General features: G+C 38.3%; 3 protein-coding genes across 4 annotated transcripts in view; 2 read left to right on the forward strand and 1 right to left on the reverse strand.

Annotated features, from left to right (window-relative positions):
* Positions 1-21,584: 21,584 nt before the first annotated feature.
* LOC120485500 (uncharacterized) lies at positions 21,585-60,018 on the reverse strand. Of its 2 annotated transcripts, none has more exons than XM_089131749.1 (12): positions 59,872-60,018; positions 43,335-44,040; positions 29,106-29,144; positions 28,460-28,519; positions 28,230-28,375; positions 27,776-28,055; positions 27,526-27,671; positions 26,582-26,855; positions 26,336-26,475; positions 24,693-24,784; positions 23,010-23,106; positions 21,585-22,902 (listed from the first exon to the last, which is right to left on the reverse strand). In XM_089131749.1, exons 5-12 carry the CDS (start codon positions 28,315-28,317, stop codon positions 22,874-22,876), a joined length of 1,146 nt encoding a protein of 381 aa, XP_088987875.1. In that variant the 5' UTR covers positions 28,318-28,375; positions 28,460-28,519; positions 29,106-29,144; positions 43,335-44,040; positions 59,872-60,018; the 3' UTR covers positions 21,585-22,873. The 2 variants fall into 2 exon arrangements, with proteins under 2 accessions (XP_088987875.1, XP_088987873.1); XM_089131747.1 differs by having other exon boundaries at positions 28,460-28,718.
* On the forward strand, positions 44,355-49,910 carry LOC120485493 (aerolysin-like protein). Its single transcript, XM_039681292.2, has 3 exons — positions 44,355-44,460; positions 47,844-47,905; positions 48,635-49,910. Exons 1-3 carry the CDS (start codon positions 44,375-44,377, stop codon positions 49,642-49,644), a joined length of 1,158 nt encoding a protein of 385 aa, XP_039537226.2. The 5' UTR covers positions 44,355-44,374; the 3' UTR covers positions 49,645-49,910.
* Positions 60,019-62,964: 2,946 nt separating the features above from the next.
* LOC148998550 (uncharacterized) overlaps positions 62,965-67,569 on the forward strand; it is an 11,232-nt gene continuing 6,627 nt past the window's right edge. Inside the window, exons 1-4 of the mRNA XM_089131755.1 lie at positions 62,965-63,263; positions 64,098-64,185; positions 65,393-65,452; positions 67,283-67,364. Coding sequence (XP_088987881.1) covers positions 65,435-65,452; positions 67,283-67,364 — 100 coding nt within the window. The 5' untranslated portion in view covers positions 62,965-63,263; positions 64,098-64,185; positions 65,393-65,434. The remainder of the gene's footprint in view (positions 63,264-64,097; positions 64,186-65,392; positions 65,453-67,282; positions 67,365-67,569) is intronic.

The raw sequence follows: 67,569 nt of genomic DNA on the forward strand, positions 1-67,569 counted from the left end.
ATTTTCGGGCGAAAAATTAAGTTTCTCCAATCTTCTCAAAACTCTGGATTATGATAGAGGGCTGTGAGACTTTGACCTGAGTGCAAAAATGGAGGCTCTAGACCCTTCCAGAGCTGAGATATCAAAATTCAAAATTTCGACCCGAAAAAAAAAAACGACAGTGTTACCCCTTTCGTTTTTTTTCATTTTCGGGCGAAAAATTAAGTTTCTCCAATCTTCTCAAAACTCTGGATTATGATAGAGGGCTGTGAGACTTTGACCTGAGTGCAGAAATGGAGGCTCTAGACCCTTCCAGAGATGAGATATCGAAATTCAAAAATTCGACCCGAAAAAAAAACGACAGTGTTACCCCTTTCGTTTTTTTTCATTTTCGGGCGAAAAATTAAGTTTCTCCAATCTTCTCAAAACTCTGGATTATGATAGAGGGCTGTGAGACTTTGACCTGAGTGCAGAAATGGAGGCTCTAGACCCTTCCAGAGCTGAGATATCAAAATTCAAAATTTCGACCCGGAAAAAAAAAAAACGACAGTGTTACCCCTTACGTTTTTTTTCGTTTTCGGCCGAAAAATTAAGTTTCTCCAATCCTCTCAAAACTCTGGATTATGATAGAGGGCTGTGAGACTTTGACCTGAGTGCAAAAATGGAGGCTCTAGACCCTTCCAGAGCTGAGATATCGAAACTCAAAATTTCGACCCGAAAAAAAAAACGACAGTGTTACCCCTTTCGTTTTTTTTCATTTTCGGGCGAAAAATTAAGTTTCTCCAATCTTCTCAAAACTCTGGATTATGATAGAGGGCTGTGAGACTTTGACCTGAGTGCAAAAATGGAGGCTCTAGACCCTTCCAGAGCTGAGATATCAAAATTCAAAATTTTGACCCGAAAAAAAAAACGACAGTGTTACCCCTTTCGTTTTTTTTCATTTTCGGGCGAAAAATTAAGTTTCTCCAATCTTCTCAAAACTCTGGATTATGATAGAGGGCTGTGAGACTTTGACCTGAGTGCAGAAATGGAGGCTCTAGACCCTTCCAGAGCTGAGATATCGAAATTCAAAAATTCGACCCGAAAAAAAAACGACAGTGTTACCCCTTTCTTTTTTTTTTCATTTTCGGGCGAAAAATTAAGTTTCTCCAATCTTCTCAAAACTCTGGATTATGATAGAGGGCTGTGAGACTTTGACCTGAGTGCAAAAATGGAGGCTCTAGACCCTTCCAGAGCTGAGATATCGAAACTCAAAATTTCGACCCGGAAAAAAAACGACAGTGTTACCCCTTAGGTTTTTTTTTTTCATTTTCGGGCAAAAAATTAAGTTTCTCCAATCTTCTCAAAACTCTGGATTATGATAGAGGGCTGTGAGACTTTGACCTGAGTGCAAAAATGGAGGCTCTAGACCCTTCCAGAGCTGAGATATCGAAATTCAAAATTTCGACCCGAAAAAAAAACGACAGTGTTACCCCTTACGTTTTTTTTTTCATTTTCGGGCAAAAAATTAAGTTTCTCCAATCTTCTCAAAACTCTGGATTATGATAGAGGGCTGTGAGACTTTGACCTGAGTGCAGAAATGGAGGCTCTAGACCCTTCCAGAGCTGAGATATCGAAATTCAAAATTTCGACCCGAAAAAAAAAAACGACAGTGTTACCCCTTTCGTTTTTTTTCGTTTTCGGCCGAAAAATTAAGTTTCTCCAATCCTCTCAAAACTCTGGATTATGATAGAGGGCTGTGAGACTTTAACCTGAGTGCAAAAATGGAGGCTCTAGACCCTTCCAGAGCTGAGATATAAAAATTCAAAATTTCGACCCGAAAAAAAAACGACAGTGTTACCCCTTACGTTTTTTTTTTGGGGCGAAAAATTAAGTATCCCCAATCTTCTTGAAACTCTGGATTCTGATAGAGGGCCATGAGACTTAAACCTGAGTGCAAAAATGGAGGCTCTAGACCCTTCCAGAGCTGAGATATCGAAACTCAAAATTTCGACCAGAAAAAAAAACGACAGTGTTACCCCTTACGTTTTTTTTTTTTGGGGGGGGGGGGGGGGGGGGGCAAAAAATTAAGTATCCCCAATCTTCTTGAAACTCTGTGCCATCCCGAGTGCCATCACATCTAGGAGGAGGTCCAATCCTATTATGGAGTTCCTGATCGAGGAGGCCCTTCAGGAGCAAAGGCGCCATGAAGAGAGTGAGGCGAAGACATAGTGGTTTAGACCTCTTTGAAAGAATGATTGATAAGATGTGAAAATAATTACCTGTTACAGTTTTTTTCAATTGTTTACACGCAATTTTGAAACCGGGTTCTTTTTTTCAAAATATAATGACAATTATCCAAACACCACACTCAATTTGCTTAATTCCTAGATTGTTTGCAAAATGACACACTTCTGTCAAAACATACACACTTTAGTCAAAAGATATACATATATTTGTGAAAATGCTATTAGTTTTCATTTAACCAACACAGTCCTCAATGATCAGACACGATTGCAGCCAGTTTCACAATGCTGTGATAAATAAAAAACACATTAACAATGAAATCAATGAAACAAATAAAATCTGTAGACAAATTACAATTACTGCATGAAGTACATACAGTCTTTTTCTCACTCTTCTTCTTCTTCTAGATTCTTATATATTTTTTTTAAGACTCACCTGCTGCCTTTTATAGCACACCTGAGTGCTGCGTTTTCAAATTAGCACATCTGTGCTTCCACACCTGGTGCACGTGAAAATCCAATTCGTTCACTAGTGTGGTCAATGGCAAACTGGGGCTTTGTAATGACAAGGAAGTAACCTCACAATCCTTATCTGTGTCTAAGGTGTGAAAATGTGTGTAGAGTTTTACAAATCACTGTGTAATGTTTTGCAAAAAGGGTGAAGCTGACAACGTGCTAATAGTGGGAAAGTTTTAATTTTAGTGTGTAGGCAATTGAAAAAAAACTGTAAATTGCACAACTTTACATATTAATTAAATATATTTGTTTTTAGAGTTTATATGGTTTACATTTGAATATGTATTATTGTTCTAAAAATGACCTGTTCAATTGCACAACTGTTTACATATTAAATATATTTGATTTTAGAGTTTACATTTGAGTATGTATTATTGCTCTAAAAATGACCTGTTGAATTGCACAACTGTTTACATAGGCCCGATTAATTTCATATATTAATGTTTTAAGAGTTTATATAATTTATTTTTGAATATGTATTATTGCCATATTTACATGTTGTAATATTTACTGCTGTTGAGCAATAAATGTGGTTCTTTTCTAGATGTGTTTATTTTACAGTAATACAAAGCATAGTCACCATATGTAGTGTGTTTTAAAAGATTTTTTGCAAACAATTGTAGAAATCCCACTACACCCCACTCCACTCCACTCCTGGAACAAAAAAATTTACCATGGTAAGAACATGCCTAAAAACGTCCTTTCTTAGTTCTCAGGCTATTGTTTTTTTAAAAAAGTGCAATAATACAAACATGCATTAGACATTACAAGTGCATTAACAAAAATACAAAAATATGATGCAAACAGTTTATAAATTGGGGCAAGACAGTAGAAGAACAATATTAAAATACTATGAAATTCTTAAATATATTACATATATACAATTCTCATGAAAATCAACAGTGCAACATGTCTCTTCATGTGGCCTGCATATCCTCGGAAACTTGGGCAGGCAGTGCGTCTCGTGCAGCATTCCATGAGGCTTCGTTGGATGCCATTGGTTCATGGGGAGGATGGGGGTCAAGATCGTCCCTGGCAATATCCTCGTCAGGATCCAGTGTGTCCTCATTGTCCAAGCACACATTGTGTAAGAATGCACATGAAGCATAACCTCAGGTGGAAAGGTAGGTTTGAATTCCAGTGTCCGGAAGAGAGTTGACCTCCACCGTGTTTTCATTACTACAAACTCTGGATTCTGAAAGAGGGCCATGGAGGCTTTAGACCCAGCCTTTAGACCCAGGCCATGAGACTTAGACCTGAGTGCAACAATGGAGGCTCTAGACCCTTCCAGAGCTGAGATATCGAAACTCAAAATTTCGACCAGAAAAAAAAACGACAGTGTTACCCCTTACGTTTTTTTTTTTTTGGGGCGAAAAATTAAGTATCCCCAATTTTCTCAAAACTCTGGATTCTGATAGAGGGCCATGAGACTTAGACCTGAGTGCAAAAATGGAGGCTCTAGACCCTTCCAGAGCTGAGATATCGAAACTCAAAATTTCGACCAGAAAAAAAACGACAGTGTTACCCCTTACGTTTTTTTTTTTTTTGGGGGGGGGGGGGGGAAATTAAGTATCCCCAATCTTCTTGAAACTCTGGATTTTGATAGAGGGCCATGAGACTTAAACCTGAGTGCAAAAATTGAGGCTCTAGACCCTTCCAGAGCTGAGATATCGAAACTCAAAATTTCGACCAGAAAAAAAAACGACAGTCTTACCCCTTACGTTTTTTTGGGGGGCGTAAAATTAAGTATCCCCAATCTTCTCAAAACTCTGGATTCTGATAGAGGGCCATGAGACTTAAACCTGAGTGCAAAAATTGAGGCTCTAGACCCTTCCAGAGCTGAGATATCGAAACTCAAAATTTCGACCAGAAAAAAAAACGACAGTGTAACCCCTTACGTTTTTTTGGGGGGGCGAAAAATTAAGTATCCCCAATCTTCTCAAAACTCTGGATTCTGATAGAGGGCCATGAGACTTAAACCTGAGTGCAAAAATTGAGGCTCTAGACCCTTCCAGAGCTGAGATATCGAAACTCAAAATTTCGACCAGAAAAAAAAAAACGACAGTCTTACCCCTTACGTTTTTTTTTGGGGGGGCCAAAAATTAAGTATCCCCAATCTTCTTGAAACTCTGGATTCTGATAGAGGGCCATGAGACTTAAACCTGAGTGCAAAAACGGAGGCTCTAGACCCTTCCAGAGCTGAGATATCGAAACTCAAAATTTCGACCAGAAAAAAAAAACGACAGTGTTACCCCTTACTTTTTTTTTTTTGGGCGAAAAATTAAGTATCCCCAATCTTCTTGAAACTCTGGATTCTGATAGAGGGCCATGAGACTTAGACCTGAGTGCAAAAATGGAGGCTCTAGACACTTCCAGAGCTGAGATATCGAAACTCAAAATTTCGACCAGAAAAAAAAAACGACAGTGTTACCCCTTACGTTTTTTTTTTTTGAGGGGGGGGGGATTAAGTATCCCCAATCTTCTCAAAACTCTGGATTCTGATAGAGGGCAATGAGACTTAAACCTGAGTGCAAAAATGGAGGCTCTAGACCCTTCCAGAGCTGAGATATCGAAACTCAAAATTTAGACCAGAAAAAAAAACGACAGTGTTACCCCTTACGTTTTTTTTGGGGGGGGGGCGAAAAATTAAGTATCCCCAATCTTCTTGAAACTCTGGATTCTGATAGAGGGCCATGAGACTTAAACCTGAGTGCAAAAACGGAGGCTCTAGACCCTTCCAGAGCTGAGATATCGAAACTCAAAATTTCGACCAGAAAAAAAAAACGACAGTGTAACCCCTTACGTTTTTTGGGGGGGGCGAAAAATTAAGTATCCCCAATCTTCTCAAAACTCTGGATTCTGATAGAGGGCCATGAGACTTAAACCTGAGTGCAAAAATTGAGGCTCTAGACCCTTCCAGAGCTGAGATATCGAAACTCAAAATTTCGACCAGAAAAAAAAAACGACAGTCTTACCCCTTACGTTTTTTTTGGGGGGGGCGAAAAATTAAGTATCCCCAATCTTCTTGAAACTCTGGATTCTGATAGAGGGCCATGAGACTTAAACATGAGTGCAAAAACGGAGGCTCTAGACCCTTCCAGAGCTGAGATATCGAAACTCAAAATTTCGACTAGAAAAAAAAAACGACAGTGTAACCCCTTACATTTTTTTGGGGGGGCGAAAAATTAAGTATCCCCAATCTTCTCAAAACTCTGGATTCTGATAGAGGGCCATGAGACTTAAACCTGAGTGCAAAAATTGAGGCTCTAGACCCTTCCAGAGCTGAGATATCGAAACTCAAAATTTCGACCAGAAAAAAAAAAACGACAGTGTTACCCCTTACGTTTTTTTTTGGGGGGGGGGGGGGGGGGGGGGCGAAAAATTAAGTATCCGAAATCTTCTTGACACTCTGGATTCTGATAGAGGGCCATGAGACTTAGACGTGAGTGCAAAAATGGAGGCTCTAGACCCTTCCAGAGCTGAGATATCGAAACTCAAAATTTCGACCAGAAAAAAAAAACGACAGTGTTACCCCTTACGTTTTTTTTTTTTGGGGGGGGGGATTAAGTATCCCCAATCTTCTCAAAACTCTGGATTCTGATAGAGGGCCATGAGACTTAAACCTGAGTGCAAAAATGGAGGCTCTAGACCCTTCCAGAGCTGAGATATCGAAACTCAAAATTTCGACCAGAAAAAAAAACGACAGTGTTACCCCTTACGTTTTTTTTGGGGGGCGAAAAATTAAGTATCCCCAATATTCTCAAAACTCTGGATTCTGATAGAGGGCCATGAGACTTAAACCTGAGTGCAAAAATTGAGGCTCTAGACCCTTCCAGAGCTGAGATATCGAAACTCAAAATTTCGACCAGAAAAAAAAAAAACGACAGTGTTACCCCTTACGTTTTTTTTTGGGGGGGGGCGAAAAATTAAGTATCCCCAATCTTCTTGAAACTCTGGATTGTGATAGAGGGCCATGAGACTTAAACCTGAGTGCAAAAACGGAGGCTCTAGACCCTTCCAGAGCTGAAATATCGAAACTCAAAATTTCGACCAGAAAAAAAAACGACAGTGTTACCCCTTACGTTTTTTTTGGGTGAAAAATTAAGTATCCCCAATCTTCTTGAAACTCTGGATTCTGATAGAGGGCCATGAGACTTAGACCTGAGTGCAAAAATGGAGGCTCTAGACCCTTCCAGAGCTGAGATATCGAAACTCAAAATTTCGACCAGAAAAAAAAACGACAGTCTTACCCCCTACGTTTTTTTTGGGGGGCGAAAAATTAAGTATCCCCAATATTCTCAAAACTCTGGATTCTGATGGAGGGCCATGAGACTTAAACCTGAGTGCAAAAATTGAGGCTCTAGACCCTTCCAGAGCTGAGATATCGAAACTCAAAATTTCGACCAGAAAAAAAAACGACAGTGTTACCCCTTACGTTTTTGTTTTTTTTGGGTGAAAAATTAAGTATCCCCAATCTTCTCAAAACTCTGGATTCTGATAGAGGGCCATGAGACTTAGACCTGAGTGCAAAAATGGAGGCTCTAGACCCTTCCAGAGCTGAGATATCGAAACTCAAAATTTCGACCAGAAAAGAAAACGACAGTGTTACCCCTTACATTTTTTTTGGGGGGCGAAAAAAATTAAGTATCCCCAATCTTCTTGAAACTCTGGATTCTGATAGAGGGCCATGAGACTTAGACCTGAGTGCAAAAATGGAGGCTCTAGACCCTTCCAGAGCTGAGATATCGAAACTCAAAATTTCGATCAGAAATAAAAAACGACAGTGTTACCCCTTACGTTTTTTTTGGGGGGGGGGGGGCGAAAAATTAAGTATCCCCAATCTTCTCAAAACTCTGGATTCTGATAGAGGGCCATGAGACTTAAACCTGAGTGCAAAAATGGAGGCTCTAGACCCTTCCAGAGCTGAGATATCGAAACTCAAAATTTCGACCAGAAAAAAAAAATGACAGTGTTACCTCTTACGTTTTTTTTTGGGGGGGGGGGGCGAAAAATTAAGTATCCCCAATCTTCTTGAAACTCTGGATTCTGATAGAGGGCCATGCGACTTAAACCTGAGTGCAAAAATTGAGGCTCTAGACCCTTCCAGAGCTGAGATATCGAAACTCAAAATTTCGACCAGAAAAAAAAAACGACAGTGTTACCCCTTACGTTTTTTTTTTTTGGGCGAAAAATTAAGTATCCCCAATCTTCTTGACACTCTGGATTCTGATAGAGGGCCATGAGACTTAAACCTGAGTGCAACAATGGAGGCTCTAGACCCTTCCAGAGCTGAGATATCGAAACTCAAAATTTCGACCAGAAAAAAAAACGACAGTGTTACCCCTTACGTTTTTTTTGGGGGGCGAAAAATTAAGTATCCCCAATATTCTCAAAACTCTGGATTCTGATAGAGGGCCATGAGACTTAAACCTGAGTGCAAAAATTGAGGCTCTAGACCCTTCCAGAGCTGAGATATCGAAACTCAAAATTTCGACCAGAAAAAAAAAAACGACAGTGTTACCCCTTACGTTTTTTTTGGGGGGGGGGCGAAAAATTAAGTATCCCCAATCTTCTTGAAACTCTGGATTGTGATAGAGGGCCATGAGACTTAAACCTGAGTGCAAAAACGGAGGCTCTAGACCCTTCCAGAGCTGAAATATCGAAACTCAAAATTTCGACCAGAAAAAAAAACGACAGTGTTACCCCTTACGTTTTTTTTGGGTGAAAAATTAAGTATCCCCAATCTTCTTGAAACTCTGGATTCTGATAGAGGGCCATGAGACTTAGACCTGAGTGCAAAAATGGAGGCTCTAGACCCTTCCAGAGCTGAGATATCGAAACTCAAAATTTCGACCAGAAAAAAAAACGACAGTCTTACCCCCTACGTTTTTTTTGGGGGGCGAAAAATTAAGTATCCCCAATATTCTCAAAACTCTGGATTCTGATGGAGGGCCATGAGACTTAAACCTGAGTGCAAAAATTGAGGCTCTAGACCCTTCCAGAGCTGAGATATCGAAACTCAAAATTTCGACCAGAAAAAAAAACGACAGTGTTACCCCTTACGTTTTTGTTTTTTTTGGGTGAAAAATTAAGTATCCCCAATCTTCTCAAAACTCTGGATTCTGATAGAGGGCCATGAGACTTAGACCTGAGTGCAAAAATGGAGGCTCTAGACCCTTCCAGAGCTGAGATATCGAAACTCAAAATTTCGACCAGAAAAGAAAACGACAGTGTTACCCCTTACATTTTTTTTGGGGGGCGAAAAAAATTAAGTATCCCCAATCTTCTTGAAACTCTGGATTCTGATAGAGGGCCATGAGACTTAGACCTGAGTGCAAAAATGGAGGCTCTAGACCCTTCCAGAGCTGAGATATCGAAACTCAAAATTTCGATCAGAAATAAAAAACGACAGTGTTACCCCTTACGTTTTTTTTGGGGGGGGGGGGCGAAAAATTAAGTATCCCCAATCTTCTCAAAACTCTGGATTCTGATAGAGGGCCATGAGACTTAAACCTGAGTGCAAAAATGGAGGCTCTAGACCCTTCCAGAGCTGAGATATCGAAACTCAAAATTTCGACCAGAAAAAAAAATGACAGTGTTACCTCTTACGTTTCTTTTTGGGGGGGGGGCGAAAAATTAAGTATCCCCAATCTTCTTGAAACTCTGGATTCTGATAGAGGGCCATGCGACTTAAACCTGAGTGCAAAAATTGAGGCTCTAGACCCTTCCAGAGCTGAGATATCGAAACTCAAAATTTCGACCAGAAAAAAAAAACGACAGTGTTACCCCTTACGTTTTTTTTTTTTTTGGGCGAAAAATTAAGTATCCCCAATCTTCTTGACACTCTGGATTCTGATAGAGGGCCATGAGACTTAAACCTGAGTGCAACAATGGAGGCTCTAGACCCTTCCAGAGCTGAGATATCGAAACTCAAAATTTCGACCAGAAAAAAAAACGACAGTGTTACCCCTTACGTTTTTTTTTGGGGCAAAAAAAAATTAAGTATCCCAAATCTTCTTGACACTCTGGATTCTGATATAGGGCCATGCGACTTAGACCTGAGTGCAAAAATGGAGGCTCTAGACCCTTCCAGAGCTGAGATATCGAAACTCAAAATTTCGACCAGAAAAAAAAACGACAGTGTTACTCCTTACGTTTTTTTTTTTTAGGGCGAAAAATTAAGTTTCTCCAATCTTCTCAAAACTCTGGATTCTGATAGAGGGCCATGAGACTTAAACCTGAGTGCAAAAATGGAGGCTCTAGACCCTTCCAGAGCTGAGATATCGAAACTCAAAATTTCGACCAGAAAAAAAAACGACAGTGTTACCCCTTACGTTTTTTTTTGGGGGCGAAAAATTAAGTATCCCCAATCTTCTTGACACTCTGGATTCTGATAGAGGGCCATGAGACTTAGACCTGAGTGCAAAAATGGAGGCTTTAGACCCAGCCAGAGCTGAGATATCGAAACTCAAAATTTCGACCAGAAAAAAAAACGACAGTCTTACCCCTTACGTTTTTTTTGGGGGGCGAAAAATTAAGTATCCCCAATCTTCTCAAAACTCTGGATTCTGATAGAGGGCCATGAGACTTAAACCTGAGTGCAAAAATTGAGGCTCTAGACCCTTCCAGAGCTGAGATATCGAAACTCAAAATTTCGACCAGAAAAAAAACGACGGTATTACCCCTTACGTTTTTTTTGGGGGGGGCGAAAAATTAAGTATCCCCAATCTTCTCAAAACTCTGGATTCTGATAGAGGGCCATGAGACTTAAACCTGAGTGCAACAATGGAGGCTCTAGACCCTTCCAGAGCTGAGATATCGAAACTCAAAATTTCGACCAGAAAAAAAAAACGACAGTGTTACCCCTTACGTTTTTTTTGGGGGCGAAAAATTAAGTATCCCAAATCTTCTTGACACTCTGGATTCTGATAGAGGGCCATGCGACTTAAACCTGAGTGCAAAAATGGAGGCTCTAGACCAGGGGTTCTCAAACATTTTGGTGCCAGGGACCCCTTTCAGGGGAAAAAAAATTCCAAGGACCCCCCTCATATTTATAACAGTTATTGAGCACAAAGTTAATGTGTGAGCGGCAAATGAAATAGCTATTGATGTCACGAAACACAATCACATATTCCAATCATGGCCTTAAAAGAGAAATGTTTCAATAATTAGGCCTATTCTGCACACAAATAAAGCCCATAAGCCTATTTAATACAATGATAATGGCATTATGTTTAATAGGTGCGTGCGTTGTTAATTTGAGCTACTGTAATTAGCTAAAAAAAACATACAGTATATGTTAAATATATGAATCCATAATGTTAATCTCATGGGCACAGTATGTTTCTATTGACCTGCTTTTTCCTTTGTTAAAGTTGAGCTTGATTAATACTTTGCAAACTGATTGTTTCAGTCGTTTTTTAAAACTTTTATCTAAAACAGCTGTTTAGTTTATGTTAATTAAGGCCTACATCTTATCTCGCACTTTATGACCGTTGACTGAAACGTCGTGCGGGGAACTTTGAGTTCACTCCGACTCAAATATTTTGACATTGACGAGCTATCGTTGTTAGTCTGCTGAAACACCTCAGACGAGAAGGTCAGTATCATCGCGATGTGCATCCTTGCAACCTCAGTTGTGGGTACGGCCCTGTCACTATGCACTTTTATTTTGATAATGATCAGACTTCTAATGTCAAATCTACAGTAGCAGTGCTAGAACTGACTATTGTGCGCGCACGCGAGACGCCGGCGCGCAATTACATGGGAATTTTTCCTCAGCAGTGGAAACAGGAATACTCTTATTTATGGTCATAGATAAGACAAGAGTGCATCATCCGAAACGGTAAAGTGTCCATTTTTTATTTGTGTATAGGCTACATTATAAATGACTACAAAATGTCATGCCTTTTAAAAATACAGAAAACAACCGGATGCGGGTTCATGCCGTCTCTCTGTCTCCTTTCTGGCGCACGTCCCGCAAAATCAACAGCAGCTAATCTACTTGACGCAAAGACATAGATGATCTATCTATAGAAAACTTTAAGTGTCTACTTTGTATTGTTTTATGTTAAATGCTTTATATAAGTTACTTAGGAATAAACAGTTTTCAGATGATAAAGAAAACATGACTCATAGCATGGAAAAAAACGTTAGGTTGTAAATTATTTCGCGGACCCCCTGGCTTTAGCTCGCGGACCACCAGGGGTCCGCGGACCCCACTTTGAGAACCACTGCTCTAGACCCTTCCAGAGCTGAGATATCGAAACTCAAAATTTCGACCAGAAAAAAAAACCACAGTGTTACTCCTTACGTTTTTTTTTTTTTGGGCGAAAAATTAAGTATCCCCAATCTTCTCAAAACTCTGGATTCTGATAGAGGGCCATGAGACTTAGACCTGAGTGCAAAAATGGAGGCTCTAGACCCTTCCAGAGCTGAGATATCGAAACTCAAAATTTCGACCAGAAAAAAAAACGACAGTGTTACTCCTTACGTTTTTTTTTTAGGGCGAAAAATTAAGTTTCTCCAATCTTCTCAAAACTCTGGATTCTGATAGAGGGCCATGAGACTTAAACCTGAGTGCAAAAATTGAGGCTCTAGACCCTTCCAGAGCTGAGATATCGAAACTCAAAATTTCGACCAGAAAAAAAAACGACGGTGTTACCCCTTACGTTTTTTTTGGGGGGGCGAAAAATTAAGTATCCCCAATCTTCTCAAAACTCTGGATTCTGATAAAGGGCCATGAGACTTAAACCTGAGTGCAACAATGGAGGCTCTAGACCCTTCCAGAGCTGAGATATCGAAACTCAAAATTTCGACCAGAAAAAAAAAACGACAGTGTTACCCCTTACGTTTTTTTTGGGGCGAAAAATTAAGTATCCCAAATCTTCTTGACACTCTGGATTCTGATAGAGGGCCATGCGACTTAGCCCTGAGTGCAAAAATGGAGGCTCTAGACCCTTCCAGAGCTGAGATATCGAAACTCAAAATTTCGACCAGAAAAAAAAACGACAGTGTTACTCCTTACGTTTTTTTTTTTTTGGGCGAAAAATTAAGTATCCCCAATCTTCTCAAAACTCTGGATTCTGATAGAGGGCCATGAGACTTAAACCTGAGTGCAAAAATGGAGGCTCTAGACCCTTCCAGAGCTGAGATATCGAAACTCAAAATTTCGACCAGAAAAAAAAAACGACAGTGTTACTCCTTACGTTTTTTTTTTTTGGGCGAAAAATTAAGTATCCCCAATCTTCTCAAAACTCTGGATTCTGATAGAGGGCCATGAGACTTAGACCTGAGTGCAAAAATGGAGGCTTTAGACCCAGCCAGAGCTGAGATATCGAAACTAAAAATTTCGACCTGAAAAAAAAACCGACAGTGTTACCCCTTACGTTTTTTTGGGGGGGGGCGAAAAATTAAGTATCCCCAATCTTCTCAAAACTCTGGATTCTGATAGAGGGCCCAGAGACTTAGACCCGAGTGCAAAAATGGAGGCTTTAGACCCTTCCAGAGCTGAGAAATCGAAACTCAAAATTTTGACCAGAAAAAAAAACGACAGTGTTACCCCTTACGTTTTTTTTTTTTTTTTTTTTTTTTGGGGGCGAAAAATTAAGTATCCCCAATTTTCTCAAAACTCTGGATTCTGATAGAGGGCCCAGAGACTTAGACCTGAGTGCAAAAATTGAGGATTTAGACCCTTCCAGAGGTGAGATATCGAAACTCAAAATTTCGACCCGAAAAAAAAAACGACAGTGTTACCCCTTACGTTTTTTTTTTTGGGCGAAAATTTAAGTATCCCCAATCTTCTCAAAACTCTGGATTCTGATAGAGGGCCATGAGACTTAGACCTGAGTGCCAAAATCGAGGCTCTAAACCCTTCCAGAGCTGAGATATTGAGATCCCACGTAGCATTTATGCATTATAAATATCTCAATATCTCAACTCAGGAAGGGTCTAGAGCCTCCATTTTGGCACTCAGGTCTAAGTCTCATAGCCCTCTATCAGAATCCAGAGTTTCAAGATTATTGGAGATACTCAAAATTTTGACCCAAAAAAAAAAAAAACGACAGTGTCACCCCTTTCGTTTTTTTTTAAGTGCCGAAAAAAAGTTTCTCCAATCTTCTTAAAACTCTGGATTCTGATAGAGGGCGATGGGACTTAGACTCGAGTGCTAAAATGGAGGCTCTAGACCCTTCCAGAGCTGAGATATTGAGATATTTATAACATCAATTCTAAGTGGGATCTCAATATCTCAGCTCTGGAAGGGTTTAGAGCCTCCATTTTGGCACTCAGGTCTAAGTCTCATAGCCCTCTATCAGAATCCAGAATTTCAAGAATATCGGAGATACTCCCCCCCCCCCCACCCCAAAAAAAAAAAAAAAAACCGACAGTGGAACCCATTTCGTGTTTTTTTTTGGGTGTGAAAAAAAAAGGTTCTCCAATCTTCTCAAAACTCTGGATTCTGGATTCCACTTTGGCACTCAGGTCTAAGTCTCATAGCCCTCTATCAGAATCTAGAGTTTCAAGAAGATCGGAGATACTCAACATTTTGACCCCCCCCCCAAAAAAAAAACGACAGTGTTACTCCTTTTCGTTTTTTTTTTTGTGCGAAAAAAAAAAAGTTTCTCCAATCTTCTCAAAACTCTGGATTCTAATAGAGGGCCATGAGACTTAGACCTGAGTGCCAAAATCGAGGCTCTAGACCCTTCCTGAGTTGAGATATTGAGATATTTATAATGCATAAATTCTACGTGGGATCTCAATATCTCAGCTCTGGAAGGGTCTAGAGCCTCGATTTTGGCACTCAGGTCTAAGTCCCATGGCCCTCTATCAGAATCTAGAGTTTCAAGAATATCGGAGATAATGGAGGCTCTAGACCCTCCCAGAGCTGAGATATTGAGATATATATAATGCATAACACTATACTGTCAAAAGAGCACCGTCCTTCAGATGAGACGTTAAACCGAGGTTCCGAATCTCTGTGGTCATTAAAAATCCCAGGATGTCTTTCAAAAGAGTAGGGGTGTAACCCCGTCATCCTGGCCAAATTTGCCCAGTGGCCTCTGTCCATCATGGCCTCCTAATCATCCCCATATATACATACCAATTGTCTCCTTTCCACCAGTAAGCTAGGTAAAAAATAAGTTATATTCATAACTGATATATTGTCACAGTGTTGGTTTATGTTCCCTGGTGTCCACTAGAGGTCATCCTTCCCCACGGTGTCATTCACATTAGGACCTGCAATAGACCTTATTCAGAGCAGCGCCATGACATATATCAATAGTAATAGTATAATAGTAATAGTAATTAATGAATAATAAATCAATAGTAATTTAGTCATTTAAGCACATTCCTCACATTCTTTCAACTTCAGTTCTAAATAAATTACAATTTCATGCCTTTAATTCAGCTTTAAATCTCTTACATTGTGTCTCTGTGGATCTCTTGTGGAAAAAAATATATATAACATGATATTTCATGACTCTTGCCACTAGATGGCCTTATAGACTTTATTCAGAGCAGCGCCATGACAGGTATGATGAAAGTAAGGCTGTGAGGGATAGACTTACCGTGTTTCCAATGGCATCCGCTGTAAAAAGCTGAATAAAGCTCCTAGATTACTTACAATTTTCCACAGCTTACATTGTCGGGAGTTTTTTGTCAAATGGAAATTTCTTGGAAAGATATTTTTCCAGTGTTTTATGAGCAGAACAATCCGAAAACACAATACAGATCTATCCCTCACAGTCTCGCTTTCATTCTCATTAAAAAAAATACACACGCCACGACATGCCCATGATTTTTCACGCTGAAGTGTAAACGTGGTCGGTCAAATGCCTGAAAGATGAGTTAATCTATATATCTACCTGTTGAGCCACTCGCGATCGACTAGTTATGCCGCAAATTAGTAAAAATCTCCCGGAATCTCGAGCGAGCGAGTGAGCACGCGAGACAGGGAGAGAAAGCGAGCGAGAGACCTTGTGTGTGAGAATGTTGGATGTTTTCCAATCGGAAAAGTCTGACTCCAAGCTAAACTCAGAAGTTGGCAGCTATGTACTCACTACACAGCCCATGAATAGGATGTAAATTTGGCATTTGCTTACCTTCAGTGATCTAGGCTATAACAAAATAAATTATTCAAATATATATAGAGATTAATCATATTTGAGCAGTTCGCCTCTATTTGTATGTTCAAATCTCCCAGTTTGAATTGCAGAGAAGACCGCTTACTGAAAGTGTTTACTGCTCATTAGTGGTAAACTTCACCTAGTATAGACCATTTCACAAGATGTAAACAACACTGGTCCAGAAACACTTCCTGTTTCAGTTTGTAACTGTTTTCTCTATTTAACATGTAAAGAAAAAATCTTAAAGATGTTTGTTTAACTTTTTGATTCAGTTTTAAATGTTCTGTTGGTTGTATTTTATCCCAGCTTTTATGTAGTGTTAAAAAACTGAAACAGGAAGTGCTTCTGGACCAGTGTTGTTTACATCTTGTGAAATGGTCTATTCAATCCCCTCACTGAAACATAGAAGTCGTAAGGTGCTTTCGATATCTTCTACACAGTTAACTCTATAACTATACGAATTAATAATAGCTTGTCGTTCAAGAATAGTTTGCCAAAGTTGGTACGTAATCAACACGGTCATTTCTCGCGATTCCCTGCCGTTTAATTTCATTAAAACACAGGAAACTAAAACATACAAATGCATTTTTTATATAGTTAATTGTTCCGTTTGCGAAACACGAGTTACCTCGGAGAGATGCCATCCACAAGGGTAGACTGTGTACAGTTGAGGCCATAGATATGTATATAAAGGTTAGATGTGTTAAGGCGGAGTTTCCATCGTCATCATCGGCGGCCATCTTGTCACAGACAAGCTGATGTAACATGAGGGATCAGCACGAACACAAATACTCTTATCTCGTTGAAATCTTGACGGATTTACAAACGGTTTGGTTTCTTACAAACGTTATTAACGTGGCTATAATTATCTGGATGATTATTTATTTATACACTTTTTTTTCATAAGTATGCAGTGTCATAACTACATCTCTGCCGTTTATTTTTTTTGGGCGAAAAATTAAGTATCCCCAATCTTCTTGAAACTCTGGATTCTGATAGAGGGCCATGAGACTTAGACCTGAGTGCAAAAATGGAAGCTTTAGACCCAGCCAGAGCTGAGATATCGAAACTCAAAATTTCGACCTGAAAAAAAAACCCGAAAGTGTTACCCCTTACGTTTTTTTTTTGGGGGGGGGGGCGAAAAATTAAGTATCCCCAATCTTCTCAAAACTCTGGATTCTGATAGAGGGCCCAGAGACTTAGACCCGAGTGCAAAAATGGAGGCTATAGACCCTTCCAGAGCTGAGAAATCGAAACTCAAAATTTTGACCAGAAAAAAAAACGACAGTGTTACCCCTTACGTTTTTTTTTTTTTTTTTGGGGGGCGAAAAATTAAGTATCCCCAATTTTCTCAAAACTCTGGATTCTGATAGAGGGCCCAGAGACTTAGACCTGAGTGCAAAAATTGAGGATTTAGACCCTTCCAGAGGTGAGATATCGAAACTCAAAATTTCGACCCGAAAAAAAAAACGACAGTGTTACCCCTTACGTTTTTTTTTTTTTGGGCGAAAATTTAAGTATCCCCAATCTTCTCAAAACTCTGGATTCTGATAGAGGGCCCTGAGACTTAGACCTGAGTGCCAAAATCGAGGCTCTAAGCCCTTCCAGAGCTGAGATATTGAGATCCCACGTAGCATTTATGCATTATAAATATCTCAATATCTCAGCTCAGGAAGGGTCTAGAGCCTCCATTTTGGCACTCAGGTCTAAATCCCATGGCCCTCTATCAGAATCCAGAGTTTTGAGAAGATTGGAGAAACTTTTTTTCTGCACTAAAAAAAAAAACGAAAGGGGTAACACTGTCGTTTTTTTTTTTTGGGTCAAAATTTTGAGTATCTCCGATATTCTTGAAACTCTGGATTCTGATAGAGGGCTATGAGACTTAGACCTGAGAGCCAAAATGGAGGCTCTAAACCCTTCCAGAGCTGAGATATTGAGATCCCACGTAGCATTTATGCATTATAAATATCTCAATATCTCAGCTCAGGAAGGGTCTAGAGCCTCCATTTTGGCACTCAGGTCTAAGTCTCACAGCCCTCTATCAGAATCCAGAGTTTCAAGAATATCGGAGATACTCAAAATTTTGACCCAAAAAAAACAAAAACGACAGTGTTACCTCTTTCGTTTTTTTTTTTAGTGCGGAAAAAAAGTTTCTCCAATCTTCTCAAAACTCTGGATTCTGATAGAGGGCGATGGGACTTAGACTCGAGTGCCAAAATGGAGGCTCTAGACCCTTCCTGAGCTGAGATATTGAGATATTTATAATGCATAAATTCTACGTGGGATCTCAATATCTCAGCTCTTGAAGGGTCTAGAGCCTCGATTTTGGCACTCAGGTCTAAGTCCCATGGCCCTCTATCAGAATCTAGAGTTTCAAGAATATCGGAGATAATGGAGGCTCTAGACCCTCCCAGAGCTGAGATATTGAGATATATATAATGCATAACACTATACTGTCAAAAGAGCACCGTCCTTCAGATGAGACGTTAAACCGAGGTCCCGACTCTCTGTGGTCATTAAAAATCCCAGGATGTCTTTCAAAAGAGTAGGGGTGTAACCCCGTCATCCTGGCCAAATTTGCCCAGTGGCCTCTGTCCATCATGGCCTCCTAATCATCCCCATATATACATACCAATTGTCTCCTCTCCACCAGTAAGCTAGGTAAAAAATAAGTTATATTCATAACTGATATATTGTCACAGTGTTGGTTTATGTTCCCTGGTGTCCACTAGAGGTCATCCTTCCCCACGGTGTCATTCACATTAGGACCTGCAATAGACCTTATTCAGAGCAGCGCCATGACATATATCAATAGTAATAGTATAATAGTAATAGTAATTAATGAATAATAAATCAATAGTAATTTAGTCATTTAAGCACATTCCTCACATTCTTTCAACTTCAGTTCTAAATAAATTACAATTTCATGCCTTTAATTCAGCTTTAAATCTCTTACATTGTGTCTCTGTGGATCTCTTGTGGAAAAAAAATATATATAACATGATATTTCATGACTCTTGCCACTAGATGGCCTTATAGACTTTATTCAGAGCAGCGCCATGACAGGTATGAAAGTGAGGCTGTGAGGGATAGACTTACCGTGTTTCCAATGGCATCCGCTGTAAAAAGCTGAATAAAGCTCCTAGATTACTTACAATTTTCCACAGCTTACATTGTCGGGAGTTTTTTGTCAAATGGAAATTTCTTGGAAAGATATTTTTCCAGTGTTTTATGAGCAGAACAATCCGAAAACACAATACAGATCTATCCCTCACAGTCTCGCTTTCATTCTCATTAAAAAAATACACACGCCACGACATGCCCATGATTTTTCACGCTGAAGTGTAAACGTGGTCGGTCAAATGCCTGAAAGATGAGTTAATCTATATATCTACCTGTTGAGCCACTCGCGATCGACTAGTTATGCCGCAAATTAGTAAAAATCTCCCGGAATCTCGAGCGAGCGAGTGAGCACGCGAGACAGGGAGAGAAAGCGAGCGAGAGACCTTGTGTGTGATAATGTTGGATGTTTTCCAATCGGAAAAGTCTGACTCCAAGCTAAACTCAGAAGTTGGCAGCTATGTACTCACTACACAGCCCATGAATAGGATGTAAATTTGGCATTTGCTTACCTTCAGTGATCTAGGCTATAACAAAATAAATTATTCAAATATATATAGAGATTAATCATATTTGAGCAGTTCGCCTCTATTTGTATGTTCAAATCTCCCAGTTTGAATTGCAGAGAAGACCGCTTACTGAAAGTGTTTACTGCTCATTAGTGGTAAACTTCACCTAGTATAGACCATTTCACAAGATGTAAACAACACTGGTCCAGAAACACTTCCTGTTTCAGTTTGTAACTGTTTTCTTTATTTAACATGTAAAGAAAAAATCTTAAAGATGTTTGTTTAACTTTTTGATTCAGTTTTAAATGTTCTGTTGGTTGTATTTTATCCCAGCTTTTATGTAGTGTTAAAAAACTGAAACAGGAAGTGCTTCTGGACCAGTGTTGTTTACATCTTGTGAAATGGTCTATACAATCCCCTCACTGAAACATAGAAGTCGTAAGGTGCTTTCGATATCTTCTATACAGTTAACTCTATAACTATACGAATTAATAATAGCTTGTCGTTCAAGAATAGTTTGCCAAAGTTGGTACGTAATCAACACGGTCATTTCTCGCGATTCCCTGCCGTTTAATTTCACTAAAACACATGAAACTAAAACATACAAATGCATTTTTTATATAATTAATTGTTCCGTTTGCGAAACACGAGTTACCTCGGAGAGATGCCATCCACAAGGGTAGACTGTGTACAGTTGAGACCATAGATATGTATATAAAGGTTAGATGTTTTAAGGCGGAGTCATCATCGGCGGCCATCTTGTCACAGACAAGCCGATGTAAGATGAGTGGTCAGCACGAACACAAATACTCTTATCTCGTTGAAATCTTGACGGATTTACAAACGGTTTGGTTTCTTACAAACGTTATTAACGTGGCTATAATTATCTAGATGATTATTTATTTATACACTTTTTATTCATAAGTATGCAGTGTCATAACTACATCTCTGACGTTTATAACAAAACAAACCGTTTGAAAATCGGTAGAAAATTGAGCAAGTTATGGTTATTTAAATAGTACATGTCCCATTACCACAATGTTACGAGTGAGCGAGCTGCCTGTGACAAGATGGCCGCCAGGTGCAGACGTCGACCTCCATTGGCCAGCAGCGTGGACGACATATCTAGCCTTTATATAGATATATGGTTGAGACACCTTAAGTTGCGTATGCAGCAAGCACAGGTTGTGATTTTTGCTGTGCACGTCTAGTGTCCTCTTTGACCGTGGGGAATTTGAACAATAGACGCATCTCCGATTCGAAGACATCGGCAAAAGTTTTCTTTCTAAGATAAGACTTCACCACAAACTCCACAATGAATAGCTTATTATCCTAAAACTGATATCTTCACAGACGTTATTAACGGGCATATTTCACGGTATTGTGTCATGCAAGGCCATTGCAAAATGAAGAGAAATATGCGAGGTGTTTTAAAGGGATACTCCACTTTTTTTGGAAATAGGTTCATTATAATGGTATAATATTAATATATAATAATATTAATAAGCGCAGGTAAAAATATACTATGGAAGTCAATGAGACCAGAACCTGTCTGGTTACTGATATTCTTTTAAACACCCGAAATTCGGGTGAATGCATTTGAAATCGATAAACCCAACTGTTTAACTCTGGGGGAGTTGTAAAATTAGCCTATTTTCAAAATGTATTGTGTGCTTATTTTTATTCATTTCTATGTAAAGCATTTTGGAAGTGTCTGAAATGTTCTATATAAATGAACTTGCCTTGCCTGACAAACATCATGTCGGCTGTCAAGCCATTTACATACACAAAGGAGCATCTATTCAACATACGATTTGATTAGTAAAGTAGATCTAACAAATAAACTGAGAAACACTATCCTGGAGATCAAGTGACAAAAGCTCAAAATTCGGAATCAGTAAAACACTAAAGACTGGAGTTATAATGCTACAAATCCAGTTCTGATATCAGGAATATTAGAAAACAGATATTTTAAATTGTAATATTTCTGTTTTCACTATTAAAAACGCATTTAAAGGAGACAAAAGCAAAAAGAGTCATGACTGGTGATCATCAGCACAGATGTTCAGGGTGTTTTCTGATACTAATGCCTTTAACACAGACTTCCCAAATCAGCTGCAAAAACACAGGCAAACAAATAAGCGAGTCCTGGTGTGTGTTACTGAAATCGGAGCCGGTGATGGACTGATGTTCGATGGGGAAAACACGAAATGCAAACCTCAGACTGTCTCCACATGTTTCTGATACTCACCAATTCCCTTTTAACCTGCACTTAATCAAACATTACTATATACAAATTGCATTAAACAATTAGATTTATCACAAGGAAAGTTTCTGTTAAAATAATTTTTTTTACAGTGCATGAATGATAATTAAATGAAATATTAAAAGTGAATGTACACAAAGGGGACGGTCATGTTATTTATTTATAACAACCATGGGTTTCAATGTGAACAGCAATTGATTTATATTATATTCACTACTATATATTTTTTAATGCTAAAAGTTGACATTATACAATGTTTTCTGGTTCTTAAAGGTTTGAATATACAGAAGCAGTGAAGAAAAATTGATTTAAAATCCCCCGTGAAAATGAAGCTTTTAGTGTTGCGTCTATGTGGTGTTTTTAATGTGCTTTAAGACACACTATGTGTAAATTCACGAGTCAACAGCATTGCTGGGTATTTTCTGATTAAAACTGCAGTGAACCAAAAGCCCTATTCGCATGGGATTACCATTATCTGGGAATCTCGTGTGATTTAGAAATTTAGAAAAAAACTTGAAAAATGTATAACCCGCCATATCACAGCGATGGCGATTCGCACCGGACCGGACTGATGTTATCACTCGGTGTTCTGGAAATATGCCGGGTCATTTGCGGGGGAATTTTTACTTTACAAATTACAAACATGGACGATTCGCACGGGATTAAGATCACAGTCAACCTTTGCCATTATTACAGATGACTAGAGGTCACCAGGTAATACTTATACGCGAATAGGGCCAAAGACTCAAAATCTCAAAAACACGGTTTGATATCACTGGTGTTTCTGACGTCACAAACGACCTTATAACCAATCAGATCAGCGTGTGATCGTCAAGTCAACCAGTGGATCTCTGAGTGAGTGAGTAGAGGCGGGACTCATTTGCATATTCATAGAACCGCACATATTAAATGAGGAAATGGTGTTACATTCAAGATCAATGCATGATACATTTTAAGGAAAAAAAGTATTAAATATATAATTTTGGTGATAAAAGATGAATTTTAAAGGATACAATTACTAACTACAGGGTTTTTACACTGTAAACACGTAATTATGAAGAAATTTAATTTTGTGAATATAGAATCAGATCAATGTGAATGTGAATTTTAGAGAGTTGATGACTGTTGATTTCAAGGGGATTTTCTGTTCTCACAGTGACCTGTAAATGAAAATATTTTTGCTCATTACGCATTACAATAATTGTATAATCATTTCCATTTGTGCAGCTTATTTCATATGTTATTGTACAGTCGAGAACAGACTCACGTTCAGCATCGTTCCCCTTCTGGATCACCCGTTTAGGAGTTTGAGTCCATCGCAGTGTCACATCTGTGAATCCTCGATTAGCAAGAGCAGATCCCAACTGAAAATAACATTCATACTGAACCGATTAGATCAGAGTGTGAGGATAAAAGCCTAAAGCCATCAGGAAGACTCTGAACCCAATGATTGTTTGACGTAAGCTCCAATATCAGATGAAATTGCCGTGCATTTCAGGTTTTTAATTTTAATATTATTTTTCTAACCAACATTTAACGTCTGCCCAATGTTAGAGCTTGAGGAGTGGCGTTTTCATTTAAACCAGTTCTCTTTTTGTAAGTTGCAGTAAAACTCATTTTGTTCTTAATATCTTCAGGTCATATTATATAATAATTTGATGTACAATAAATCTACACTGGAAAACTAAAGGTTCCAAAAGGTGCTTTATTTCACATCGATACCATAGAAGAATACCATAGAATTTGGTTCCTCAAAGAACCTTTTAGAGATCCGTAAAAAATAAATAAATAAATCGTAATATGAAGAAGATCTCGGGTTACTTGACGAGACGTCTTGAACGCCCACAGTTCGACAATGCAGCGCAGCATCTCCTTCCACAACCCGGTCTCATCCCAAGACGTCATATAACTGACGTTTTGGGACGTCTTTTGACCATACGTCGATATTCGCCTTTTTAGGGCCCCCTTAAACGTCGGTAGATGAGGTTATGGGATCCTAACTCTACCCCAGACCTAAACCTAACCCGTCACCTAACTGACGTTAAAGGTAAAGCGTCAGTTGTATGACGGCCTGGGATCGCCATCTACCGACGTTTAAGGGGGCCCTAAAAAGGCGGATATTGACGTATGGTCAAAATACGTCCCAAAACGTCAGTTATATGACTTTTTGGGATGAGACTGTGTTACCTTCCACCGTTTACAGAAATAGAGTTACAGTCAAGTAACCCGAGATGTTCCCTATCAAAAGATCAATATATATATTCTAGCCTATGTCTGGTGTAAAACTGTAAATTAATGTCAAAATGAAATTTCGACAAATACTTTCTTTAAATGATTTTAAACATATCTCTTTCTCCTGTGGCCAGTCAAGCTGTAATCTGGCCACCTAAGAGACCACATAGAGCAACTTGCCTTGCTCAAATGCAAATATTTAAAGCAGAGCCATGCATTTTCATTATCACAAATGAGCCATGAGCATGGAGGCATGCATCTCCTAACTGTTTGGAGTTTCTCTGATTTCTCAATGTGAAATTTCTGCTCACTTACAACTGTAACTCTAACTCCAAACAAAGCGGACAGATAGAAGTGTAGCACACACACACAATACGGTTCTTTGGAGTCAAAGAAACCTGAAAGTTCACCCGTTTCAAGTTTATTTACAGCCTTTCACGAGTGTGTATTCTAATGATATCATCATCAGAGGTTATTTAAAGCCATGATCTTGGTGTGTTTGCGTCACAACAGGTCAAACAAAGATGTTTTCCCATAAAGAACATTTTGAGTAATGGAAAGATTACAAGAATGTTAAAGGTGAAACAATTAATGCCAATAAATAACCATTTTACGTTTACTGTAAAATGCAGCAAAAACTAAATGATTTGAGAACAATTTGGCCTAATCTATGCTTCTCACAGTAATCATAAAGGTTGAATTGGTTTCTTTCTCTCACCTGTTTCAGAACATTTTCTCTCACTGAAGGGTCAGTCAAATCATTGATGGAGTTAAACTGCATTTTTACTAATGAGCTTTTTAAACAGGGACCTAAACAAACACAGTCACACAAGTAAATACGTAAAACTTCAAATTTAAATGATGAGATATTAGAACCTTCACATTGGCATTTATTTAAGGGGTAATGAACTGAGAAATCAAATTTTCTTTAAGCTTTTGGCAATCTAAGAGATCATCATTTTATAAGAATATCCTGTAAGTTTCAGAACTGAAAACGTCCTTGTTAGTCCAATAAAAGCTTTTATTTACACCAGGCTCAGCAAACGACTCGTTTTTAGAAGAAGAAGAAGAAGAAGATCAACGCCTACAAACCGGATCATCGAGCTACCGAGCAATACAGAATGTTGTGCAATATGGGCGACAGGGGAGTAGAATTTAGAAGGGACGCTAGGGACGTGTCCCTACCAATATCCAGTGACACTGATATATCCCTGGCAATAATTTCGATCAAAACTTAAAATATATTTTAAGTTATATATTTATATTTTTTTAAAATTTGGTTCAAAATCAATTCTCAACGGCCACAAATCAATTTTTTTTGCCCATAATAAAGGGCTCACAGTGCTGCGTCTTCTCTCTCTGCACTAGGCAAGCGCGACTGCAGGTACACACTCGCGTTTAGGAGTCGGGACATCACGGAATATTCACTTGCAAAATCGATAAATAAAAACTACTCCAAAATGTCTCTTTATTTGTGTCTTTATTCTATTGTATTTATTTGTGCTACCGTTTTCAATTTAATCAAGATTCCATGTGTTGCATAAGCTCTTAACAAAAAATAATAATAATAAACATTTAGGTAAGATATATGTAATAAAAAAAGTCTAAATATTTATATATTTATTTATATATATCTATCTTAAACATGCATTTAGTGTATAATGTACCTAAAATAAAAATAGTTTTATATACAGGTTTGTGGCTCTTAATTTATTTGTATTAATTAACTACTAGTAAACTTGTGTCCATTATTCTTTTTTTTTATGAATATAGGATTTGTATTACATCTATATTCATTATAGTCGAATCGAGAGTCAAATCAGGAATCGAGAATAGAAATCGAATCGATCTGAGAGCTTTCGAAAACGAATCGAAATTGAACATGTGAATCGATAACCAGCCCTGAAATTGATGTCCCCGTCCCCACCAATTTCAAATGAGCGAATCATTCCAGTTGCCATTTTACAACACTGCACGTTTTCAAAACAATTTCCCCCAAGTGCATCAACGGGTGAGTTGAAACTCATTATAATATGCAAATCTGTTATCCACTCACAGCAGTGGGCGTTTACTTCCAAGTCTTTAGTGCGAGACGGCCATAAAAACCAAGTGTTTTTCAGCTAGGCTCAGAACTAGGGTACAAAATAGCCTATTTCTTCTTCATTTTGATGTTTTTGAATGCAAAAACAAAGCGAACGTCATAAGTTGACTTCAGACAACAATATAATACAATTTAAAAAGCCAGTTCATGACCCCTTTGAAACATTTCCCTGCTCCTCACTGTCTTGTTGACAAAAATATATGACGATGTGAAGACATTAGTATTATTATCTGATATTATAAACCAATATGAGAGTGTACCTTCTCCATAGACCTTCACCTCACAGAGAGTGAGTATCTTCATGTCTCCAGGAATGATCAGATTCACATAACGTCCCTCCATCCCATCACATGAGTAGTTGTAGGACTCGCCTGCTGGAATAGCAGGAATAACAGCACATCTACAGACAGAGAGAGAAACATATAAAGGAGATCAAGACACTGTCATATATTCAAATCTACATTTGTACTCAAGCTCTCATGTTCTTTCAACCTCAAGAGTCTCACATGGGATTGTTGCTGCCGTTGTTCTCTAAAGAGTTCCCGATGCGAATCTCCGCTCCGTTTATTTGTTCTGCGCAGCAATCTTGTCTGTTCGTGACGACCACTTTAATAACTCTGTAAATATGTCTCAGATCCAACCTCCACCACGGGTTAGTCTGATTAAGGGTTGAGGAGCATCCCGTGTACAACTGCTGGAGACCTCGATCAACGGCCTTTTCAGCAAACCAATCCCCAGATGTTGACGACTGTGTAGCAACTCCAGCTACCGCCAGATTTTCTAGAAAATGTATGAAAACAAGGCTTTTACATTGATGCACAAAGTTTGTAGCAGATGTCAAGATTATTAAGCGAGTCATTTCTGAGAGGCATTGAATCAGTTGTTTATTCAGAGGGCAGATTTTGCTTTATTTAACGCAAGACAAAGACTTTACGAATCGGGAAAAGTCTTTCCCTTTCCGCGACTGTGAATGTGTGTGTGTGTGTGTGACCGTATTAGACATCAGTTTTATGTGTTTAGAATAGCTAATAAAGTCTTGTCCATATATTTGAAAAGATAATTGCCTTGTGTTGTGTTTGCACATTTAATGTCTTGTACTGTTCGATCTAAAGTTACCTTGCTAATACATAGTGTTTCACTATAGATTGGATATTTATATCCTTGCAAAGGTTATAATTACGGCCCGTTCAAATGAACTCTGAACGAGTCATTTGCTCGGTTCCATAGTGATTCGCTTAAGATTCATTGTACATCAATGAATCATTCCTTTTGAGCTAAATTGGCCTTCCGGCCCCCCTTAAATACATTTTATGTATATTATTATTGTGTATTCGTTACAATATATTCAGTATATATATATATATATATATATATATATATATATATATGTATATATATATATATATATATATATATATACTGAATATAATTCTCTATAACATTGAATTACCTGCCAAATACCCGTAGATTTCAACCTCACAAAAACTAAGTCTCTTTTGATCTCCAGGAATATGAACAATCACATAACGTCCGTCCATCCCATCACATGAGTAGTTGTAGGACTCGCCTGCTGGAATATCAGGAATAACAGCACATCTACAGACAGAGAAACAAACAGATAAAGCAGATCAAGATACTGTCATATAGTCCTTCTCATTTGTTCTCAAACTCTCATGCTCTTTCAACCTCAAGAGTCTCACATGGGATTGTTGCTGCCGTTGTTCTCCAAAGAGTTCCCGATCCGAATCTCCGCTCCGTTTATTTGTTCTGCACAGCAATCTTGTCTGTTAGTGACGACCACATTACTAACTCGGTACACGTCAGGCAGATCCAGCCTCCACCACGGGTTAGTCTGACTAAGGGTTGAGGAGCATCCCGTGTACAACTGCTGGAGACCTCGATTACCATCAATGGCGTTTCCAGCAAACCAGTCCCCAGATGTTGACGACTGTGTAGCGGCTCCATCTAACGCCCGGTTTCCTGGGATATAAAGAATAAAGTTCTGACACATCTTGACACTCAAAGTTTGAACATGCACTTGTGTGAATGAGATTTGAGAATGTCATACTGGTTTGGGAGGACATGAATAAAGTGTCACAATTTTCACTTTTGTATGGCATAATATATTGAAATTGTTCTACAACAATGAATTACCTGCTAAATACCCATAGACTTCAAGCTCACTAAAACTAAGAGTCTTTAGATCTCCAGGAATGTGGACAATCACATAACGTCCCACCATACCGCCACACGAGAAGCTAGCTGTGGCTCCAGATGGAATGGTGGAAATTACAGCACATCTACAGAGCGAGAGAGAGATCATCTGTTATCAGTTTCTGTTCATCTGAAGCTTTATTAATCAAATCAGTCAAAGGAAGCCTCACATGGTGTTGCTGTAAACGTCCAGAAAGTTCCCGACGCGAATCACTGCCCCGTTTATCCTGCTATAATAAATGGAGGTCACTCTGTTAGTCATGGTCACTCTGTTGACTCTGTATACTTTCATCAGATCCACTCTCCACCACGGGTCCGTCTGCGTGTTAGTGTGGCCATAGGTTTCACGTAAACCATCGACTACTTTTCCGGCATATCCCTCCGTGTATAAGGATGATTGGGTGGATGTTTGCCTTAATGCTAAATTCTCTGAAATAAGACCAGTAAAAATACAGTTTTATTAATTCTTGTTGAACATTTGGAATGTGGGTCTTTAAAAGCAATTCATTGATATAAAATCTGTTTTTATATATTATCCTTATCTGGGGTTATCATCATTAACTAAAACTAAAATCATTAAAACATACTTGAAAAGAAATAAACAACTGAAAAGTGGAAGTAATAAAATAACAAACTTTAAAAAACAAACAAAAAAAAAACAACACAATTAATAATACTTTCAAATTAGAGTGAAAACAGAAAATATAATAATACTTGTGCTTTATGTGGTTTGGGACGGAAAGGTCCAGATTAAATCTGGCAGATCAAACGAAATGAATATAATAGAGATGAAAACTAATGCAAATAGATGCTTACCTTCCGCTCCATTCACCATTTCTTTAATCAATAAAAGCCCTGGGTAAAAAAAAAAAAAAAACCTGATTAAAATGAGTTCAGATAAAACAGGTTCTGCCGCTCTGTAAATTCAAGTAAAACTTTTTCTCCAAACATTTCACTTTAATAGTCACATATAAATCGCACATCATCTGAATGATAAAGGCATTGTAAAACATTGATATGTGTATTAAAGGCCAAGCTGGTGAAAACTACTGACACATTAACAATAATCTGCATCTTGCAAAATACTGTCATCTGAAGTGAGATAAGAAGATGCTCCTGTGAATCACGACTTTCTTGAGAAAACATTTGCATACACAAATGAGCACTGATTTCAAGATTTGCTTTGTAAAGCAGAAGTAGAATAACGAGGTAACAAAAACACTCCAAAAATCCAGCGATGAAGTTAATTTACTGTCTATAAATTGAGAGAGGTATTTAATGCTAACCATGATAAATGTAACATGTATGGAAAGAACATATGCAGTAAATCCACAGAAGAGAGAGAGATGAGTGCAAACTATACTAGAAACATAGTTTAATACAGTGTTAACATTAGTGTGAATCTAGTAAAATAGCAGATAATGTATGTTGTACTTTACCTAGTAAGATCCACAGGGAACTGAAGAGCTTCTTCATGGTTGATCAAAGGCGTCTGTCTTTTGTTAGTGATGGAGAGTGTGTGTGAGTTATATACGTTTTATGGAGGATGAGCCATTTAAATGTGTATCACATGATCAACCTTGTCTCTCCTCCTCTCTATCTCTCTCTCTCTTGTCTCTGTGTGCCGAGTTTCGTTAAGCTTGGACATTGTGCTGAGCAGCTTTAGGTTAATCTGTAAAAATGGGCGTTACCTGACGGATGAATTAACTTTTTAAAGTTTTTCTCCAAATGTCTACAGTCGTAACCTAGACGTTCCCTTTCTAAAGGGAACTCGCACTGCGTCGATGGCGCTTTGGGGGACGATATACCAATGCCACCATGCCACCAGGATGGCCTGACCCGGCATCAGTTACATAGTGGATGAACATTTGACATCTTTGTGAAGAAAAAAATTATAGATTTATTGAAAACATCAATTTATTTAATTAAACACTTGAACAAACATATTTATCAAGTTTTTAATGAATTACACATTTCGTATTTAATAAAAGTAACATTTATTATCCAGATTTTGCCCTCAGGCAACATTGTACCATCGTGGAACGCAAGTACAAACCATCATCTCAAGTTATCATATCAAAACAGTACAATCTGTGTTGTTTCAGGTTAAAACATTAACAATCACCATAACCTTATCCTAATATGAAGGCCAGGCCTCAACAACAGCAAGATCAAACATGTGGAAGACCTCCCATGCCGACCACTCCCAAGCCACGCCCCCGTCCCACTCACCCACTATTTGTCCAATTGCCCACTATAGTGGAAAAATGTCCCGTCGACCCCGGCTGACCACTCCCAAGCCCCGCCCCTGTCCCACTAACCCACTATTTGTCCGATTATCCACTATAGCAGCCAAATGTCCCTTTGACGCTCCTGACCACATACAAGCCACGCCCCCATCCCACTAACCCATTTTTGACCGACTGCCCACTATAGTGGTCAAATGTCCCGTCGACCCCACTGAACGGTCCCAAGCCAAGACCCAGTCCCTCAAACCTACTATTTGTCCGATTACCCACTATAGTGGCCAAATGTCCCGTCGACCCCGACTAACCACTCCCAAGCCCCGCCCCCGTCCCATGAACCCACTAATTGTCCGATTATCGACTATAGCAGCCAAATGTCCTTTTGACGCCCCTGACCACACACAAGCCACATGCCCCCATCCCGCTAACCCATATTTGTCCGACTGCCCACTATAGTGGCCAAATGTCCCATTGACCCCCACTGAACAGTCCCAAGCCACGCCCCCGTCCCACGAACCCACTATTTGTCCGATTACCCACTGAAGTGGCCAAATGTCCCGTTGACCCCACTGAACGGTCCCAAGCCACACCCCCGTCCCACGAACCCACTATTTGTCCGATTACCCACTGAAATGGCCAAATATCCCGTTGACCCCACTGAACGGTCCCAAGCCACGCCCCGTCCCACGAACCCACTATTTGTCCGATTACCCACTGAAGTGGCCAAATGTCCCGTTGACCCCAGCTGACCACTCCCAAGCCACGCCCCCATTCCACGAACCCACTATTTATCCGATTACCCACTATAGTGGCCAAATGTCCCGTTGACCCCAGCTGACCACTCCCAAGCCACGCCCCGTCCCACGAACCCACTATTTATCCGATTACCCACTATAGTGGCCAAATGTCCCGTTGACCCCAGCTGACCACTCCCAAGCCACGCCCCGTCCCACGAACCCACTATTTGTCCGATTACCCACTATAGTGGCCAAATGTCCCGTCGACCCCAGCTGACCACACACAAGCCACACCCCCGTCCCACGAACCCACTATTTGTCCGATTACCCACTGAAGTGGCCAAATGTCCCGTTGACCCCACTGAACGGTCCCAAGCCAAGCCCCCGTCCCACGAACCCACTATTTGTCCGATTGCCCACTATAGTGGCCAAATGTTCTGTTGACCCCACTGAACGGTCCCAAGCCAAGCCCCCGTCCCACGAACCCACTATTTGTCCGATTACCCACTGAAGTGGCCAAATGTCCCGTCGACCCTAACTGACTACTCCCAAGCCAAGCCCCCGTCCCACGAACCCACTATATATTGACTCTGTTTTTTTTTTTGTATAGTAAGGGAGTTGAGGAAAGTTTGTGTTGTTTATTTCTTTTTGTTTAACCCTTCTTAGGTAAGTTAGAACTCCTCCTAAATTTAGTTAGTGGGCGGTTTTGTTTGTTGTTTTAGGCCTTGCTCTCCCCTGAGCCATTGCTCCCTAGGAACTCATGTTCTGTCCTTTTTTTTCCCCTAATATATTGTTTGTAAATAAAATCCTTTCTTTGACATTTATATTGTCTGGTGTCATCTTCACTCTGGGACATAGGATTGTGTTCTCGCCCGTTCCTTTTGGCTTTTCCTTTTGTTACTTCCCCTTGCAACCCCTAGACGGTAAGGGGAACGTAACAGTCCGATTACCCACTATAGTGGCCAAATGTCCCGTTGACCCCACTGAACGGTCCCAAGCCACGCCCCCGTCCCATGAACCCACTATTTGTCCGATTACCCACTATAGTGGCCAAATGTCCCGTTGACCCCCGCTGACCACCCAGAAGTGTCATGCTGAGGTGTTCCTCAAACTGTCTCAGGACGCAAAAGGGAATCGTAGTTTCAGCTCAAAACATATCTAACAATAACATGAATTTAAAAGGAAAACAGATTATTGTCGTTGCCATGCAAAAACGCACTTCATTTTGATACGTTGTTCAAAAAACAAGACTTCTTCATTAAATGTGTCCTGATTTAAGTTTATTTAGATGTTTTTACTGGAAAACACACAAAGAATTTTTGGAGTGTAAAGAGAAAATGGAGATGTCCTTAATGTTGTGTATTTTTTACTTTTTTGGGTAAACAAACTTTAAACTGTTACAAGCTACTGTGATCAAGGAAGCTGAAATGTGCGACAAAACTCTTTTTTTTGGTCACGTTCTTCCAATAAACGTATAAACATTGAATTGCTTTTTGTTTCTGTACTTGTAAGTCCATTAAAGTTAATATCGCCATCTGGACGAGCTCATATACTCGTTATTTTCTTGCTCAGCGATGCCATTTAAATAAATAAACAAATTCGAATGGATATCATTGTCTGTGTGTCCACATGGAAACATTTTGCATCTCTAAAACAACACAAGGTTTTGCACAAATTGGTCATGAATGACTTCCTCTAACAACATTATATACTGCACTGCAACACATATCATTACATTATAGGAATAAGACAACAGAAAATGTGTAAAACTACACAGATGTGTGTTTTTAAAGCCTGTGAAGGGTGTGATCCATATCATATGACCTTAAATATACAATAATAAATCACTTCTATCAACACTTCAGATATAAATCATGAATATTTATTTGTTTGCTTATAATAGTAAAATGGCAGCTATAAAAACAAACATATTTAAATGAACTTTTTAAATGTAAGTTCAGGAGGAATCAGTTCATCCTCGATTCCCTGACAAATTACGTGCATTTTTCTTTTTTTATTCTATGCTGTTAGAAATAAAGATTCTTTATTTGAATCGATTAAGAACATTTATATCAGTGAAATATTTCCATTTCACAAACGCTTCTTTGTAGTGGAAAAAGTTTTTAAAACAAATTGTTCACATTCAAAATGGTTATTTTAAGAACTGATCGCTGAAAGCTAATTTATTCGAGTGTGAGTTTTGATATGGCAAATTTCTCTTAATACATTTTAAGCAAGAGAAGTTTGTAAAGTGACCTGAAAAATTGGAATGCTGTTGGACGAGAAAAAAAAAAAGAATTTCTTTGAATTTCTGTAATGTTGATACTAAACGTATGAAGACGAAACCTTATTTTTCTGTATTTAAAAGAGACTTGATATGTAATTTCTTTCCAGCGTTGGAATGTATAATGGTAATCTTTGCTTGGCTGTACCTTTAGCCCTTCGTTCAATAATATTTCTTTGCCATCATGCACAGGTAGGAGTGAAGTTTCTACACAGACACACAAGATTTTCCAGCCGTTATTGCAGTTGAGATTTGTGGTTTATTGAAGTAAAAGTACATCAAAGATGAACATACCAGTTGTTTTCTTGTCTTGTTTCCAGTTGTGAGTTGTGTCTTCTAATCATGGTCTGATGAGAATGTTTGTGCTCCCCCTACCTGTGCCTTCCATTTCCTGTCACCTGTGCCCATTGAAATACAACCATGTGCATCTAGTCACTGCCACCTAGTGTCCAAATACTAATATAAATATATCCAAACAAAATAAACTATCATGCAAACAATAAACATAAATGTCTCCTACAGAATGTATGAAACGTAAAAAGGGCCCAGAAATTGTCTGGAATAATAAGAGACATTGAGCTCTTAAAAGAGGAATAAAGAGACCCCTTTCTATTTGTATTTTTTTATAGTAATATTTGTATTTTATTTTAGTTTTACTTTTATTGTTTTTATTTGTTTTACCTTAACTGATATGCCTTGTTTAATATGTACTCATTTTACCTGTATTCTGTTTTTGTTCTGTTCTTGATGTTCAATAAAAAATAAATAAATAAATAAATAAAAACATTTCTCTTGTAAAATTTGTGTCTGTGATTTATTCTGTTGGTTAATGTATATCTGAGATTCTGCATAAACATCCAGAGTGTTAAATATAATATAATGGTTTTCTCAAAAGTTGTTTTAAAAAAAAATCTTTCTTTAAGGCACACAGACCTCAAGATTCAGTCAATGCTTCTCAACAACGGTGACGAGTAGAATATTCAAATAGGAAATGTAAATTACATAGGCAATTCAGATCATAATTTATTCATACCGCAATGCATGATGGGAGCCATTAATGAGTTGTGATTGGTGGCAACATGTCACCACGGTTGAGATAGACAGGCTGATTATTGATTACTATGTTTCTGAATAAAGATGACATTGATTTGATCAGAATATATTTTATTAAATATTTTAGGTTATAAGTAAATACAGATATGCTGCAGAACATCAATACTGTAGCTAACAAGTTAACCAAATCATCTGAATAGGTTTCATTTTTCAAATCATTGCATGATTATGTCAAAACATAACAAACACAATCCGATCACAGTTGCCTTTGTTCATTTGACTGTTATAAGTCAATATCAACAGGCAAACACAATTTAAAGTGAAAGTATAAGTGTCAAGAGCCCAACTAAAGCAGACACTGATCTCCATAATGGTGACTTACAATTTGTGATTTTCTCCTTCAGCGATTCTGCTTGTGATCATCAGGTGTCTTCAATAATGCTCAATCATCACTAAATTAATCCCTTAAATTGTCTCATTAACTTTAACACTCTTGAGTGTTAATTTAACACTCATATCGTCCATTTGAAAGCAGGTGAAGGTGATTTACTACTAATCAAGGAACCGGCTTTACTGATTAGATGCGCATAACAATATCGTGCGATATATCGCCCAGCCCTATTGGGAGGGACTTTGTTCATCCATAAATAGAGTGTTTCAGTTAGAGCTGACGATCATTCAACCAGACACTCTTCACAGACTGCAGGTGTGTATGAATATTCATCCTTCTTCTTCTTCTTCTTCTTAAGAGTTAATTTAGGTCTCTTGAAATAGTTTGACAGGACATAATACTCGTCCTCTTACACCTATATTTAAATAGATTTGTTTATTTATAAACAAATATTACAACACTGTTTTACAACTAAACATTTATTCTGAAGCATTAATGTATTATTTTATTGTCAGCAGATATCTGATCTTCTGCAAGCTTCAGTTCAGCACCCGCTACAGATTCTAGGTGAGCTGAATATTCTACTACAATGAATTAAATTCCCATATTACTTTGTCATTACAATGATAATATATAAATATAATAGGTGTGGTGTGTAATCACACCAGTCTCTGTGAAATATTCTATAAATAATTAATTTATAAACTAATTTCCAGTTTTTTATGATAGAAGTTAGTGTAGCTCTTGGAGTCCTTCAAGGACATTTCAGAGGAGGTAATTCAGAAAGCAAATGTTGACAGTAAAATGTAAAAGTTAAACATATAGTAGATCAGCATCACAGGAAAGCAGTTGTACACGACTGCTAACATCCCTAAACTGCACTTAGGGCACAATTTAATTCTCCTGTACACACTGCAGGATTCCTCAAATCTGTTTCTGAGAGCAACTGTCCTGCAAAATTTAATTCCAACCCTAAATACACCTAAACCAACTAGTCAAGGTCTTCAGAGTTACTCGAAAATTCCAGGTATACGAGTTTGATCAGTGTTGGTTGGAGATAAACTCTGCAGGACATTTACCCTCCAGAGCTTGATTTGCAGAATCCTGCTATAATTGAATTTGAAACTAATTTCTGTTCATAAATATTTCAGAATATTTCACAAAAACAAAGTAGAATTCAAATTGCTTTTATTGGATATATATTTGCTACCAAGTGCTCTTCTTTAAAAGTGTTCATTGGCTATGTGTACATGCATAACTTTTGTTTCAATCGAACTGAATTCATTCCGATTGAATTGATGCATCTTAACTTAGTGTTTACATGAATGCTAAACACGTGATCGGGTTGATGTGCGCATTTATCTCACAAGCTTAAAATCGGAAAGGATTTGTTGACATGTGCACTGTATTGAAAACTGTTGTATGCACTGATTGTAAAATCCCCTTAGAGGACTATTTACACAATTAATGTCCAGTGACTAGAAGAGGAGTAAAGGGACCAGAGTCATTGGTCAAAGTCACTCAATGTATTAATTGGTGAAATGAGAGAATTCATTATTTTCTCACAATGTAAACAACATGTAAATATGTCTCAAATCAAACGTCGTAGACCAACACATTGTCATCCCACGACTTCATATATGACGCTTTTGACCATACATCAACATCCAATGTTTTAGGGTACCCTTTAATGTCAGTTAGATGACGCTATCCTAGGGCGTCTTCCAACTGATGCTTTACCTTTAACGTCAGAGATGACACGGGTAGGTTTAGGTCTGGGGTAGGGTTAGGATTAGATAACTTCATCTAACCGACGTTAAAGGATGTCGGATGTTGACTTATGGTCAGTTATATGACGTCTTGGGATGACAACGGGCTGCGCAAAATAATATGGCCCACTTAATGGAAGGATGTGATCACGTGATGTGGTAACAAGCGAAGCACGTAGCGTCTCGTGCCCTCGCTAAATGTTTGCTTACCTTTAAACTCATCGTTTGTAATTTAACTCTCTCCTAAACTTATACAAAGTGGTGGATTTACTAACTTACTGACCTGTTGTGACTGCCAAAGGCTAAAGGGGTGCAGACCGACTCAAACGTTAAAACGCTCTCAATGGAGTCCCTCACCCACCAGCTGGAGCCTCATCGAACCGCCATCTCCAATGACTTCAAACAAACTTTCTCAGCTCTTGAGACCAAGTTGAACGGTGTCATAACTACCGTGACAGAACACACTGAGAAACTCGAAATTGAGAGTGAATGTGACGATTGAGAGCTATGCTTGAATGCTGCCAATGAGGCTATCATAAAGCTCCAGAAAGACCATGCTAAACTAGCAACTAAAATCGTCGATCTCGAATCACGGAGCCGGCGTAGCAATATCAGGGTAATCGGTGTACCTGAATCCATGGAGGGGCCACAACCGACAGCTTTCTTTACCAAGATGCTTGAGGAGGTCTTTGGAGGCATCCACGATTCGCCTGTGGAGTGTGAACGAGCTCAGAGCCCTGGCACCTAAACCTCCACCAAACCAGCGGCCAAGACCGATCATCATTCGTCTCCTCAGGTTCCAGGTAAAGGATAAGATTATCCGCCATGCACGGACCATGAGGGGTAGGCTGACCATCCATCCTTGTATTTGAGAATTATCCCCCAGAAGCAGCGGAAAGAGTTTAAGACGGTCACGTCGGAGTTGTATTACCGTTTATTATCTTTATGAGCGCTGTCTCTGTGGTATGATGTGATCGAAAAACAGATTGAAAATTGTCAAAGTATCCATTTGAGATTAAGAATTTGTTCAGCTGATTGAAGACAACCTTTTCAATGATCTTGCCTATGAAAGGAAGATTTGAGATCGGTCTATAACTGCTTAAGATGGTCTTATCCAGATTGCTCTTTTTCATGAAGAGCTTGAACTGCAGTTTTCAGGGAGTTCGGAAAACTCCCAGAGCGAAGCGAGGCATTTACCACTTGTAGGAGATCTGCTTCTAAGCTGTGTAACACACTTTTGAAAAAAAAAAAAAAAAAAAAAAAAGATGTGGGAAGTGTGTCAATTGGATTTAACAGACCACCTCCTTCTTAAGGATCAAGGACAAGCAAGTAGCACTCCAGACTCTTAGCTGAACGGGTGCATTGGGATAACACTGAATAACTAGAAACGATAGAAGGGTTAAATTAATGTGTGTGTGTGTGTGCATGTGATTGTATTAAAGGGGTAGTAGGGACATGAACTATGTTGAAAACAATTAAAAAGCCTTTATTTTATTCATGGCTTAAACATTGGTGACCAATTTTAAATCATAAAAACTCTGCTTTGATCCTTACAGACTGCAGGCAGGCTAATTATTTCACATTCAAAAAAATATCCTCCAAAAATTGGACATTTGAACGTTTCCAAAACTAAAACAGAATGTTTGTAAAAATTGTAAAACGTTCTTAGAACAAAATTTGGTGTTGATAGTGTTGACATAGGAAGCACAATTATTATTATAATTTTTTTTATAAAACACCTTTGAATGTCTATAATTTGCCATAACCAGGTTTCGAGACTGAACTCTTCTGCCTTCAGTCCGTAGGGATCAAATCAGAGTTTATCACCTCGGTTTTTAAATAATATGCCCGTGAGCACTCAGAGAATTAAAGAAACACATAAATCCAAAAGCTTGACTTGAGTCTGGAACTTTTACTGGATTTTCTTTCCTGTCAGCAGTTTCCTCTCAAGAGCCGACAGGACACTTTCCCAGCAACAGTGAGCGATGGCAATCTCACAAATGGGTTTCAGGCTGTGGAGGGGCTGCACACTATATATATATCTCATTGTTTTAATTCTTGCTTGTAAATTTATGAGTCCTTGTCCTCCTTCAATTACTGGGAGATATAAAACTCCAGGAGGAAGCCAATGAAAACCATCCCAAAAAAAAAATTGACAAAACTTTTCTGAATTGTGACAAGTAGCTCTTCAGGAGGATCCAACACTGTGAACCTGTGCCACAACATTGAGGCTGCCAAATTATTAACAATTAAACATCTTCCTCTATAAGATAGCTTTGGAAGGATCCACCTCCATTTTTGTAATCTCCCTGTAACTTTATCAGCTAAACCCTCCCAGTTCTTTTCCATGTACAGGTCAGTTCCCAAATATACCCCCAGAACTTTAAAACCATCCTTAATCCATTTACCTTGTTGTGGAAGACGAGGAGGGTCTATATTTTGCCACTCGCCCAGTAACAGCGACACACACTTATCCCAATTAATTTTAGCAGATGTTGCTTTTTGAAAGATTTCTAAACAAAAAATCAAAGCAGAAATGTCCTCATTGTCTCTAATTCATACAGTTATATCATCTGCATACGCTGTGAGTTTTACAGGTGGAATCTCGGGAAACCTAGGAACAACAAGTCCATGCAATCGCTTCCTTAAAGATGATAAAAAAGGTTCAATAGATATTGAATACAACAGTCTGGAAAGAGGGCATCCTTGTCGTATGCCTCTGGTTACTGCAAAAGGTCTAGTTAGGCAACCATTAATCCTCAGCATACTAGACGTTTCATTATATAACAATTTAACACAGGAGACAAATTGTGGACCGAATCTAAAGGCTTTCAAAGTCTTTAGTAAGTACAAATGGTCCACTCTGTCAAAAGCTTTTTCTTGATCGAGAGATAAGAGTCCAATATCAATTTGATGTTTTTTGGCAACTGTAATTATGTCTCTTAGAAAAAATAGGTTGTCGAAAGTTGTTCTTTTGGGGATACAATATGACTGATGCTCATGAATTATAGTTGCCATGAATTTCTTCAACCTATTAGTTATAGCTTTTGACAGTATTTTAAAGTCAGTACACAGTAATGAATCAGGACGCCAATTCTTCAAGAGTCCAAGATCCCCTTTTTTGGGTATTAAAGAATACCTTGGTTAAAGGACTCCAGAAGAACATGATACAGATCTTGTCCAAGCACATTCCAAAACCCCTTGTAGAACTCTGCAGACAGACCATCCAGTCCAGGGGATCTGCCGCTGTTCAGCTCCTGCACCGCACTCGGGAGCTCAGAAAAAGTCAGAAATCCCTCTAGCTCCTTCTTCTCTGTCATTGACAACTGTGGAAGATCTAGAAGAAGTTCTTCAGCCGCTGCTTCCTCACAGTGTTCTGACTGATAGAGGGTCTCATAAAACAATATAGCAGAAGCTAAAATTTGGTCTAGTAGCTAAAAACTGGTCAGTAGTTTCACTGCCATTAGAAAGTTTCAGTTTATGAAAAAATTTCTGCTCTTTCGGCTTTTTCTCTAGTCCAAAAAAAAAAAAAAAGGCAGTTGGAGCATCCATTTCATTGTGCTTTATATATCTTGTTCTCACAAAAGTTTCCTTTTCCTGTTCCTCCAATAAATCCTTCGAAAGATTTTTATTCTCTTTAATGGTGTCAGCTGACAATAATCTGTCTCCTTTAATATTGTAGCTTTGCTGAAGAATTTTCATTTTCTGTGTTCTGTGCAGTGTAATTTTGGCAAAAGTTCTTTATCTGCACCTTGCCCAAATCCCACCACTGTCTTAAAGATGTACAACTATGTCTCTCTTCCCTCCAAGATCTCCACAGAAGGTCAAAAGAGTGTACAAAGATGTGATCTTGCAGTAATCTGCTATTAAAGTGCCAATGTGCCTGATAGGGTTTAGACGACTGAACAGAAATAGACATAGAAATAAACAACGCATTCTCACCCCAAGGCGTCACCTTTGACCATGCTTCAATATTTTGACGTTTTAGGATCCTACGGCGTCATCTAACTGACGCTAAAGGAAAGCGTCAGTTCGAGGACGCGGTTAGGTTTAGGTGTGGGGTGGGGGTAGGGTACACGCGATCCTAGGGCGTCATTTAACTGACGCTAAAGGGCGCCTAAAGGCCAATTTATACTTCTGCGTAGGGTGCGCGCAGTAGGTACGGCGTAGCATACGCACAGACGCGTCCCATTGCGTGTACCCTTCGCCGTCGCCTGACGCGCACCTCCTCAAAAATGTAACTACACGTCGCGACGACGTGGACCGCAAGATTGGTGATTGGTCGGCTTGGTAGCATCGCATTTCCTCCTACGCATTTCCATCACTGTCTATGATTTCCACACGTACCATCTCCTCCGACGTCTTCTCTCATTTCTGCCTTTCAGTTTTAGTAATTTCACTAAAGTGAACTGTTTTTCCACCTCAATAAGCTCCAACTCCAACATGATCCACTCTCTTTCAATCGCTATTGCTTGTAGTACCCTAGCCGTGAGAAATCTAAACACAGTGGCAGAAGTATAAATTGGCCTTAAAGCGTCAGATATTGAAGCATGGTCAAATGCTTCCCAAGGCGTCAGTTAGGTGACGCCTTGGGGGTGAGAATGGGCTGAAATAAAATGATGATCTGACATAGATGTTGGTGAGATACAACTACCAAAAAATCTTCCTTTGTTACACTCTTCAACATAAAAACGATCCAGTCTTGCACCAGAGACAGTATTTGAATTCATTTTTAACCAAGTGTATTGTTTAACATGAGGATAAGCATCCCTCCACAAATCTACCAGATTGTGTCTATTAATTAAAGATTTAAAAACGTATGCTGAACCAGAATGAGGTTCCTCATGATTTCCATCTAATTTGTGATCTACAGTACAATTGAAATCACCGCCTATTATAACAATAATTATCCTGAGGACATTTCATCAATTCATCAGAAAATTTTCTAAAAAACACATTTCTTTCGCTTCCAATATTGGGAGCATAAATATTAAAAAAAGAAAAACTATTATTGTCTATTGTTATATCAGCACGTAATAAGCGTCCAGGTATTATTTCTAAAAAATCTGGATCATTTTTTAAGGTGCAAGTACTTAAATGAAGTATTTCTCTTTTTTGTATCCCTACAACCATTTATATTTAAGGATCCGATGTCCAAGGATACCATCTGGATTAAAAAAGAGAAAAAATACAAAATCCAATATTTCCTAATCATCATGATTTTTTTTTGTCTTTTTCTGACTGCACTCACAAACTTTTTTGAAAAGTCGATATCATTTAGGCTGATCTGATTCCTCTAAACTGGCTTTCTTCATGGCGATTCTGTAAAGAGCCTTAAATCAGGAAAGAACGTTTCAACCTTTGGCTTTCTCTGATTCTTTGTTGCATTCAAAAAGTCATTAAGTTGTTCCACAGTATAATAACGAGATTTAGCAAATCCCTCCTGTGAATTAATTTCAGACACTTCATCAGCAATCGAATCTGAACAATCACTGTCCGAATCACTATTAGTAACTTGCGATTTTGACCTTTCAGTTAACAATTCAACATCATTGTCTGACACGTTATTTGATGCCTGCGTCTCACTCAAAGAATCACTTATAGGCACATCAATCTTGCTCTACCTCAACAATAGCCTCCATCCTGTTGTTTGTTCCACTCTGTTCAGCCTCAGGTATTTTAGCAAAAGTAGGCTTATCAGTGATAATAATATCAGCATTACAACCTGAATGCAACTGTTCAGCTTCTGCGATTTCAGGGAGCGTGGGTATATCAGCGCTCGGATCGGTCGCTGCGCTGGCACTGGTCACTTGAGCCCCATCATTATTTTCTAGAACATTTAAAACCTGTCCTGGGTCAGTTTCGATTTCATTTCTTACATTTTGAGCCTCTTTCACCAGAGGACAGGCTGTTTTAATGTGCCCATATTTTCCACAAACAAAACATTTCATCGACTCAGTGCTGATAAAGATCGTATAATCTTTTCCAAGCGGACACCTCAAGAGTTGTGAATTCAGCACTCAGTATCATAAGAGCCTGACGTCTGAATGACATAACATGTTTCAACTCTGGAGTTTTCAAACCCAGAGGAATCATTTTAATCGGCCCGACCGATTTTCCATAGCGTGCTAAAATATTCTCAAGCGCTTTATCAGAGATAAACGGCGGTACATTTGACAACATCACTTTTTTCGAGAGGTTGGACAAGGGTAATACAGGGACAAAAACATCCTGAACAGTCAAGCCGCACTCCACTAAATGATTGACCATTTCAACTTCCTTCAGAAAAACAACCATTGCTTTATTCATTCTAGAAGCAGACATGATGTTTTGTGCACCTATTTCTCCACCAATAGCGACCAACACGTTCTCAATTGACACTGATCCGTCAGCCGGCATGCACTTGCACGCATGCCGGGCAGACAAACAGGAAAAACCATCGGAGTTTGAGCCCATTTCTATCAGCTATACTGACAGAAGTCAGCACTCCGACTCTCTGTCCTCTAATCCGAAGCAGTATTCAAAAGAAATAAGCCCAGAAAAAAGGAAAAAATTTGAAACTCACTCAAGACCGCCACACACTCTTCCGCTCACACGCTCCCCACAATCACTGTGAAGAAAGAGAGAGAGAGAGAGAGAGAGAGAGAGAGTGAGTGAGTGTGTGATTGTATTAAAGGGGTAGTAGGGACATGAATTATGTTGAAAACAATTAAAAAGCCTTTATTTTATTCATGGCTTAAACATTGGTGACCAATTTTAAATCATAAAAACTCTGCTTTGATCCTTACAGAATGAAGGCAGGCTAATTATTTCACATTCAAAAAAATATCCTCCAAAAATTGGACATTTGAACGTTTCCAAAACTAAAACAGAATGTTTGTAAAAATGGTAAAACGTTCTTAGAACAAAATTTGGTGTTCATAGTGTTGACATAGAAGCACATACAATTATTATTATTATTATTATTATTATTTTTATATAAAACACCTTTGAATGTCTAAATAATTTGCCGTAAGGTTTTAAGACTGAACTCTTCTGCCTTCAGTCCGTAGAGATCAAGTTTATCACCTCGGTTTTTAAATAATATGCCCGTGAGCACTCAGTGAATTAAAGAAACACATAAATCCAAAAGCTTGACTTGAGTCTGCAACTTTCACTGGATCTTCTTTCCTGTCAGGAGTTTCCTCTCAAGAGCCGACAGGACACTTTCTCAGCAACAGTGATCGATGGCAATCTCACAAATGGGTTTCAAGCTGTGGAGGGACTGCGCACTGTAGAGCGAGAGAGCGAGAGAGAGAGAGAGAGAGAGAGAGATACACAATCTATTGGGTGTTTATTGATGTTACCATCATCATTAATTATTACAAATCTCATCCCAAGGTTTATAACTGATCAAAAGTGTGTTAGATCATGTGTTTAATAATATGTGTTTAAAAAACGTTGACGGCTGCATTTATTTATTTAGCAGAGATTTTGTTTTAAAAGTAATAGTAATTTTATATAGTATTACTTTAGTCTAACACGTGATTTTTGAAAACCACACCCCCTCTGTCTTTGCCTCTCCCACACATCTGTAAAAGTGAAACTAAACTGCTATTTAAAGGGATGTCTCAGGGATATTATTGGAGATTTCAACATTTCGGAAGACAAGAACACCCAGTTTTTTGCTCCAGGTCATTTACATTGTTCAGGTAAGGGAATCGAACTGAAATTATGTATTTCTATGGGATACATAATTTAATTGATTTTATGCAACTTTATGATATTTTTTCAAAAAAAAAACCCTGATTTCAGAACGATTCTGGTGGGCCTATTTGTTAATTGGCTATTCTCTCTCTCTCTCTCTCTCTCTCTCTCATTATTATTATTATTGTTATTTATAAAGAGACAATGTACAATTTTTCACATAAATGTTTCCATTTCATGTATTGTAGATTTAGACAAAGCTCTCTCCTCATCTCCATCAGTCTTCCGTTTTCTCTTTATATTGCCCTGCCCCTGTCTCTTCCGTATTGTTTCATTTTGTCTGTCAGAAAGAAAACAAGGTTTCCGGTGGAGAGTATACGCTGGCGCTGATTTTTTTTTTTTTTTAATTAGCCTACATTTTTAATTATTTATTCTTAAATTAGTATAGGCTATATGTATTAGTTGGTTGGTGTGTTTTTTTTATTACACTTCTTTTATTGATAGCTATTGTGGAGTCTTTCAGTGTGTGCCTCTAGACAATTCAGATCATAATTTATTCATACCACAATGCATGATGGGAGACATTAATGAGTTGTGATTGGTGGCAACATGTCACCACGGTTGAGATAGACAGGCTGATTATTGATCTCTGTTTCTGAATAAACATGACAGTGATTTGTTGAGAATATTTTTATTAAATATTTAGGTTATAAGTAAAATACAGATATGCAGCAGAGGTACAAAACTGTGAGTAGTATGAAGCTGCAGACTCGGAGACCTGCATCTACAGTCCCCCTGCACCCAGTCCCTCATTCTCAGACCCCTCGTTTTTCGAGACAGCGCATCCTATCAAATTGTATTGGATAAACATGTGAAGAATATGTGAAGAACTTAAGCCAAAACGTGAGTAGGCTATCTTCAATTTTATTTAGCGAATCGTAGTAGCCTATTCGTTTGATTTATTTTTTTAATAAAACTAATTTAGCTCATCGATACAACATATGAATAGTCCATTTAATATTTGTAAAGATAGTTTGTTACAAGATTTAAGCCGTTAATGTATGTTTTTTCGCCCTCTTCCCCCCGAAAATATTTAGATAGCTAACGATAGCCTTTAACCTTGAACTTTTTGTAGATATGTCATAAATGCTGCAGTTATTTCCACTGCCCATTTTGTGTCCCCATATATTTCAAACCCACAAAGTTGTCCAAAGTTCAAAAACATCTCAAGGGACAGTTCAACAGAGCAGTGCAACATAGCTAACATTTGCAAACATCTTTTTTCTTTTTTTTTTGAAACATCGTAAGACATGTGCTATCGGTCCTATGTTGTAGGCTATTCCAGGGTACACCATCAATCGATGGAGTTGCCCCTGCCGAATCCAGCAACATATAATTTTATGATTATGCAAAGCGACTTATAAATGAGTTTTTTTTAATGCAATTGAAGACGAAAAGTAAAGTCACGAACACAGTTTATCTTCCTTTTTTTCTTTACAGCAAGATGATGTGATCATTAAATAAAGTACAGAATTGTTTATTATTGGTGTTTTGTCTATTCTGATTTGTTTTGCTTCGCATTCAAAATATCAAAAAAACAGATATTGTAATGTTAGCATGGTAATGTTAATTAGACCATTATAGGTTGAACTGAAAGAAAAATTGGAAAAAAATATATATAAAAAAAAAACATTGTAGCAATATCAATCTGTAATTGTATCCCTTCCATCAGTAAAAATTAGTTTTTTTTGGCACATGCATTAAGCAGGGAACGCAAATATTTATTGGATAATTTTTTTGGAGACCGTAATATTGCATCCTATTGTTTTTAATTGCATTTGGATAATCGTGCGCTGTACTCTGTGTGCAGGTGTTATTCGATCTTTTGAACAGCAGGAGGCGCTGTGTTCGAAAAACGAAAGGGTCTGCGGGACTCTCGGTGGGGGACTGTAGATGCAGGCTCCGAGTCTGCAGCTTCATAATATTGAAAACTGTAGCTAACAAGTTAAAGCAAATCATCTGAATAAGTTCCATTTTCCAGATCATTGCATGATTATGTCAAAACATAACCAACACAGATCACAGTTGCCTTTGTTCATTTGACTGTTATAAGTCAATATCAACATGCAAACAAAATATAAAGTGAAAATATAAGTGTCAAGAGCCCAACTAAAGCAAACACTGCTCTCCATTACGGTGACTTACAATTTGTGATTTTCTCCTTCAGTGATTCTGCTTGTTATCATCAGGTGTCTTCAATAATGCTCAATCATCACTAAATTAATCACTTAATTATCTAAATAACAGTTTAATTTAACACTCGTATCGTCCATTTGAAAGCAGGTGAAGGTGATTTACTGCTAATCAAGGAACCGGCTTTACTGATTAGATGCGCATACAATATCGTGCGATATATCACCCAGCCCTATTATGCTGTATCCAACAAAATAAATCACAAATACTAAATTCAAATGACGATTGTCACAATATAACCAAAACAATTAGTTTGTATATTTTTTCTTTGTTCATCTGACTGTTACAACTCGGATACAACAGCCGAACAAAATCTAAAGATAATGTAAGGCTCAAGAGCCCAACTAAAGCAAACACTGATCTCCATAATGGTAACCTGAAATTCTGGTTTTCTCCTTCAGTGATTCTGAATTAGTGGTGACTTCAAGTGAAACCGAGTTAAACCTCTGTTAATTCTCAATGAAATCTTCTGTAGAAGTCTGACAGAAATAAATTCAATCTGGTTAGTAATAAGTGAAGCTGGTAATGCTGTCTGTGGAGTTGTTTAATCCTCCTCTGCTGAGATCTTCAGATTTAATGTCTTCTTTTCTCTGCAGGTGATTTCATCTAAGACTGTGTCATCTCCTTTTCTGTTCTCTACAGAGGAGTAAAGTCCAGGTTCAGAAAGTAAAAGTCCGCCTCAGTATTTTGTTCCAATCACCTGGATTTGCTTATTAGCAGTTTTTCAGCCAGGAGACAGAAATCAGCAGAAATCAACTGTCAACAGATCCCCCTTTCCCAGTGACTGGCCAGTGGCTGGTTTAGTAAATGCTGCTTCTCGTTGGATCTCACATAGGGCCTCTCTCAATAGGCTTCTGCAGTTGTCACAGGGCAGCCAATAGGCACGCGAGCTGTCTTGCCTATGTCTGCGTACTGCTGCAGCGCGTTTTACATTAATTCAAAATTAAGGATAATTTTTTGGCTTCAATATCTCGTGGAAAAGAGTTTTCTCCTAGCGTAAGATATTACACAGTATGAGAGAACCTCTCGTAAGAGAACTCTGGCCTTCTTTCGTGGCTTATTTTATTCTCTCTAAAATGTCAATAGAACAAAGATAAATAAATATCCATGTATGTGTTTGGTGTGTGTGGCACAGACAGCAAGGACTCTATTGGACTATGGGCAACCACTTGACTATGGGCAACCACAGCGGAAAAGGTATACCAGCTAATATATCTTTCTTTCTAACTAACTAACTAACTTGTCCTCGATTTTAACGCGATTTGGTTCACCTTGTCAGTGAACTACGGCTCTTTGTAGTAAATGCCGCTCCATCTGAAAGTAGGTGAAGGAGATTTACTACTAATCAAGGAACCGGCTTTACTAATTAGATGCGCATAACAACATTGTGCGATTAATCGTGCAGTCCTACTCTAGACCTATTTTTCCGAACTCCTCACAACCGTACATTCTTCCGTTGAGAGCTTGAATAATTAAGACACTCCAGCCCAGTTGGTGGCGATAATGCACCTTTGCCGATTGCAAGCAAACCACTTGTATAGTGTAGCCTACGATGCGGCTACTGCATAAGAATACAATGAATACAAACAACCCCATTTCCGTTTCTGGCGGCGGAGTAATACCGTACATCACTGAACACAGAACGATTGTCTGGAGAATCTCGCTGGTCGTAAAAGGGTCAGAACACAATCTCATCCCAGACATTTTTGGTGCTGAGCTAGTGATAGATACTCCAAGACCCAAAATGGATGGGTCAATTAAGAAAGAAATCCAGCGTGTGTATTGTTGTTCTGTCTCCAGAAACTGGGATGGGAAACACTGCAATAAAATGTAAAGATGATGCTAATTCTGATCTGAAAATATTTTTATATTAAATGTATATAATTTACATTAAATCATAAAATTGTATATTTATATTATTTTCAGATTCTGTGTCCGACACAACAACTCCTCAACAAATTGGTGGAGACGAAGGTAATCCATTCTCATTTACTGGTGAGGACAGCGGTGCCAGTTTAGAGAAGATCAGAGTCTGGGTGGGAGAATCACAGGTGGATGGTGTCAGGGTCTGGCTTACAGATGGGAGAGTCGAAACCTTTGGAGTCGGTTCTGGACCGTATCAAGAGTTCGAGTTCCAACCTGGTGAGCGTTTCACCTCACTGTCCCTGTGGGGGAACGGAGCAGGAACACGTCTTGGAGCCATCAAATTCAGGACCAGTCTGGGGAAAGAGTTTTTTGCAAAGATGACAAGAAAGCGTTTAAAAACAGAATATCCCATGGATGTCGGCTCTGGATTTTGTTTGGGAGTTGTAGGAAGATCTGATCAGGAATTTTACAAGATGGGATTTAAGTTTCTCGAAGCAGTTGAATCAGCAGTTCTCACTGATGTCAACTATCCCACTCTCCACCAACTGATGCAGCCTAACCACCTAACCCTAACACAGGTGAAAAAAGAAGAAATCAAATCCCTCAGTTTTAGTAACGACTCCTCCACCACTCAAAAACAAAAAGTTGAAACCTCAAAGAAAGTGACCAAAACATGTTCATGGTCAATGAGTAGGAGTGTTACTGCGACGCTTAGTATGGAAGTGAAGGCTGGGGTTCCATTGATTGGTGAAGTTACTGGAGGATACAGTGCCACCATTGGATCAGAAAGCTCTTATGGTCTGGAGCACACAGAAGAGACAACCGAAACTCTGTCTACAGAAGTAGATGTGCCACCAGGGAAGAAGCTGGACGTTTCTGTCACTATTGGCAGAGCCACTTTTGACCTGCCTTACACTGGCACAGTGAAGATGACCTGCAAGAACGGCAGTGTGTTTGCCTATGGAATCGAGGGCACATACAAAGGAGTCACTTACACTGATATCAAAGTGGAGACCAAGGAATCTCCTATAAGGGTCGTTCAACGGAAATGTCCAATTTTCTGTTCCTAGTAGTCCCCGTGAAATCAAAATTGAACCTATTTACTTTGTTAGCGCATATTACTAGTCTTGTGGTGAACAATTAATCCGTGCAAGTAAAAATATATAAAAAAAATGTTTTACCTTGGTAATCTTTAATCAAAATCTGAAAAGTTACTTCCGGTCTGGAACGGTTTCTTTTTCTGATGACGTAGGTTTTACAGCTTGGGTGGGGAAACGCTTAACCACTCCCCTCAAACCGTTAGTTTGCTATGAGCGAGAGATGGAGAGGAGGAGCGCTACCCAGATAGCAAACTGATATTGAATCAACGTGGAAACGACGTCTCTCATGACATTGAAACAACGTTGATTTTGCTCATCGAATTAACGTTGAACCAACGTCAGACGCGGCATTCTTCAAAGCTAAATGAAAATCGAAAATTGGTTTGCTTTCATAACGTTGAAACAACGCGTTGATTTCAAGTTGATTTTCCGTTAGTTTTGAAAGTCTGACGTTGGTTCAACGTTAATTCGATGAGCAAAACAATGTCAGATCAACGTTGTTTCGATGTCATATTTCCACGTTGATTCAATGTCAGTTTGCTATCTGGGTAGAGTAAAACCCTGCCCTCTGTTCAATATTCCGTTTCACTTGGAAATACGTCACAGCACTGGAGAAAAATCGTTTGCAACTCTCGGTTCACGGGGACTTTAAAGGTGTTTTTGCAGAACTACGCCCCCTCTGGCGACAAACGAAACTGCGTGCGCACTCATGGAACACATACATGCACGTATGCACGAGCTGTTCATAACCAAAGGAGCATCAGCTGCACACTGTGCGGCACACATCTTACAGTCATAATGAGGTAATACAGTTATAAATCTGCAAGTCATTTAAAATATGAAAGGAAAGGCATTCGAGTATATTACATGTTGTAACCCAGATAACAAACTGACATTGAATCAACGTGGAAATGACATCGAAACAACGTTGATCTGACATAGTTTTGCTCATCGAATTAACGTTGAACCAACGTCAGACGCGTCATTCTTTCAAAACTAACGGAAAATCAACGCGTTGTTTCAACGTTATGAAAGCAAACCAATTTTCGATTTTCATTTAGCTTTGAAGAATGCCGCGTCTGACGTTGGTTCAACGTTAATTCGATGAGCAAAATCAACGTTGTTTCAATGCCATGAGAGACGTCGTTTCCACATTGATTCAATGTCAGTTTGCTGTCTGGGAATCCATTTTGAACTGTTTTATGTGCTTACTGTATCCACGTATGATTGTATAAAATATGGAAACACGTTCACGAACAATATAAGTTATTACTTTGTATAGGACCCGTTTGAGCCCTAGAGCAGACCGGAGATCTCTCTGTTTGTTGAAAGCTTCCCGATGTTGACTCTTGTCTTGTCTCATTCCGACGACTGGCACTGGACAAACAGAAGTTGTATTTTCTTTGTCTCACGTGGAGTTTGCGTTGGGGTTTGGAATGAACTACAAGCCGGTCTCTTCGGGGCTGTTTACACCTGGCCACAAATGCGTTTTCTCAGATCGGATAGCTGATCTGATTTATCAAAAAGATGGTCTTTACACCTGCTCACATAAATGTGTTTTTGCAAAACGTATATCAATCTGATATTCAATTCCCACGCTATATACAGATTTCATGAAGTGCACGTCACCGAAAGATATGAGCTGCATTTTTTTAATCATCGGCTAATTTCAAAATCAGCAAAGACAGCAATAAGAGAGAGCGGCAACAGCCCTGGTTGCCTGGTAAGATCATTTCATTTCTTTACTTTTAATGAAGATGGTAGTGTAAGCGTCTGCGACTTACTTTCACTTTGATTTGCGATAGATTGCGGCGCGCTGGCTTTATGAATAGACGCTCTGCTGCTCATCTGAGGTGATGCGCGTCGTCATATATGACTAAAACAACATGACATATAGCCTGATTTCAACAACCAGATGCATTTTGTCCAGTTTTGTCTGGAATACGGCCCAGACCACCTCCTGAAGTGATTTGAGCGATCGGATTCAAATCCGTCAGAGGGCATTTACACATTTTCACGATCGAATAGCTATCCGATCACAGAAAACGCATGAAGTGACCAGGTGTAGGCTAAACAGCCCCTTTGAATCCATCTTCTACTTTTGTGGAAAGTTGACTAAAGTTGTGTCGCTCGAGTTGTCTTCTCTGATACGGAGAACGGCGCGAATACTGCAAGAGGCACATAGCCAGGCGAGTGTGAACGCGCATGACGTAACGGCCAGTCTCAGATTTGAGCCCGAAATTCGAATCCCTCTTATATATTTTACTGTACAGAGGCGATCTCAGTGATCAGAGAAGGGCTCATTCAGCCCATCAGGCTGGGTTAGAAAACGGCTATTTTTAACATGAAATGTTGCGCAATGCAGCTTTTACCTTAAAAAAACACTTTAGAATTACAATTTCTTTACATTTTAAAATAAAACAATATGTTATTTGAACATTTACACCTTCTTCAAATCAAGTGCCATCAAGTGGCAATATTTTTTTTATTATTAATTCTATAGAATTCCAAGCACCACAGAAGTGCTCGTCCCCACAGTCATGTACAATGCTTTATTTTGAGGTCAATAAGAGGTTTTTACACCATTTAAAATACAATAATGTATAACTATCTAATATATTATGTAAATTACATGAAGCTGTTTTTGCATTAGGTGGAGATAATGGCAAATTACACTTGCTGTTTGCAAGAACTTCCTGCGGTTAACGTGAACGATGTTAACAATATTGTCACACATAAGAGTAAGAAAGACAAGGGCTTTAAATTATATATTTCGAGCTACATCGACAACTTTGAGGTTGAGTACTTTTTCCCAGTGGGAAAATGTTTTTCAGCGGTATGAATCTAACGTTAGCCTACTTCTTCAACAAACATTTATCCTCAGCTGTACAAACAATTACAAAAACAAAAAATTAAGACAAATACACGACTACAATGGACCAACGCACTGATCATCACAATCTGTTTAATATTATCTGGAGACATACACCCGTGCCCAGGACCGCACCGCGTTACACGAGAGGAGAGGCTTGGAGAGGAGCGCACTACTAACAGTCCTACAGGTATGCCCATTGTATGATGTACTACAGTGTGGTCCTGTACTTTCTAACCTTCCCTGTCCGTCGCCCTCGTTTGGTGGTGTCGCGGATGGGGTACCGGGGAGGCGTGCTGGTGCTGGGGTGCTGAAGGTGGTGGATCGGCGTGCGCAGGTTTCTCGCACCGGCGTTGCCCAGATAGCAAACTGACATTGAATCAACGTGGAAACGACGTCTCTCATGACATTGAAACAACGTTGATTTGCTCATCGAATTAACGTTGAACCAACGTCAGACGCGGCATTCTTCAAAGCTAAATTAAATCGAAAATTGGTTTGCTTTCATAACGTTGAAACAACGCGTTGATTTCAAGTTGATTTTCCGTTAGTTTTCAAAGAATGACGCGTCAGATCAACGTTGTTTCGATGTCATATTTCCACGTTGATTCAATGTCAGTTTGTTATCTGGGTGGCGTGGCTGGAGTGCGGCGTGTCCTTGGAGGATCGGTCCCACATTTCGATGACCTCGCGGGGACATCGGGTGGACCACATGTTTCAACTGGGTTGGCTAGACCCCAAAGTTCTGAGACAATTTCAAAAACGTGCGATTCACATGTCCCCATGATAATGCAGAATAAAACGGCTAAATCCAGGGATTGCCAAAAACAGGAAGTGGGAGGTGTTTCAGACTGTCAATCATTCGCGAACAGTATGGGACCCTAGGAGTAGCCTAGTATGAAGCTGCAGACTCGGAGACCTGCATCTACAGTCCCCCTGCACCCAGAGTCCCGCATTCTCAGACCCTTCGTTTTTCGAGACAGCGCCTCCTATCAAATTGTATCGGATAAAAATGTGAAGAACTTAAGCCAAAACGTGAGTAGGCTATCTTCAATTTTATTTAGCAAATCGTAGCCTACTCGTTTGATTTATTTTTTAATAAAACTAATTTAGCTCATCGACAACATAGCCTATGAATAGTCCATTGAATATTTGTAAAGTTAGTTTTTAACAAGATTTGAGCCGTTAATTGATGTTTTTTCACCCTCTTCCCCCAAAAAATATTTAGATAACTTACGTTTATAATTTAGCAACATAAACATAAGCATCATAAGACATGTGCTATCGGTCCTATGTTGTAGGCTATTCCAGGGTACACCATACATCGATGGAGTTGCCCCTGCCGAACCCAGCAACGTCATTTTATGATTATGCAAAGTGACTTATAAATTATTTTTTTAATGCAATTGAAGACGAAAAGTAAAGTCACGAACAGTTTTTTCTTCTTCTTTTCTTTACAGCAAGATGATGTTTAGGTGATCATTAAATAAAGTAGGAATTGTTTATTAATTGGTGTTTTGTCTATTCTGATTTGTTTTGCTTCGCATTCAAAATATTAAAAAACAGATTTTGTAATGTTAGCATGGTAATGTTAATTAGACCATTATAGGTTGAACTAAAAGTAAATTTGGAATTTGAATAAAAAAATATTTAAAAAAAAACACTGTAGCAATATAATCACATACTATTTTTCTAAAGATTCTTAGAAAAGTTTAGATTGTCTAAAGTTCAATCTGTAATTGTATCCCATTCCATCAGTAACAATTCGTTTTTTTGCACATGCATTAAGCAGGGAACGCAAATATTTATTGGATAATTTATTTGGAGACCGTAATATTGCATCCTATTGTTTTTAATTGCATTTGGATATTGTGCTCTGTACTGTGTGTGCGGGTGTTATTCGATCTTTTGAACAGCAGGAGGCGCTGTATTCGAAAAACGAAAGGGTCTGAGAATGCGGGACCCTCGGTGGGGGACTGTAGATGCAGGCTCCGAGTCTGCAGCTTCATAATATTGGAGACCCTAGGGCTGAACCAAGGGGACTTTTAGGTGGTCATTTAAATATTAGAAGTTTACTGTCTAAAAGTGAGCAGATACAGCATCTTTTATTGGGTTCAAACCTGGATTTTTTATGCTTGTCTGAAACCTGGCTTGATCAAAATGCCCCATTAGCAGCTCTGAATATTCCAGGTTATAATATATACAGGACAGACAGACAGGTATCAAAAAAGGGAGGAGGAGTGATGGTTTATAGAAGAAGCACATTACAGGGTCACAAAATTCAGTGGTCAAATTGTAATCTGGAATGTTTAGGGCTCAATGTCAGGCTTTCCCCACAAATGTCCTTGTTGTAATATACAGGCCTCCCTCTGCAGATAACAGTTTTTATGAAAACTTTGAGCAGCTGTTAAAAGAAAACAACCATGACAAAGAAATTATTATAATGGGGGATTTTAACATTAACTGGCAGGATAAACCCTTTAAAGCTTAAACAAATCACTGACAGGTTTGATTTAACACAAGTTGTCCGTGGGCCAACGAGAATAACTAACTCTACTAAGACTCAAATTGATCTCATATTTTCAAATAGACCAGAAAGAATTGTAAAATCGTTCAATATGTTGACAGGTTTATCGGATCAACTTTTTATCGGAAAACTTACTAAAAAACGCTTTCATTCTTGTACGAGTAATAAAAAAAGGCACCACTACAATTCCAAAAAGTAAATATCAATTTTTTTTAGATGCAGCTAACCAAATTCAATGGGATGACATTTTACCCTTAGTTGACTGACAAAGATAACCAAACATTTTTAATTACACTTGAGAGAACTATTAAAGAATTCACTCAAAAAATCAAGTACAAACATAACAAAAACATTGTACCTTGGATAAATCAAGACATTATAAAAATCATGAAAGAGCGTGACTTAGCCCTAAAACTTGCAAATAAAACTAAATCAACGCATGACAGAGGACGTTTCACCATGTTGAGAAATAAAGTTGTCAGGTCATTAAGAAAAGCAAAGGCTGATTTCTTTATTACTATAATTGAAAAGTCTAATGGAAATCCTAGTAATATGGAGCCAGATAAGGAAAATGACAGGTGATCAACCAAATGAACAAAAAACTGTAGAAATTAAAGTAAATGACCAGCTGATAAACAATACTCTCGAGGTAGCAGAGGCTTTTAATCACCATTTTATTGATTCTGTGGCTAACATAGCAAGCTGTTTTACACCTGAGAACGTATTAACTCCGCCAATAGACACAAGTCAATCAGTTTTTAATATATTTAATTAGGGCTGGGCGATAAAACGATAACGATAATTATCGCGATATAATTTTCCCCGATAAAACGATATCAAGAGGTCGATAAATGTTCGATAATGTTTATGCGTCAAAAAAGCGGAACGAAACTCATTTAAACCGCGCGCGCCACACGGAGCATTTATCCGCTCGGCTCAAAGTCCAAACGGCAGTGCATTGAGCGGAGCGCGAGCTCACGCAGACGCGCCTCTGATCGTTTTGCTCACGAGATCCAGTGAGAAGCACTTGAGTTCAGCGAAGAACACAAATGTCAAGTTTAAACCAGTTTAAAGGCAAATGAAACACCGCTGACAAAAAGGAGAAACACTGCGTGCAACGATACAGTCAGAATCTGATAGGCTATAGTTTTTCATTCAAAAAATACAGAAACCATAAAGTTATGCCATGATAGTGAGGAGCTAAGTTATAGGCTATACCTGGTTTTATCTGTGGTTATCATGATCTAAATGCATGAGACTGAATGACCAATGGTTAATTTGAATACAACTCAAACAGTCAGAATATAACTTTTTACCAAATAAAAATGTGGTCGTTACATAAGAAAAAAAAAGGGAAAAAAAAAACAGATGTTACTGTTTTTGTTAATAAACATAAATTTAAAGAGTAGTTTAAAAACACAATTAACACTCTGGTTTATACAACTTTCACTTAGTCGCAAAAATCTGCCTTTAAACTTGAAAAAAATAAATTTTGACATATATCGTGATAATTATCGATATCGACTGATATAAAAAAAATTATCGTGATATTTTTTTTTGGCCATATCGCCCAGCCCTATATTTAATATCACAGAACAAGAAGTATCACAGACCATTAAATCGCTCAGACCATCAAGATGCAAAGATATTTCTGATATGGATACGTTGATGCTCAAGGCTTTAAGTGCGTCAGTTACACCCCCCATCACCAAAATTATTAATCTGTCCAATTCTCAAAATCTGTTCCCAAGCATGTGGAAACCAGCTGTTGTTATTCCAGTTTTTAAAAGTGGAGATCCTCATCCCATGTCAAACTACAGGCCCATAAGTATATTGCCCACAGTGTCTAAGATTGCCGAGAAACTGATTGCAAAACAAATTATTAACCATCTAAACACCACTCCCTATGCTCTCCACCCTATGCAGTTTGGCTTTAGAGCAAAATACTCCACTGAGACTGCGACTTGTTTTTTTACTGAAAATATAAGAGCTCTGTTAGATCAAGGTGGGGTTGTTGGAGCAGTATTTCTGGATCTCAGGAAGGCTTTTGATACCGTTAACTATAAAATATTACTGACAAAACTATGCAATTTTAATTTTTCCTCAGATGCACTCAAATGGGTTGAGTCTTATCTCACTGACCGTTCCCAATGTGTCAGAGTTCAATCATCTAAATCGACGGCCTTGAGTCTGTCCACCGGTCTACCTCAGGGATCTAATTTAGGGCCCCTGTTATTCTCCATTTATATAAATGACCTCCCACTCGCTTGTCCTGATGTTTTTGTGCAGATATATGCTGATGACAGACACCGTAGTTTATGCACACGTTAGGAATATCGCTCAGGTGATAGAGAAGCTCACATGGATAGCATCACAGCTTGGTTGAAACACTCCTGCCTGCAGCTGAATACATCAAAAACAGTAGCAATGTTTTTTACTAAGTCCCACAAAAACTTCAGTGTTGAGCCAGACATTTTTGTTTCAGGGGAAAAATTGCAGATTGTGTCAGAATACAAATATCTGGGAGTTTTAATTGATTCAAAGTTATCATTCTCGTCATCACATGTAAAAATGGTCTGTAATAGAATTAAATATGAAGAGTTCAGATGCAAAAGCCTCTAAATGCCATTTGAAATTTTCATCTTTAATGATGATTTTTATCAAACTTGTATATTTAAGTTCAGTAATTTCAGTTAAATAACAATTAATAGATAATTATCATTTCCATTTAAGTGAAATTACTGAACTTAAATATACAAGTTTGTTAAAAATCATCATTAAAGAAGAAAATTTCAAATGGCATTTAGAGGCTTTTGCATCTGAACTCTTCATATAGTCTCAGTAACTTTAGACACATTCGCCATCAAATGTCCACACACTCAGGCAGCAAAAATTTACATGCATTCTATGATTTTCTCACACATCACTTACTGTCTACCCGTTTGGGCACAAGCTAGTAGTACATCTTTGAAATCTCTGTAATCACTTTACAAACGAACTGTTAAAACTCTGGATAAGAAACCATGTATTTCTCATCATTGTCCAATATTACAAAAATATAGATTGCTCAGTTGGGATAATTTGGTTAAATACTCAAATCTATGCCTTATTTATAAAATTATTCATGGTTTATCTTCCCCTCCCCTCCAACAGTTTGTCAATACTCGAACAGCTGATTCCCGCAGGACCAGAGGTGCAGCTAGGGGAGATTGCAGTGGCGCAAAAAGTGGGTATGCGCTATATGCGGCGCATAGGGGCGCAGCACAATGGGGGGCGCCAAAGCGATGGTAAAAAAAAAAAAATTATATATATGCTATATTGTATTTCTATATGTAGCTGCCGTTGTGCGTTTCTAAATCATTTCTGCATTCCTTCAATGTTATATAAAATTTTAGAGGACTAACAGCCAGGCTAGAGTAGGCGCCCTCATGGAGAAGGGGGGCGGGTAATATCGCGAGCGGGCGGGGGCGCCGTGAGCGCTGAGCGAGCAGGTACTGAGGTACAAGTAGTGAGTTGTCGTCGAAAAAGATGGATAAAACAAAATGCTGTGGGGCTAAAAATAGAAAAAGAAAGAGAGAAAAGGAGATGGCATGTAAATTGAAATAACTACATGCATTGCTGAAAGCCAACAGGTAGGATTTAAAATGTGACATCCAGGCATGTAGGCCATCTATATCTCGGTGGCCATCGGGACTACCGGGAGATTCCCGCTGGGCCGACGTGCTTTTCAGCCAATACATTTCATCCTTTTTTAATTTATTTGTCTTAACGGCCAACAAAACTCATACATTTGTTTGTTGTTTGTTTTTGTTTTGTTTTTTTGCTTAATTGGCGGCGCTGTGCTGGTGTAATGCATTGGTCAAAAAAAGTCAGCTTTAGTTTTTTTTTTTCTGACACACTGGCCCATGAAACATGTCATTATGCGCTTATCAAGTATAGAAATTAGTGCAAAACTAATTATGAAAGTTTCCTTTATTTTTCTGTGCATTTGTTTTACAATAGTCTTTATGGCTATTACTATCATGGAATTAATATTATAACTATTATTATGTAGTAGTGTAATGTAGACAGACACTAACTAAAAGAGGTTCAAATTTTTCTTTGTTTAATTTGCACCCTGACTATGGGTTGGAGCTTTTAATTTTGAACTCTCAAAGAAGTGCACCAGACTGCTGAATTTAACATTACAGAACACAAAATTTTCTTACGGGGGAGCATGCCCCCGAACCCCCCTAGAGAAACAGAGGTCCACCTACCACAGTTTTACCTAAAATCCTGTGAGAAACACTGGTATTGGTGTTACAATGGAGCTTATAGTTTTGTTAGGGGGGATCATCAAGGTGGAGTAGCTATAGTTTAATTGTGTTAATAAGCGACAATTTTGCACTTATTTTTTTATGTTAGCTCTCATTTCTTCCTACTCACTTATTACTCAGCACACTAACATTACATTTATTTTTCCTTTTTTTTTTTTTTTTTTTTTGGGGGGGGGGGGGGGGGGCGCTAAAATTGTTGCTGCATATCCCTCTGAAACTGGGTAGTTGCGCCCCTGGGAGATTGTACATCATTCCCTTTAGGAAAAGTGTATTTGGTCATTGTAATTCCCTCGAAGCACTGGCAGACACAAGTGGTTTTCTTGCTACAGGCTTATTTGAAGCTTATTCTCCAAGTTCACCGTGAAAACTAAACACAGTGTAACGAAAAAATAAAAACCACATTAGCTTGGAATGAACATGCAATGACATGCGTAGCATGTAAAATAACGTTCACCAAAGTAAAATACAGACACAAAACATACCTCGTTGGCTGGGAAGGGAATAAAGAGTTTTCTTAGATAGCTGACATCCACTTATAACAACTTTAACACTTTTATCAGAGCATTAAATTGTCCGTGCTTCACTTGCTGTTAGCTTGCGACTCTAACTCACGAGTGTCCCAAAAGGCCTTGCGAAACAGCGCGGAGACTTCAAAATAAAAGCACTTGCAAAACAGCGCGGAGACTTCAAAATAAAGGCACTTTACTCTTAGCAAATAAAATCACTAAATGATACTAAATGCAATTTATAATTCTAAATTATAACATTGGTTGAAAACAAAGTGTACATTATTATAATGTTGCGACAATTACAGTCATACTGCTTTTTCTGTTCAAGCTGCTGCTGAGTGGATCCTCACCCCCATAACTATCAGAAATATAAACACGTATAGTTCATTTAAAATTCAGTTAAGAAAATGGCTTATTGATCATCAGATCTGCCAACATTAGCCTATTTCTACACATGCTCTCGTTGCACACTTTTTTTCCTTATGTGTTGTCATGTTTTTTACGTGATGTTTGTCCGATTGTTGTTTTGATGTGTTTACGCTAACATAATAGATATTTTACTAAATGTATTTTAATTTGTTTTTTAGTGCTATGAACTATGTAATTTCTTTTCTTTTTTTAGGGTGACTCTTAGCAACTGTCTAGGGACTGCGGATGAAAAATAGCCTTTAGGCTAATTCTGGCGTATTGACAGAAATGTTTATGAATATGCACTGTCCCTGTACTAAATAAATAAATAAATAAAAATAAATAAAATAAATTGGAATGCTGTTGGACGAGAAAAGAAATTAATTTCTCATTAATGTAATGTTTATACTATGTATGAAGGCGAAACCTTATTGTTCTGTATTTAAAAGAGACTTGATTTGTAATTTCTTTCCAGCGTTGGAATATAAAATGGCAATCTTTGCTTGACTGTACCTTTAGCCCTTCGTTCAATAATATTTCTTTGCCATCATGCACAGGTAGGAGTGAAGTTTCCACACAGACACACAAGATTTTCCAGCCGTTATTGCAGTTGAGATTTGTGGTTTATTGAAGTAAAAGTACATCAAAGATGAACATACCAGTTGTTTTCTTGTCTTGTTTTCAGTTGTGAGTTCTAATCAGGTTCTAATCCGTGATCTGATGATATTTGTGCTCCCCCTACCTGTGCCTTTCATTTCCTGTGTCACCCGTGCCCAACCATGGGTGCTTCTCAATATCCCTCCTCGTCTCCTCGCTCCTCCGTCCTCCCTCCTATGACCCGGAAACCGATCGAGCTCAGCCATCTTGAAGGACATCTCAATTCTCTAATTGCACCGTGAGGAGTCGAGGATCGAGGAGATAGGAGGCTTCCTGAGGAGTCATAAGCGAGGATACACAGGTGCATCCTACGCGGAACTGTTATGTTGACTAAACGTGACGCACGTGTCAATTCTCCTCCCCCTTCACATCGGTCACAATCATTTTAATTTATACTTTACCTTTGCAGTTTATATAAACCACACATCTCAGATATTTCAACAGTATAGCCTATCTTTATTATTATTTTTTATGAATTTATTAAATAACCAAACTTCAACAACATAAGGGCAGATCCTTTTAGCTCTGCTGATCGACACTGTGGAGTGACGCTCGAGTGATCAAGTACTCCAATGTATATAAAAAAGCTTTTATTCGATTCCTCTGTCCTCCTTTCCTTTCCTCGCTTCCTTCTCTCGCGTCCTACAGGGGGTGGAGCTGAGACGCAAGGAAAGGAAGCGAGGGAAGGAAACGAGGATGCACAAATAAGAAATGAGAAGCACCCCATGTGCATCCAGTCTTCTTCTTCTTCTTCTTCTTTATTGGCGGTTGGCAAACAACTTTTAGGTGTGCATTACCGCCACCTTCTGATATGGAGTGTGGATCAAAATAGCTTTTCCTCACTGCCCTTTAAATAAATATATAAATACATAAAACCATAATAACACCAATAAATAACTATAATAAATATTCATTAACATCATTAATATTCATACGTTATCAATAAATACAATTTCCTAAGACAGCAAAATGTATATCCTTCTACAAAGACCTGTTTTATTCAAAAAGACAAATATGGCTCTATATCCTACATGACCTGAATTCATTTGTAATAATTCATTCATATCCAATCTAATTTTTTCTTTTCTCAACCAGTTTCTCAGCCTCATCCTTTCCTCATTATACTTTTCACAATAAATAATAACATGATCTACTGTTTCATTGATATTACAGACCTCACACATCCCAGTTTCATGTTTCCCTATTAACTTCAGTGTACTATTCAATCCAGTATGCCCAAATCTCATTCTTGAAATAATGTCCTCTTCCCTTTTATTCCTATTATTTTCTCTCATACCTCCTACCCTCTTCTGGATACTGTAATACATTCTTGCTTTTGTTTCTTTATTCCACTCCTCTTGCCACTTCTTCTTCATTTCTTCTTTGATTATGTGCATCTAGTCACTGTCCAAATACTAATATAAATATATCCAAACAAAATAAACTATCATGCAAACAATAAACATAAATGTCTCCTACAGAATGTATGAAACGTAAAAAAGGGCTCAGAAATCGTCTGGAATAATAAGATTGAGCTCTTAAAAGAGGAATAAAGAGACCCCTTTCTATTTGTATTTTTTTTATAGTAATATATGTATTTTATTTTAATTTAACTTTTATTGTTTTTATTTGTTTTACCTTAACTGATATGTGCCTTGTTTAATATGTACTCATTTTACCTGTATTCTGTTTTTGTTCTGTTCTTGGTGTTCAATAAAAATAAATAAATAAATAAGTTCTGGATAAAAAGTCTGAATAAATTCAATGCATTCTGGTTTACGACTGCTGTAACCTTTCATAATAGGCTATTGATGCTTCAAATCTTTCCCCAAAACAATCAGAGAAAAGCCTCAAAGATTTAGAGGCTTCAGTTCTCCATCACTACTCAATAGTTTTAGGCCTTTTTGCAAAAGTTTTTATCAAGTTTACTGTTTTAGAGAGTGTGTTCGTGTGTATTCTGTTCTGCCGCTGTTTGACTGTTCTTCTTCTTTAGGGGCGGGACTCAGAGAGAAAGAAGAAGAAGGGTGGAGCATTGAGAGTTTGCTGTTGTTCAATTTGGCTATTTTTAAACGATTTAGACCTTGTTTGCCTTTTATTAATGTTGCAAAAATAGTTTAAAACTGAAAAGAATATGTCAGTTCCAGTTCCGCATTGTAAAGTATGCTATAATTTAGTTTCTATCGTCGCGCTTTAAAACTCGAGTTTCTCCGTTTCCACTCGTGGACTTCAAGCTCGAGCTTCTGTTTCCTTATTCTTTAGGACGCAAAATACAGAAGATCTTCGATCAACACTGCTACCAGGTTAGTCTAGTGTAATGGGTTATATTGTACAGTTTGCAATAACTGTGTATTTGTTATAATGTTCGAAGATTAAGTAATGACGCACCAAAAACCAAAACGAAACCGAAACCAAGTAGGCTACGTACTGTAGTAGGCCTATAGGCTACCACTTTTTTTGTAATATAAATAAACGTAAGTTCGTGATTATCTATAGGTTATCTATAGCTTAGACATTTTTTTGCATGCGGTTGTTTTGTGTTATGTTATATAGGCTACTTTCTAGAAAGAAAAAAAAAAAAAAACAGTCACAAACGATGCCATTTTTTTTATTAGGCCTATGAAATGCAATAGCCTAAATGTTGTTTTGATGTGATTTAATGGGGCGCGTGACAGTTCGCTGTAGCAGATCTTCCTGTTTATTGCTGAATAATATCTCTACCAATCAGACATTACTTTAAAAAAGTTATAGTATAAAGAATCATAAGTGAACATGAGTGCTCAACAACTGAATAAAATGTCTTTGAAACGCAAGGCAAAATCGCGTCAGCCACACTAGTGTTATATTTGCCAGAGTTATTTCCTGTGTTTTTACAACTGAGGTGAAATTTGCATGAACACAGAAACCTATTGTTAAGTTTTTTTTTTTTTTTTTTTTTTTTTTTTTAGTCCATGCGACGTTAAAGAGTTTGTTTAAAATCACTAGAGCTGTACACGTCTGACAGAAATAGGGGAGAGTGGGGTCACAACCTAACACATTTTGGTTTTAGCAAAGTTAGATTCATCTTTTTTTTTTTTTTTACACATGTTACATGCACATTTCTGCTACAAATTAACACTTAACGTTTTTTTTTCTAGGACCTACCATCTTCGTACTGTTGGACTGAAAGTGACAGAAGTGCAAATGTTACAATTTACCACAAATGCTGGGTTACTTGTAACAGAGGTACGGATCCCCCCATAGTCCCACTTTGTCTATCTCGTGACCTCAAGATACTATCTCTTGAGGCCACTGTTTCGAAACTGTTTGAGATCTAATTAATGCTAGATGTTTTTTATATAAATTACAGACATGCATCTGAGGTGAGGACTATTTCTATTTTTTTTTTTTTCAGTAATTTCGCTTTATTTCCAGATGAAACATAGGCTTGTTCTTACACACTAGAGCTCGTTCGCACATGCGCACTCTTTAAAAACAGTGCTTATAAATATCTTGACAAACTCAAAGATGTAAATGACATTTGTATTCTGAATAAAAGACACAGGTTGTACTGAATATCAGATTGCTTATTTTGTTCAAGAGCTCGAGATCTGTCGCTTCAAACACACAACTCTGCGATGCAAATGTTTGCTGGAACGATGGTTTCGGGAAACACCGACTCGTTGACCTGCTGATAACGACGGAACTTTCGAACATAGTTGGATAACAAAGCTTTTGGGGAAACGCACCCCTGTTTAGGAATAACAAGTGTAAAGTGCAGGGAATGCACCATTTGAAAATGACAAAAGGGATAAAGTGATTGGCTGCCAAAAACCGCCCTTTAATCTTTACGGTTTTAAAAGTTAATATTTTACCTATTTATTTATTTGAATTTATTATATTATTTATTTGAGAGATTTTATGGGATACCATTTAATTTTCATAAACACAAACTGCAGTGCTATTCTATCCAATAACCTTTTAAAAATCTACACAACATGTGTCAAAATACTAGCCTGACGTCATCATACTCAGATTCTAGTCAGAATCTAGTTCAGCCATCTTTGTTGTAAACAAATTCAACCCAAGCACCCCTTGGTGACGTGGATGATTACGTTACGGTTGATCATGTCCATCATCGTATAAAGCCCCTCCTGACAATTTGATTGGTCCGAGCAGCTCTGGTTCTGGCGTACTTGCTTCTCAACGGATCAAGCCCATACCGAACTTCCCATCCTCAAATGTTGTGGGCGGGGCTAAGTTTGGCTGGATGGCTATCAAAATACCATCAACACACACACACACACACACACACACACACATATATATATATATATATATTATACACACACCAACACAGATAATTAAATTATAAATCCAATTGTTTAAATACAAATATTGAAAAATAATTAAAAAAAAAAATATGCATAATGTGTATTTATTTGTTTTGCAGATAACAGATAAGAGTTGTGAAGGTCTTCTGTGAGCTGGAAACATGATGGAGGAAAACCCTGTGAGTAAAATAAATAAATGGAAAAGCTAAAGTTTACAGATGATAATATAATCATTAAATGTTAAAGTATTAAAGGGTTAGTTCTCCCCAAAATTAAAATGATTGAATAATTTACTCACCCTCAAGTCATCCTAGGTGTATATGATGACTTTCTTTTTTCCACCAAAACTCAATCAGGGTTAAATTAAAAAATGTCCTGCTATTCCAAGCTTTATAATGGGAGTGAATGGTACATTAGATGTTGAGGCCCAAAACGTGCATCCATCATTATAAAAGTAATCCACACGGCTTCAATAAAGTGAATGTAATGATACGTGACATTGTTTACAAGCTGTTCTATTTCCGCGGATGTTCATTCACGGTTATCCTGTAAATGATAGTGAAGAGGAAGAGATGATAGCGTTTTCTCACGCTTGATTCACTGATCTCAGTGTTTAATCCCTTATCAAAAGTGTTACATTATTAACAGACTTAAAGGGATACTTCAGGATTTAGCATTCAGCTTTGCATTAGTGGGAAACCTGTAATATTTTCAGATTACCGTGCTTTCCTCCCTCATATCCCCCTGAGACGAGAGATTTATGTATTTTTTTTGTGTTGAAAAAATCCTCCCAAGATGCAAAAATCGTAATTTTGTGTCATCGAAGGACTTTTTGTCCAGAGGCTAAAGACAACAGTCAGTAGTAGGATCTGTCCCACATGTTCTCAACCCACCCATAGAGGGCGATCTCACTCACAGAATGAACACAGTGTCAGCCATCTTTGTTTGGAAGCTAAGCTAGCAGGCTCTTGTTCTGTGGAGAAAGCTGAGTAGAGGGGATTACCTCTTTTTCCTGGGCATGTCCGGTTGTCGAGATCGTACAAAATGTCCGGAAATCAGCTTTAGCTTTCTGCAGTCGCCATTCATTGTTCGCCATAAATTTTCATAAAAATGGCAATATTTGAAATCTACACAGTTGATTTCTTGCATCAAATGTTCTCAGAAGTGAATTTAGTGATGAAATAGCATACGCAATTATAGAAAATCAAGAACATATCCGGGATTTTTTAACCGTTCTTGCCAAAGTGCAAACTTGTGTATTGGGACAGTACTTGGGCCACAAAAGATGACGTTTCACAAGAACACAAGTACAGAAAAGAACTCAGATTGAGACAACAGACTCATCACAGAGACCCTCTCATCACTTTAACTACTGCGCTCTGTTACCGGTAGGCGTGGCCTTTTAGGGCAGCGAAGCAAGTGCATTCTGGGAGTTGTTGTCTTTCATCCACATGAGCAAAAAAAACATTTTCTGGCTTTTCTCAGTCTAGAAAGCTCCAAATTCAAAAATAATTTCACATGTCTACATAAATGACCCATGTATGACTTAAATACACATTCATCTTTCCAGAGGTGAAGTATTCCTTTAAATTTGACTTTACCACCACTGTGAAACTACAGTAAGAGTTCCAACAACACTTTTTAAATGTGTTGTGTACAAACAAAATTTAACAACATCCTTTAGAGTCACACACAAACATCACAAATGAGCATATCAATCTTAACAATGGTGACAAAAAAGAACAAGGAGATAAAACGTATAATGTTCTTGGAGTTTTGGTACATGAGTGAATGGTTTCCCTGAGTTAGCCTCAAGTAACGTGTTAGTGTCGAAGCAATAATAATAATAAAAAAGTTTCATGCTCAGAAATTCAAAAGCAATTTACCACAGAATTAAGATTCAGAATGACTATTTAGTTTTATTATATGCTGGACACTAAAGGGGCTCATTTATCAATATTTAAGATGTTAATTTCATAGTTTATTAAGACGTATTTTCCCCCCTTAAGATGCGTCAATATGACCAACTTTCTGCTGACAGCGGTGTCAGTGAAGCCTCAGATGAGAGCATGGACCGTCCTCCTTCATTCAGTAAGTGCACTTCATGATGAATCTGATCAACATCAGCTTTGTGTTAGCAGCTTTAAACATCAAATCACCCTCAGAAAGTGACTATTAATTCTGTTTCTGGGTAAAAATGTTTGTACTAAATAAATTTGAAATAAATAGTTTTTAAAGGGAAATGAATATTACATTTTGTCATGTGTAGATCATATTTATTGATCCATAAAATTCA

This window comes from Pimephales promelas, chromosome 1, assembly GCF_988280905.1.
Source record: "Pimephales promelas chromosome 1, fPimPro1.hap1.1, whole genome shotgun sequence".
NCBI lineage: Eukaryota > Metazoa > Chordata > Actinopteri > Cypriniformes > Leuciscidae > Pimephales > Pimephales promelas.

Coding starts and splice junctions, on each gene's coding strand:
- LOC120485500 (XM_089131747.1), bottom strand. Junction 24,785..26,335: donor GGTGAAGGTCTATGGAGAAG/GTACACTCTCAT, acceptor GTGTTTGTTTAG/GTCCCTGTTTAAAAAGCTCA. Junction 23,107..24,692: donor GAGAAAATGTTCTGAAACAG/GTGAGAGAAAGA, acceptor TGTTATTTTCAG/TTGGGATCTGCTCTTGCTAA.
- LOC120485493 (XM_039681292.2), top strand. CDS start 44,375: ATGTCTCAGGGATATTATTGGAGATTTCAACATTTCGGAAGACAAGAA. Junction 44,461..47,843: donor AGGTCATTTACATTGTTCAG/GTAAGGGAATCG, acceptor TGTGTGGCACAG/ACAGCAAGGACTCTATTGGA. Junction 47,906..48,634: donor GGGCAACCACAGCGGAAAAG/GTATACCAGCTA, acceptor TATTATTTTCAG/ATTCTGTGTCCGACACAACA.